Source organism: Perissodus microlepis, chromosome 4 (genome assembly GCF_051167445.1).
Source record: "Perissodus microlepis isolate ML-2025 ecotype Zambia chromosome 4, ASM5116744v1, whole genome shotgun sequence".
Taxonomy (NCBI): domain Eukaryota; kingdom Metazoa; phylum Chordata; class Actinopteri; order Cichliformes; family Cichlidae; genus Perissodus; species Perissodus microlepis.
Genome location: NC_140464.1, coordinates 21,560,364 through 21,632,452, shown reverse-complemented (window position 1 = coordinate 21,632,452; position 72,089 = coordinate 21,560,364). Strand labels below are relative to the sequence as shown.

The 72,089-nt window shown below is 40.0% G+C and overlaps 2 protein-coding genes across 5 annotated transcripts; both read right to left on the bottom strand.

The window, feature by feature from the left end:
* Positions 1-39,429: 39,429 nt before the first annotated feature.
* LOC146388886 (butyrophilin-like protein 10) lies at positions 39,430-44,992 on the bottom strand. The gene is made up of 5 exons (XM_084924792.1): positions 44,880-44,992; positions 42,772-43,110; positions 42,538-42,573; positions 41,001-41,285; positions 39,430-40,879 (listed from the first exon to the last, which is right to left on the bottom strand). Exons 1-5 carry the CDS (start codon positions 44,980-44,982, stop codon positions 40,722-40,724), a joined length of 921 nt encoding a protein of 306 aa, XP_084780918.1. The 5' UTR covers positions 44,983-44,992; the 3' UTR covers positions 39,430-40,721.
* Positions 44,993-46,463: 1,471 nt separating this feature from the next.
* usp7 (ubiquitin specific peptidase 7 (herpes virus-associated)) lies at positions 46,464-70,841 on the bottom strand. 4 transcript variants are annotated; one of them, XM_084926453.1, is made up of 31 exons: positions 70,350-70,841; positions 66,406-66,510; positions 65,558-65,756; positions 63,508-63,646; positions 63,206-63,294; positions 62,972-63,080; positions 62,004-62,134; positions 61,794-61,848; positions 61,613-61,693; positions 61,181-61,271; positions 60,980-61,062; positions 60,535-60,644; positions 59,649-59,826; positions 58,865-59,009; positions 58,545-58,675; positions 57,146-57,280; positions 56,585-56,686; positions 55,972-56,077; positions 55,216-55,308; positions 55,025-55,092; positions 54,681-54,781; positions 54,163-54,316; positions 53,852-53,919; positions 52,742-52,850; positions 51,791-51,868; positions 51,597-51,697; positions 50,899-50,998; positions 50,431-50,550; positions 50,263-50,334; positions 50,057-50,147; positions 46,464-48,461 (listed from the first exon to the last, which is right to left on the bottom strand). In XM_084926453.1, the coding sequence occupies exons 1-31, from the start codon at positions 70,435-70,437 to the stop codon at positions 48,355-48,357; spliced, it is 3,339 nt and encodes a 1,112-aa protein (XP_084782579.1). In that variant the 5' UTR covers positions 70,438-70,841; the 3' UTR covers positions 46,464-48,354. The 4 variants fall into 4 exon arrangements, with proteins under 4 accessions (XP_084782579.1, XP_084782576.1, XP_084782577.1 ...); XM_084926450.1 differs by having other exon boundaries at positions 52,742-52,844; positions 70,350-70,560; XM_084926451.1 differs by having other exon boundaries at positions 59,670-59,826; positions 70,350-70,560.
* Between the last annotated feature and the right edge of the window lie 1,248 nt (positions 70,842-72,089).

The following is a 72,089-nucleotide window of genomic DNA, read 5'->3' as shown; positions in this document are numbered from 1 at the left end:
TCTGTAGATCATAATTTATGCTGCTAGTTTGGTGAGTTAAAGTTTATGACGCACTCATCTGATAATTCATCGAGATAACTTTTGACTTCTTTCCTTCTTTATTATTATTATTATTATTATTATTATTATTATTATTATTATTATCATTTAAAGGAACCTATTAAATCTTTTTTGTAATGAAAATCAATCAATAGTAATTGTCGATAGAATGAAAGTCAAAATGGAATTTCTTTACAGATTTGTCGTCAGCTCTTAAGGATTTACGTATTACATGATTTATGACTCATTACATTTTTGTTATGATTTATAATGTATGCATAATAATTTATTATAAAAACCTGTATTGAATTAAGTAGCAGAATGAAACTTTTGCAAATAAATTAACAGTTTCAAAATTGCAGCACAGACTTCTTATTCAGCTACTCAGCACCCTTACCGTAATCTCGGTAATAAAGTAGCAACCTTATCCTTATGTCGTATGTGTATTTTGACTTTTGTTGCCATGATGCCAGGTCTCTCTTGGAAATTAGATTTTTAATGAGATTTTTTTACCTGGATGAATAAAGGTTTAATAAAAACCAAATTCAAGGTGACTTTGGTAATTGCACTCAACAGACCAGCTTTTATGACTTGACTTGACCTTTCTGGACTACACAGCCGGGGCTGAGCAGCCGCCTCCTTCTCAAAAATGCGTGTGCTTTTTTCCAGCTCGCTCCCGGCTTGTAACCAGCACGCTCTGCCGCATCATGTGCCAGATCCTTTTATTTAGAAAAAAAAAGGGCGCTTGGGGGATCCAAGAGGAAAACAGGAAGGTGCTCAAGCCCCCTCCACCCCCTCTATACGTGCCTGCACAGACTCCACTATGTTGTCACCGGTGGTGTGCACAAAGTGTCCACCAATAGCTCATATTTTAAATATCTCACCTCTGACAAAGACCTAAAACGCTGGCTGTCAGCATGCACACTTCCCAGGTTGGATATCAGCTGGAGGAGAAAGATGAATTGTGGAGTACGTTTGATGAAGTGGTAGAGAGTGACCACAGTGGTAAGAGAAGGTTGATGGAGGTAGCATAGGATGACAGGTTGATGTATCATGGTGGGGATATGTATGAGCATGTGCACGTGGATTCAAGAAAATCAGAAATAAATTCAAACTTGTGCACACAGTCATTAAAGATGTATGCTCTTTCTCCCTAAGAAAAGTTCAGTTCAGAGAAATCATTAAAACTCCAAAAATGACCCTGACATTCATGCGCATGATGGATGTAAACATCTGTCCACAGCTGTAGGTCATGTAATAACCAAACACAGTGAGGAAAAGGGGGAAATAAGTAGCTTAACTTTTAAAGTATAAAAGTTGATAATGACACTGGGGCTGCCATATTTTAATACACATTCTGCAGTTAACCTTCGTTTTCCTTATTCTCAATGACACCTCTGTTCATTGTTTGTTTGTTTGTTTGTTTGTTTCCGCTGGCCAAGGGATGCATTTAATCCTTCCTCTAACAGAAAGGATTTTTCTATAGTGGAAATACACAGGACTGATACAGTAAACTCATTCATTCACAGTTAAATTCTCCAGTTGTATATACTTCTGTTATTACTACTACCAATACTACAACAACTAATAATGATAATACTAATAATAATAAGAAGAATCATGAATAAGAACCACTAATAAGAGCCACTGTCCTCTCTTTTCTCCCTAAAACTAAGAAATTTGGGAAACCATAAAATCAAACATATTTAAAGTTGTGGCTGAGTAGCTGTTACAGTTTGTTCTTACCTATGCTGCTTCTTCTGACTTACAGTTTTCGTTGTTCTTGAAAAGAAATGTTAAACCGTGAGTGAATTTAAGTAGTACAGACTTTACTTCGTTTTGGTCCACAGAAATACCACCACCCGTAGGTGCAAAAAAGAACTACGGTGGAAGATCATAAACTTCCTCTTTCTGGCAATGTAGGTCTCACTTTAACAGTCGTATCTAATAGTCTGTATAATCCAGATCCCCCGTATTATTATTGTCTTTTATATTCTGGATTTATAAAGTTTCAATTTCACATTCGTAACATTTAGATTTACAGCACTGTATACATTTCTCCGATCAGTAAATTTGAATGCAGTTAGGCTACTGAGGATTAGTCTCTTACCATTTTCATGTCCTTTCGTAGAGGCCGTGACAAGGAAAAGGCAGAAATAACTCCGGAGTTTTCATATTTTTGATGCAACTGTACAGTAATGACTGAGGTGAGCTTTATATACCAGTAATTGTTGCCCCTTCGCCCCTTTGTTGTCCCTTTGCTGTCAAAGAGTGCATGTGTAAATGAAGATCAAGATGTTTATATCCAGTCTGAATTTTACTTTCTGCGTCCGTCAATCCGCTCGGGTCAGATAGGCGCTAATTCAGTCATTAAACTGTGACTATCAAACCAGAGAGCATAAAAAGTTTCATCTTGTTGCAAGCATGTTTGTTCACTATCAGTATAGAGAGAGCACGACAATTCTACTACCGAGAAAAAAATGTTTGGAAGAGTGACACATCTCGACACATCTCGCTGTGAGTATGACTATGCGTGTCCACCCACTGTTCTGCACTGCAGTCAATGACTGTAGAAAACAAGGAAAGAGGCTGTCATGTATGTATGTATGGAGAGCTAGGAGTGACAAAATGAAGGTACTTGGTGGGTGCTTTCTTAGCAGCCTCTTCATGGTTTCCATTTGCCTGTAGGATCCCCAGGTACTTGTAACTGTCCTCGATGTCTGCAGTGTTGCCTTCTGGTAGTTCGATCCCCTCAGTTCTGACTATCTTCCCTCTCCAACCACACACGCGTGTGTGTGTGTGTGTGTGTGTGTGTGTGTGCGCGCGCGCGCTCTCACAGTACATCATTGACTTTTCAAGTTTTCCCTTACAGTTTGTAAATAAAGTATTGTTATCACGTTTCTCAGTGCCTCCGTCTCAGTCTGCATTTGAGTCCGTTTTCCTACTTCTGCCTTTCAGCCGTGACAAAAACAAATTTCTACTTGTTGATTTAAATCCTTCCTGCCTCAAACATGAACATTTTATATCTTCACACAGACTTACAATCTTGTCATCACAAATCTGGCAAAGAACAATCAAACACGCACTGTAGATCCAAAAATAAAGGAAGTTACATCCAACTTTCATAGTTTTTAAATATCCATTTTGTTAAATATAAACACATGAAAAAAGGTAACAATAAAAGATTAACCAAGATGACAATTCGACTCACAGTGTTTTAAATACACAGATATGGCAACAATGAAGTATAAAACAACACACCGCTTTGATTGCTGAAATCTGTACAGTTTTCAATTAGCATCAGCACAAAGTACAAGCATACAAAATGCTTTACAACTGTCATTGTATCAGTTAAATAAAACAGGTACACTTGGATTACCACGTCAGGTGGCTTTAGTCCACACCGATCTTACCCTTCCAAAGCGACAAGTCCTCCTCTCCAACTTCTGCAGAAATCCTTATCTTGGCAAACTGGCTGCAACAGTTTTTATCTCTTCAAATGTCCTGAAGATATCCAGTAAAAACAGTGTATCAGCAGTTACAGTAGCTGGCCACTTTTTATAAGACCACTCTGCCAAACATAAACTGTGTGAGTACAGTCTGGCAGTGCAAGTTATACCAACCTATAAACAAAATATGGTACATTGTTATTAAAATTTTTACTTACACTACCAGTTAAAAGTTTGGACACACCTTCTCATTTATTTTCATGACTATTTACATTGTAGATTCTCACTGAAGGCATCTGTCATGATCCTGAGTCCATGACTCAGTGATTTTGTGTTTGGTGTATTTATTGTTATTATTTTCATTATTATTTGTGGGCTGTTTTGGGATGGTTTGTGTTTTGGGATTTTAGATACTGGGTTTCTGGGTTTGTGCTCCCTCTGTTGGTCCCTGGTGTTAGTGTTCCCCTGTCTCGTCAGGTTAATCAGGTCCAGCTGTGTCTCCCACTTGTGTGTGATTTCCCAGTGTCCCTCTGTGTATTTATCGTGTGTGTTTCCCTCAGTTCCTCGTCGCGTCGTCTGTGTTCATCCTCTGTGTTAGCCTGCGTACTCTGCATTACTCTGTGAATCCCCTGCATGCTCTCCCTGCTGTCCTCCCTTCATGTTCAGGTTTGCTACTCTTTGGTTTAGTTTCTCCCAGTTTAGTTCATCCATAGTTCTGTTTTGCCATCCCCACTTTATGTTTGGTATTCTTAATAAATCACCCTCACATCTGAATAAGTGCTGCATTTGAGTCCTCCTTCCACACATCACACGGCTGCTGCCCCAGTCGTGACAGTATCAAAATTATGAATGAACACATATGGAATTATGTAGTAAACAAAAAAGTGTGAAATAACTCTAAACATGTTTTATATTTTAAGTTCATTAAAATAGCTCCCGTTCGCTTTGATTACTCCTTTGCACATTCTCTCAATGAGCTTCATGTTGTCACCTGAAATGGTTTTCCAACAGTCATAAAGGAGATCCAGAGATGCTGAGCACTAGTTGGCCCTTTTGCCTTCACTCTGCAGTCCATCTCTTCTAGACAGGTGGTTCTTCTTCAGTGTCCTCAAGAAAAAGAGGTGCTGATGACTCAACCGGAGGAAGACAAGAAAAACAGGACAGGAGAGAAAGAAGAGAGGTTAGATTTAAAGGTAAGTGGAATTTGATAAACTGTCAATTTAAAGCTTACACGTAAGTCCTCATGTTCTTAAGCCAGACATTGGATCTGTACATGTGACAATGTTTTTTGTAATATATTTTGAAACGGGCTGCAAAACAAACTGATGTAGAATAAATGTGCTATTTAAAGACTGCATGAAAATCCTCTGCACATTAGTGCAGGATAAACGGATTAGTTTGCTCAAGTTAGTTGTTCAATTCAATTCAATTTTATTTATACAGCGCCCACTCACAACAACGGCTGCCTCAAGTCGCTTTATATTATAAGGTGGACCCTACAATAATACATATACAGAAAAACATATAGACAGTGGAAAGGAAAAACTCCCTTTTAACAGGAAGAAACCACCGGAAGAACGAGGCTCAGGGAGGGGCAGCGATCTGCTGCGACCGGTTGGGGTGAGAGAAGGAAGACAGGACAAAAGACATGCTGTGAAAGAGAGCCAGAGATTAATAACAAGTGCGGTCTCGATCAAAAGTTTAAGACCACTTGAAAAATGGTAAAATAATAATAATAAATCATATTTTGCATGGTTGGAACTTAACAAGGTTGCAAGTAGAGCTTCAACATGCAACTAGAAGAATTGGGAGTGAGACAAAACATTGTTTTGAACGTGCAATTTAACAGCGCTTAAACTGAAACAGACTGTTTTAAACCTAAGGTTGTCGAATAACTTTGAACTGTATCTCTTCTTAACTGTATAATGAAGCCTTTTTCTATAACGTTATGTCTCTGACATATATTCTGTTTCCCTTGGACTAGCTGGCGCTTGGAGGCAGGGCAAGACATTGCATGTCTCTGCAGCTTTCAGTGCCAAAACCAAGGTGGGCATGAATCACTTCGAGCCCGGCTCCAGCATTATGAGAAGTTGCATAAGAATATCAGTGTTGTGCACAGAAGGTGGAATTGACATTTAAAAGAAAATGTTCATTATTTCAGTCTCACATCAATTTGTATCTCCTTTACATCCACCGTATGAAGACATACCTGGAGAAAACTGGCCTTGAAGGTCAGTCAGTGACTTCTTTTACAGAGACTGCCTCTCTGGCTGATCAGTTCAAAGATGACTTGGTCCCAGATACAGGCTCAAAATACTGAGATCAACCTGAGCAAGGTGAGCTCAAACACTTCATGAAGTAGCATGACAAGAAGATTAGGAATCAGAAGACTACTCAGTTTTGTTTGTATGTATCGTAAAGAAAGCACTGTTAAAATAACTGTGTATCAAAGATCTCATAGTCAAGCACACTCAGGGTGTGGCTGTTCAACACATTTATAGGTTTGTAGTTGATGATGCACATGTGCAGTTATAATAGACCTATGAGGGCAAATAAAAACACTACCTTTAAAAAGCCCTACTTGTGCCTGACCTTCCTTTATTTTGCCTCTGTGATATAAAAGCTGTCATATAAAAGCTGAAGCCCCACATAAACAGACCGTACATACCCAACCTGGCCCATCCTGTGTCTGAGATCGGAGCCATAGCTACTGTACAAAATTCTTTACACAATAACACATCACCAAGATCATTCATGTGATATTCCCCAAGCACCTGTGGAAAAAAGATTCTCCATATATCCAGATTTTCTATGAATAACAGTATAGCTATTATTCCAGACTGCTGCATTATGTGATGTGAAATTGTGCCTATAAATCAATTTCCAGTAGACAAGAACCTGTTGATGAAAGTCAGAGAAAGTGGTTGGCAATCTATGAGATTCAAAGTCAAAGCGTACTTAAAAGTCTATTCCTCCAGAATTTAAAAATATTACATGAGGCATAATGAACCAGAATGACTGTTTGCTATATGGAAAGGACTTTACCCATTTAAGCTTTAAAACACCATGACACCAAAATAACTTGTTAGTTGTATAAAATGCTTTGAGTGCTCAGATACAGTAAAAAACAAAAAGCGCTATATGAGAACCAGACAATTTACCATAGATAAGCCCAGACAAACAGCACATCCTTGTCTTATCCCCTTTTTGATTTCAAATATCGGACATGCTCCATGACCTAAAGCTACTGAGCTGTTGATACTGTTATATAGCATCCCAATTACCTGGTTTTAAGGAACGTGTGAATAAATCACTGTCGTCAAGCAGATGAGAGGCTTTTTATTAATCTGTACGGATCAGGTAATACCGCTCTTCTTCTCGGCTTCTGTCCCCACACACCTAACTTCCTTTCAGAATTCCTCCACCAATCACAGGGCAGGGAACAGAACGCTACCAGGTGCTACTCCGTACATGAATAGGTGTATTTTTTTTCCATTACTGTCTTTGTTTGCCATATCTGTGCATCCTTCAAGTTTCCAAAAGCAGCTGTTAGATCAGCTTAGTACAATTCAATATGAGTCCTTAACTACTGCACTGCTGGTTCACAGAATGCAGGTGGTCGCCCTCTGGTGGACTATGTGAGAGCTGCATCTTGTAATTAGATTAACAAGAAAGACGCAAAGGAATAAAGCCATGAGGTTTAAAATGTTGATGTTAATCTTCCTTTTCTGACTTGTTTTTGATCCTGAACTTATATCTCATCTTAGCTGAAAAGAACTAAAATGGACCAGTGCCTGTGACATGCAAGAAGTAAAGCTGTTACTGGAGAATCATCCTTAACAAGCAAATCATCAGTGGAACAAAAAGAAAACAGAGAAGCAAATCCTTCATCTTTATCTGCTGTGATGATCAATATCTGAGCTACACAAACATAACAGCCACACAAGTAGGATGTTTTGGGTTTTTATGGGTTTTTCTTTTATTTAAAAGAAAGAAAGAATTACAATTTTTACATCATGAATTAGATCTTTTCTATTAATTCAGTAGTCAAAACATAATATAAAGAAAACACACAGTTAAATATAATTAGCATTTTGATTGTAGCATCGCTTTTAAATACATTTCATTAGCATTATCAGGTTTAAGAGTACAAAGATAATTCTGGAAGTCACCATTTCTATTGCTTACAATCTTTTAAAGTCGCTTTTACAAGTACAGACAAACTCTCCTCAAACAAGCTTAATCAACAGGAACACGAAAAACATAGTAAAGCAGAAATAAAAGAGAATCTGATCAGGATCGTGTTCAAGTTAAAATACAGTCACAGCAGTTTTGAGCAGCTTCTGGCCCACACAAATTGAGAAGCTGAGTGATACTGTAAGAACGAACAGCAGCTGATTTTGTCTCCACCTTTTAAAAATAGGTACAGTCTGGCCATTTTTTTTTATTTTATTTTAACCTATTTCACCTCACCTTGAGGTTGGAAAATCTGTCTATCGCTTTTTGGTGGTCAACTCTCACAAACAGTTTAGCAGTTTCTGTTTTGCTGTCACTATTCCCTGTCTGTTTTCTTACCTGGTTCTTCCTGACCTTGCACTTTCTCCTTATGTTGCCCTCTTTCCTCTCTCCCTCTTTGGACTGACAATCACACACAAATAGTTTGTATTCAATTAGATGAAAAGAAAAATACTATTAAGATCACTTAAAAAAAGTCCTCAGTGTACTTTCAACCAAAAGGCAAAGAACCAAACAACATCTAATAAAAGATATAAATATTAAAACACTGATCCAACATTATCCTTTATTGACGGATCATTTGATCTTACGGTTTTACCTGAATGTTGCTCCTGGGTTTAATATCGGCACATGCACATATGACAAAATAACCAGCTCCATTTCAAACAGGACAACAACAGTAGACTACGGACAACTACGTTTTAGATTTTAAATAGGCTGTATAAATTTCAATCGGAGCAACAGGACGGTCGAATTTCGCTGATTTCACTACAGAGCAGGACGGATTGTAAGGTAGCAAAAATTGTCGGAAAACACGTTTTCAACACTGCAGGTTGCCTTGGTGTAATGTTTTACAGCTAAGAAGAAACATGGTCTGACTCCTACCTAACTATATAAAGAGTAACAGCATTTTAAATGCAGCTAACATGTCCTGTTTTAAGCCAGGCATTTACACCTCCGCTCCGCTGCATTTCAGCCACGATCGCTCTGCTCTGCTAATTCGGATTGAGGATTGAACCATTTAACATATAATATAGTTCTATTTTGGTGCCTATAGACCTTGAGATTTTTAGTTTTGCAAACCTGAAAATTTGATGTGGGAAGTTTAATTCTTCCAGTAAAAATTTGGCTAAATCTTACAATAAAATACAATTTGTTTAGGTGAGATCTTACCTTTTGACTGTCACCGGACTTCCGGTAAGAAAAAGGTTACTGCCAGTTGTTTATGGTGTGGTTGTCGTCAGGTTTCCGTGTGACAGCAGACTTTCAAGGCGTGTGTTACAACCAGCAGCGCGTCTAGCCGAGCCCAGGCGGATAAATGAAGAGCGCGCACCCCAATCTTTTCTGGCAAGAATTTTGTGTTTTTGTTGTTTCCTTTATCTTTTCTGAGTTCTCTCTTTGTTACGAGAAAATATTGTTTGGTTTCTTTAAGTACCCCATGCACAGGGCAAACGAATTTTATTTGATTAATTTATTGATATTATTGGCTAAATTTCATATACATAAGTCGAAATTTTCTAACGCAAAACCATCCTTTCAGTGCTTTTTAAATGAAACCAAACAATATGTTAAAACCATACAACATTCTCAAAATCTAAAAGCTGTCAAAACCATAAACTTATGTTCCCTGTTCAATATCATGTGATTCTTTAATAGACTGTGTCTATTTTGGGGGTTTTTTATACGAACCCCCTGACATTGTGTTTGCTATTTTGTATTTGTATATCTGTATTTTGTGCTTTGTCAATAAAGTGTATTCAAAAAAAAAAAGAGCGCGCACCCCGCCTTAGGTGTCGCGCAGAGGCGGAGGAAAGGCAGAGTTGATGTTCGAATCTGTTGTTTAAAAGTACACAAGAAACCGTGGAGCCGCTGACGACACAGAACGTGCACGGTGACGTTTAATGACAGTCCTTTCATCTTTTGTTTTCTTTGATGTCCCTAAACCCTTAAGTAGGGGTTCATTTGTGTATTGTTTATTGTATATCATTGTTACTGTTGGAGTGATACAGCATTTAAAAAGCAAAAATGAGTTCAAAACCTAAGAAAGAAAGTGAAGTTAATACCTTGAAAAAGATTGTTAACCGTTTAAAAGGCAAATGTCAAAAAGAAAAAGACACGTATGCCAGCCAGTTTGACCAAAGACTGCAACCAATGATTGATGAAGTTGAAAAGCTTAAAACAGAGCTTGAATACTTCAAAAAACAGCAGACAATCAAGAACAAACGGATCGAGGATCTAACTAAAGAAAACAAAGAACTTTGGCAGAATAATAAGATGCTGTCTTCTGTCGTGGACGACAGGACCAGTATCTCTGACAGGTTAAACTCCATAAAAGATGACCACCAAGCTCTCATAAAGTTCCGCGCAGAGACGGAGCAAACTCTGGCTGAACTTAATAGGAAACATGAAGAAGATCTTGAAGTGCTGCAAGCACTGCTGGAAACGGAAAAAGAAAAAGTTGCGCGTCAGCAGTTTCACAACAGCCAAGTCGTTGACTTACTGGTGAAACGCCACAAAGAGGAGAAAAATCAGATGCAGCAATTTTATGACGAGAATACATCAAAACTCACAGACAAAGCTTATGCTGCAGAAACGACGTTAAAAATCGTCATAGGCATTTATGATAAATATATTGCAAAGCTTGAGAAGCAAATGGAAATTGGTAAAAGTCTGACCATCAATGCAGTCAAAGAACGCGAGGAGGAACATAAATCCTCGCAGTTTTGGATCGAGGGCCTTTTGACACGTAATACAAAGCTACAGGACCAAAACGAATTAATGGGTAAAACTGTGAAAGATTTAACAGACGAGAAAGATCAAATGGGGAAGACCATCAACGAAAAAACGGCCCAGCAAATGGAGATGAAACAAAAATGTCAGAGCAATATTAGGGCTGTGGCCTTTGAAAAGAAAATGAAGGCTATGGTCGAAGAAGTAGTTGTTTCTCTGAAAAAGAAAAATGAAGACCTAAAAAAGGCCTTAAGCAAAGAGAAGGAAGAACACAGAAAGACAGCAGTGGACAGGCATAAAGTAAAAACGGCACACAATCAGGCACTGGCTGAAAAGATCTCGCTGGAAGAGCAACTGCGCTCCACAAAAAAGCAAACAGAAATATTCACACAAAAAACGAATTGCCTGGAAAAGAAAAAGCGCCACTTCCAAGAGGAATTGTACCAGTGCGTTTTGTCCTTTGAAAAGGCATTTCCACATGCAGGTCACTTCAGAGAAAAAGAAAAGGTGGAATTTAGGGATATATTCCTCAACTTGAAAAAGAAATACGTAGACGGTGTGGAAGGCATCCCCTTTGTTGGAACAACGAAGGAGTTTCTTGAAAAACAGCTGAACTTTCTACGTACCAGATGCAAGGATCTAGAGGCAGCTTTACTAGATAAAAAACGGGAGCTGGAATCATTTAAAAGGAAGTACAATGATATGGTAAAGTCTTCCGAATACGCTTTATTCAAACAAAAACAGGAGCTCATTGGACCAGTGAACCAGATGATCAGAAAGGCTGGCAATGAAGAAAAAGAGATAGGTCATCTAAAATCTAGAGTGAAAGACGTTCAACTCGAGCTTAAATTAGAAAAACAGAAAGGACAAAAGCTCGCATCGTTGGTCCATAGAAGCGTGATGGGGAGATGTTATGGGGAGACTCCGACTCCGTCTCAGATTAAACCTCGTCCACCTCCAGTGCAAACTAAATTTATTCAAGTGCCTCCAAAACACCCTGGCAGACGTATAGGAAGGCCTTCCCCAGTGTATCTCCCTGTAGAGTCTCCATCAACACCACCTTTCCTCAATGCTGATGATGGTTTACCACCAATTAATTGTTAAAAATTAACTGCTAAAACTTCAAAAGGGTTTTGAAGCATTTAGTAATTTCATCAAAAATAATCTAACAGGCCAGGGGTGGCCAACTCCAGGCCTCGAGAGCCGGTGTCCTGCAGGCTTTAGATAACGCCCTGGGTCAACACACCTGAATCAAAGGATCAGTTCATTACCAGGCCTCTGGAGAACTTCAAGAAATGTTGAGGAGGTCATTTAGTCATTTAAATCAGCTGTGTTGGATCAAGGACGCATCTAAAACCTGCAGGACAGCGGCTCTCGAGGCCTGGAGTTGGCCACCCCTGTAATAGGCCATTAGAAGTATACTTCATCTTGTCTCCCTATATTCTCTTTCCATCACCCCCAACCGGTCGCAGCAGATGGCCGCCCCTTCTTGAGCCTGGTTCTGCTGGAGGTTTCTTCCTAAAGGGAGTTTTTCCTCCCCACTGTCGCCCAGTGCTTGCTCAAAGGGGATCTTTGGATTGTTGGGGTTTGTCTTGCTTATACTGTAATGTTTTCACCTTACAGTATAAAGCAGCTTGAGGAGACTGTTGTTTTGCCATGATGCTATATAATCTTAAATATAACTGAATTTTATAAACATCTATTATAGCATCAAAGTAAAACAATAAAACTAAAGTATACTTCATTGAAATTAATCAAAATCTCCAACCCTACGGTGGCCCTGAGAGGCCAAACGGACTGCAACTTAAGAAAACACCAGCAGTAAGAAAAATGCTGCAAAAGCACACAAAACACAACGGAAATAGGAAAAAACAAAACAGCATTTTTCTCATCGCTGGTGTTTTCTTAAGTTGCAGTCCGTTTGGCCTCTCAGGGCCACCGTACTAACCTGACAAAAAAAGAAAAGAAAAAATTAATAAATAAATAAAAATCCAAATCACAAAAACCTTCTGATTTCTGTTGTGTTTTATTGTGTTGTATGAAAGGACTTATATTGCAAGGTAAAATCCCCAATATATCAAAGCAGAAATCCCAACAATAGCAAGTCATTTCACACTTGCTAGAATTCCAAAAACGTCCAAATCTTTTGCGTCTGTGTGAGTTTTTGATACAATTTTATATCAGCTTCAAAAGAAACCGAGCGATAAAGTTTTTCTCTTGAGTTCTGCATCTCCCTGCCCTTTTACAACATTTTTGTTTTGGTGGCTGAGTGGCAATTTAGAAAGCTAGCATGTGATTGACAGTTTCCCATTGGCTGAAAGAAAAGATTTAAATTAAGTTTGACAACTTTATCTGGTTAACGATGTTTGTCTGTAGATCATAATTTATGCTGCTAGTTTGGTGAGTTAAAGTTTATGACGCACTCATCTGATAATTCATCGAGATAACTTTTGACTTCTTTCCTTCTTTATTATTATTATTATTATTATTTAAAGGAACCTATTAAATCTTTTTTGTAATGAAAATCAATCAATAGTAATTGTCGATAGAATGAAAGTCAAAATGGAATTTCTTTACAGATTTGTCGTCAGCTCTTAAGGATTTACGTATTACATGATTTATGACTCATTACATTTTTGTTATGATTTATAATGTATGCATAATAATTTATTATAAAAACCTGTATTGAATTAAGTAGCAGAATGAAACTTTTGCAAATAAATTAACAGTTTCAAAATTGCAGCACAGACTTCTTATTCAGCTACTCAGCACCCTTACCGTAATCTCGGTAATAAAGTAGCAACCTTATCCTTATGTCGTATGTGTATTTTGACTTTTGTTGCCATGATGCCAGGTCTCTCTTGGAAATTAGATTTTTAATGAGATTTTTTTACCTGGATGAATAAAGGTTTAATAAAAACCAAATTCAAGGTGACTTTGGTAATTGCACTCAACAGACCAGCTTTTATGACTTGACTTGACCTTTCTGGACTACACAGCCGGGGCTGAGCAGCCGCCTCCTTCTCAAAAATGCGTGTGCTTTTTTCCAGCTCGCTCCCGGCTTGTAACCAGCACGCTCTGCCGCATCATGTGCCAGATCCTTTTATTTAGAAAAAAAAAGGGCGCTTGGGGGATCCAAGAGGAAAACAGGAAGGTGCTCAAGCCCCCTCCACCCCCTCTGTACGTGCCTGCACAGACTCCACTATGTTGTCACCGGTGGTGTGCACAAAGTGTCCACCAATAGCTCATATTTTAAATATCTCACCTCTGACAAAGACCTAAAACGCTGGCTGTCAGCATGCACACTTCCCAGGTTGGATATCAGCTGGAGGAGAAAGATGAATTGTGGAGTACGTTTGATGAAGTGGTAGAGAGTGACCACAGTGGTAAGAGAAGGTTGATGGAGGTAGCATAGGATGACAGGTTGATGTATCATGGTGGGGATATGTATGAGCATGTGCACGTGGATTCAAGAAAATCAGAAATAAATTCAAACTTGTGCACACAGTCATTAAAGATGTATGCTCTTCCTCCCTAAGAAAAGTTCAGTTCAGAGAAATCATTAAAACTCCAAAAATGACCCTGACATTCATGCGCATGATGGATGTAAACATCTGTCCACAGCTGTAGGTCATGTAATAACCAAACACAGTGAGGAAAAGGGGGAAATAAGTAGCTTAACTTTTAAAGTATAAAAGTTGATAATGACACTGGGGCTGCCATATTTTAATACACATTCTGCAGTTAACCTTCGTTTTCCTTATTCTCAATGACACCTCTGTTCATTGTTTGTTTGTTTGTTTGTTTGTTTCCGCTGGCCAAGGGATGCATTTAATCCTTCCTCTAACAGAAAGGATTTTTCTATAGTGGAAATACACAGGACTGATACAGTAAACTCATTCATTCACAGTTAAATTCTCCAGTTGTATATACTTCTGTTATTACTACTACCAATACTACAACAACTAATAATGATAATACTAATAATAAGAAGAAGAATCATTAATAAGAACCACTAATAAGAGCCACTGTCCTCTCTTTTCTCCCTAAAACTAAGAAATTTGGGAAACCATAAAATCAAACATATTTAAAGTTGTGGCTGAGTAGCTGTTGTAGTTTGTTCTTACCTATGCTGCTTCTTCTGACTTACAGTTTTCGTTGTTCTTGAAAAGAAATGTTAAACCGTGAGTGAATTTAAGTAGTACAGACTTTACTTCGTTTTGGTCCACAGAAATACCACCACCCGTAGGTGCAAAAAAGAACTACGGTGGAAGATCATAAACTTCCTCTTTCTGGCAATGTAGGTCTCACTTTAACAGTCGTATCTAATAGTCTGTATAATCCAGATCCCCCGTATTATTATTGTCTTTTATATTCTGGATTTATAAAGTTTCAATTTCACATTCGTAACATTTAGATTTACAGCACTGTATACATTTCTCCGATCAGTAAATTTGAATGCAGTTAGGCTACTGAGGATTAGTCTCTTACCATTTTCATGTCCTTTTGTAGAGGCCGTGACAAGGAAAAGGCAGAAATAACTCCGGAGTTTTCATATTTTTGATGCAACTGTACAGTAATGACTGAGGTGAGCTTTATATACCAGTAATTGTTGCCCCTTCGCCCCTTTGTTGTCCCTTTGCTGTCAAAGAGTGCATGTGTAAATGAAGATCAAGATGTTTATATCCAGTCTGAATTTTACTTTCTGCGTCCGTCAATCCGCTCGGGTCAGATAGGCGCTAATTCAGTCATTAAACTGTGACTATCAAACCAGAGAGCATAAAAAGTTTCATCTTGTTGCAAGCATGTTTGTTCACTATCAGTATAGAGAGAGCACGACAATTCTACTACCGAGAAAAAAATGTTTGGAAGAGTGACACATCTCGACACATCTCGCTGTGAGTATGACTATGCGTGTCCACCCACTGTTCTGCACTGCAGTCAATGACTGTAGAAAACAAGGAAAGAGGCTGTCATGTATGTATGTATGGAGAGCTAGGAGTGACAAAATGAAGGTACTTGGTGGGTGCTTTCTTAGCAGCCTCTTCATGGTTTCCATTTGCCTGTAGGATCCCCAGGTACTTGTAACTGTCCTCGATGTCTGCAGTGTTGCCTTCTGGTAGTTCGATCCCCTCAGTTCTGACTATCTTCCCTCTCCAACCACACACGCGTGTGTGTGTGTGTGTGTGTGTGTGTGTGTGCGTGCGCGCGCTCTCACAGTACATCATTGACTTTTCAAGTTTTCCCTTACAGTTTGTAAATAAAGTATTGTTATCACGTTTCTCAGTGCCTCCGTCTCAGTCTGCATTTGAGTCCGTTTTCCTACTTCTGCCTTTCAGCCGTGACAAAAACAAATTTCTACTTGTTGATTTAAATCCTTCCTGCCTCAAACATGAACATTTTATATCTTCACACAGACTTACAATCTTGTCATCACAAATCTGGCAAAGAACAATCAAACACACACTGTAGATCCAAAAATAAAGGAAGTTACATCCAACTTTCATAGTTTTTAAATATCCATTTTGTTAAATATAAACACATGAAAAAAGGTAACAATAAAAGATTAACCAAGATGACAATTCGACTCACAGTGTTTTAAATACACAGATATGGCAACAATGAAGTATAAAACAACACACCGCTTTGATTGCTGAAATCTGTACAGTTTTCAATTAGCATCAGCACAAAGTACAAGCATACAAAATGCTTTACAACTGTCATTGTATCAGTTAAATAAAACAGGTACACTTGGATTACCACGTCAGGTGGCTTTAGTCCACACCGATCTTACCCTTCCAAAGCGACAAGTCCTCCTCTCCAACTTCTGCAGAAATCCTTACCTTGGCAAACTGGCTGCAACAGTTTTTATCTCTTCAAATGTCCTGAAGATATCCAGTAAAAACAGTGTATCAGCAGTTACAGTAGCTGGCCACTTTTTATAAGACCACTCTGCCAAACATAAACTGTGTGAGTACAGTCTGGCAGTGCAAGTTATACCAACCTATAAACAAAATATGGTACATTGTTATTAAAATTTTTACTTACACTACCAGTTAAAAGTTTGGACACACCTTCTCATTTATTTTCATGACTATTTACATTGTAGATTCTCACTGAAGGCATCTGTCATGATCCTGAGTCCATGACTCAGTGATTTTGTGTTTGGTGTATTTATTGTTATTATTTTCATTATTATTTGTGGGCTGTTTTGGGATGGTTTGTGTTTTGGGATTTTAGATACTGGGTTTCTGGGTTTGTGCTCCCTCTGTTGGTCCCTGGTGTTAGTGTTCCCCTGTCTCGTCAGGTTAATCAGGTCCAGCTGTGTCTCCCACTTGTGTGTGATTTCCCAGTGTCCCTCTGTGTATTTATCGTGTGTGTTTCCCTCAGTTCCTCGTAGCGTCGTCTGTGTTCATCCTCTGTGTTAGCCTGCGTACTCTGCATTACTCTGTGAATCCCCTGCATGCTCTCCCTGCTGTCCTCCCTTCATGTTCAGGTTTGCTACTCTTTGGTTTAGTTTCTCCCAGTTTAGTTCATCCATAGTTCTGTTTTGCCATCCCCACTTTATGTTTGGTATTCTTAATAAATCACCCTCACATCTGAATAAGTGCTGCATTTGAGTCCTCCTTCCACACATCACACGGCTGCTGCCCCAGTCGTGACAGTATCAAAATTATGAATGAACACATATGGAATTATGTAGTAAACAAAAAAGTGTGAAATAACTCTAAACATGTTTTATATTTTAAGTTCATTAAAATAGCTCCCGTTCGCTTTGATTACTCCTTTGCACATTCTCTCAATGAGCTTCATGTTGTCACCTGAAATGGTTTTCCAACAGTCATAAAGGAGATCCAGAGATGCTGAGCACTAGTTGGCCCTTTTGCCTTCACTCTGCAGTCCATCTCTTCTAGACAGGTGGTTCTTCTTCAGTGTCCTCAAGAAAAAGAGGTGCTGATGACTCAACCGGAGGAAGACAAGAAAAACAGGACAGGAGAGAAAGAAGAGAGGTTAGATTTAAAGGTAAGTGGAATTTGATAAACTGTCAATTTAAAGCTTACATGTAAGTCCTCATGTTCTTAAGCCAGACATTGGATCTGTACATGTGACAATGTTTTTTGTAATATATTTTGAAACGGGCTGCAAAACAAACTGATGTAGAATAAATGTGCTATTTAAAGACTGCATGAAAATCCTCTGCACATTAGTGCAGGATAAACGGATTAGTTTGCTCAAGTTAGTTGTTCAATTCAATTCAATTTTATTTATACAGCGCCCACTCACAACAACGGCTGCCTCAAGTCGCTTTATATTATAAGGTGGACCCTACAATAATACATATACAGAAAAACATATAGACAGTGGAAAGGAAAAACTCCCTTTTAACAGGAAGAAACCACCGGAAGAACGAGGCTCAGGGAGGGGCAGCGATCTGCTGCGACCGGTTGGGGTGAGAGAAGGAAGACAGGACAAAAGACATGCTGTGAAAGAGAGCCAGAGATTAATAACAAGTGCGGTCTCGATCAAAAGTTTAAGACCACTTGAAAAATGGTAAAATAATAATAATAAATCATATTTTGCATGGTTGGAACTTAACAAGGTTGCAAGTAGAGCTTCAACATGCAACTAGAAGAATTGGGAGTGAGACAAAACATTGTTTTGAACGTGCAATTTAACAGCGCTTAAACTGAAACAGACTGTTTTAAACCTAAGGTTGTCGAATAACTTTGAACTGTATCTCTTCTTAACTGTATAATGAAGCCTTTTTCTATAACGTTATGTCTCTGACATATATTCTGTTTCCCTTGGACTAGCTGGCGCTTGGAGGCAGGGCAAGACATTGCATGTCTCTGCAGCTTTCAGTGCCAAAACCAAGGTGGGCATGAATCACTTCGAGCCCGGCTCCAGCATTATGAGAAGTTGCATAAGAATATCAGTGTTGTGCACAGAAGGTGGAATTGACATTTAAAAGAAAATGTTCATTATTTCAGTCTCACATCAATTTGTATCTCCTTTACATCCACCGTATGAAGACATACCTGGAGAAAACTGGCCTTGAAGGTCAGTCAGTGACTTCTTTTACAGAGACTGCCTCTCTGGCTGATCAGTTCAAAGATGACTTGGTCCCAGATACAGGCTCAAAATACTGAGATCAACCTGAGCAAGGTGAGCTCAAACACTTCATGAAGTAGCATGACAAGAAGATTAGGAATCAGAAGACTACTCAGTTTTGTTTGTATGTATCGTAAAGAAAGCACTGTTAAAATAACTGTGTATCAAAGATCTCATAGTCAAGCACACTCAGGGTGTGGCTGTTCAACACATTTATAGGTTTGTAGTTGATGATGCACATGTGCAGTTATAATAGACCTATGAGGGCAAATAAAAACACTACCTTTAAAAAGCCCTACTTGTGCCTGACCTTCCTTTATTTTGCCTCTGTGATATAAAAGCTGTCATATAAAAGCTGAAGCCCCACATAAACAGACCGTACATACCCAACCTGGCCCATCCTGTGTCTGAGATCGGAGCCATAGCTACTGTACAAAATTCTTTACACAATAACACATCACCAAGATCATTCATGTGATATTCCCCAAGCACCTGTGGAAAAAAGATTCTCCATATATCCAGATTTTCTATGAATAACAGTATAGCTATTATTCCAGACTGCTGCATTATGTGATGTGAAATTGTGCCTATAAATCAATTTCCAGTAGACAAGAACCTGTTGATGAAAGTCAGAGAAAGTGGTTGGCAATCTATGAGATTCAAAGTCAAAGCGTACTTAAAAGTCTATTCCTCCAGAATTTAAAAATATTACATGAGGCATAATGAACCAGAATGACTGTTTGCTATATGGAAAGGACTTTACCCATTTAAGCTTTAAAACACCATGACACCAAAATAACTTGTTAGTTGTATAAAATGCTTTGAGTGCTCAGATACAGTAAAAAACAAAAAGCGCTATATGAGAACCAGACAATTTACCATAGATAAGCCCAGACAAACAGCACATCCTTGTCTTATCCCCTTTTTGATTTCAAATATCGGACATGCTCCATGACCTAAAGCTACTGAGCTGTTGATACTGTTATATAGCATCCCAATTACCTGGTTTTAAGGAACGTGTGAATAAATCACTGTCGTCAAGCAGATGAGAGGCTTTTTATTAATCTGTACGGATCAGGTAATACCGCTCTTCTTCTCGGCTTCTGTCCCCACACACCTAACTTCCTTTCAGAATTCCTCCACCAATCACAGGGCAGGGAACAGAACGCTACCAGGTGCTACTCCGTACATGAATAGGTGTATTTTTTTTCCATTACTGTCTTTGTTTGCCATATCTGTGCATCCTTCAAGTTTCCAAAAGCAGCTGTTAGATCAGCTTAGTACAATTCAATATGAGTCCTTAACTACTGCACTGCTGGTTCACAGAATGCAGGTGGTCGCCCTCTGGTGGACTATGTGAGAGCTGCATCTTGTAATTAGATTAACAAGAAAGACGCAAAGGAATAAAGCCATGAGGTTTAAAATGTTGATGTTAATCTTCCTTTTCTGACTTGTTTTTGATCCTGAACTTATATCTCATCTTAGCTGAAAAGAACTAAAATGGACCAGTGCCTGTGACATGCAAGAAGTAAAGCTGTTACTGGAGAATCATCCTTAACAAGCAAATCATCAGTGGAACAAAAAGAAAACAGAGAAGCAAATCCTTCATCTTTATCTGCTGTGATGATCAATATCTGAGCTACACAAACATAACAGCCACACAAGTAGGATGTTTTGGGTTTTTATGGGTTTTTCTTTTATTTAAAAGAAAGAAAGAATTACAATTTTTACATCATGAATTAGATCTTTTCTATTAATTCAGTAGTCAAAACATAATATAAAGAAAACACACAGTTAAATATAATTAGCATTTTGATTGTAGCATCGCTTTTAAATACATTTCATTAGCATTATCAGGTTTAAGAGTACAAAGATAATTCTGGAAGTCACCATTTCTATTGCTTACAATCTTTTAAAGTCGCTTTTACAAGTACAGACAAACTCTCCTCAAACAAGCTTAATCAACAGGAACACGAAAAACATAGTAAAGCAGAAATAAAAGAGAATCTGATCAGGATCGTGTTCAAGTTAAAATACAGTCACAGCAGTTTTGAGCAGCTTCTGGCCCACACAAATTGAGAAGCTGAGTGATACTGTAAGAACGAACAGCAGCTGATTTTGTCTCCACCTTTTAAAAATAGGTACAGTCTGGCCATTTTTTTTTATTTTATTTTAACCTATTTCACCTCACCTTGAGGTTGGAAAATCTGTCTATCGCTTTTTGGTGGTCAACTCTCACAAACAGTTTAGCAGTTTCTGTTTTGCTGTCACTATTCCCTGTCTGTTTTCTTACCTGGTTCTTCCTGACCTTGCACTTTCTCCTTATGTTGCCCTCTTTCCTCTCTCCCTCTTTGGACTGACAATCACACACAAATAGTTTGTATTCAATTAGATGAAAAGAAAAATACTATTAAGATCACTTAAAAAAAGTCCTCAGTGTACTTTCAACCAAAAGGCAAAGAACCAAACAACATCTAATAAAAGATATAAATATTAAAACACTGATCCAACATTATCCTTTATTGACGGATCATTTGATCTTACGGTTTTACCTGAATGTTGCTCCTGGGTTTAATATCGGCACATGCACATATGACAAAATAACCAGCTCCATTTCAAACAGGACAACAACAGTAGACTACGGACAACTACGTTTTAGATTTTAAATAGGCTGTATAAATTTCAATCGGAGCAACAGGACGGTCGAATTTCGCTGATTTCACTACAGAGCAGGACGGATTGTAAGGTAGCAAAAATTGTCGGAAAACACGTTTTCAACACTGCAGGTTGCCTTGGTGTAATGTTTTACAGCTAAGAAGAAACATGGTCTGACTCCTACCTAACTATATAAAGAGTAACAGCATTTTAAATGCAGCTAACATGTCCTGTTTTAAGCCAGGCATTTACACCTCCGCTCCGCTGCATTTCAGCCACGATCGCTCTGCTCTGCTAATTCGGATTGAGGATTGAACCATTTAACATATAATATAGTTCTATTTTGGTGCCTATAGACCTTGAGATTTTTAGTTTTGCAAACCTGAAAATTTGATGTGGGAAGTTTAATTCTTCCAGTAAAAATTTGGCTAAATCTTACAATAAAATACAATTTGTTTAGGTGAGATCTTACCTTTTGACTGTCACCGGACTTCCGGTAAGAAAAAGGTTACTGCCAGTTGTTTATGGTGTGGTTGTCGTCAGGTTTCCGTGTGACAGCAGACTTTCAAGGCGTGTGTTACAACCAGCAGCGCGTCTAGCCGAGCCCAGGCGGATAAATGAAGAGCGCGCACCCCAATCTTTTCTGGCAAGAATTTTGTGTTTTTGTTGTTTCCTTTATCTTTTCTGAGTTCTCTCTTTGTTACGAGAAAATATTGTTTGGTTTCTTTAAGTACCCCATGCACAGGGCAAACGAATTTTATTTGATTAATTTATTGATATTATTGGCTAAATTTCATATACATAAGTCGAAATTTTCTAACGCAAAACCATCCTTTCAGTGCTTTTTAAATGAAACCAAACAATATGTTAAAACCATACAACATTCTCAAAATCTAAAAGCTGTCAAAACCATAAACTCATGTTCCCTGTTCAATATCATGTGATTCTTTAATAGACTGTGTCTATTTTGGGGGTTTTTTATACGAACCCCCTGACATTGTGTTTGCTATTTTGTATTTGTATATCTGTATTTTGTGCTTTGTCAATAAAGTGTATTCAAAAAAAAAAAGAGCGCGCACCCCGCCTTAGGTGTCGCGCAGAGGCGGAGGACAGAGTTGATGTTCGAATCTGTTGTTTAAAAGTACACAAGAAACCGTGGAGCCGCTGACGACACAGAACGTGCACGGTGACGTTTAATGACAGTCCTTTCATCTTTTGTTTTCTTTGATGTCCCTAAACCCTTAAGTAGGGGTTCATTTGTGTATTGTTTATTGTATATCATTGTTACTGTTGGAGTGATACAGCATTTAAAAAGCAAAAATGAGTTCAAAACCTAAGAAAGAAAGTGAAGTTAATACCTTGAAAAAGATTGTTAACCGTTTAAAAGGCAAATGTCAAAAAGAAAAAGACACGTATGCCAGCCAGTTTGACCAAAGACTGCAACCAATGATTGATGAAGTTGAAAAGCTTAAAACAGAGCTTGAATACTTCAAAAAACAGCAGACAATCAAGAACAAACGGATCGAGGATCTAACTAAAGAAAACAAAGAACTTTGGCAGAATAATAAGATGCTGTCTTCTGTCGTGGACGACAGGACCAGTATCTCTGACAGGTTAAACTCCATAAAAGATGACCACCAAGCTCTCATAAAGTTCCGCGCAGAGACGGAGCAAACTCTGGCTGAACTTAATAGGAAACATGAAGAAGATCTTGAAGTGCTGCAAGCACTGCTGGAAACGGAAAAAGAAAAAGTTGCGCGTCAGCAGTTTCACAACAGCCAAGTCGTTGACTTACTGGTGAAACGCCACAAAGAGGAGAAAAATCAGATGCAGCAATTTTATGACGAGAATACATCAAAACTCACAGACAAAGCTTATGCTGCAGAAACGACGTTAAAAATCGTCATAGGCATTTATGATAAATATATTGCAAAGCTTGAGAAGCAAATGGAAATTGGTAAAAGTCTGACCATCAATGCAGTCAAAGAACGCGAGGAGGAACATAAATCCTCGCAGTTTTGGATCGAGGGCCTTTTGACACGTAATACAAAGCTACAGGACCAAAACGAATTAATGGGTAAAACTGTGAAAGATTTAACAGACGAGAAAGATCAAATGGGGAAGACCATCAACGAAAAAACGGCCCAGCAAATGGAGATGAAACAAAAATGTCAGAGCAATATTAGGGCTGTGGCCTTTGAAAAGAAAATGAAGGCTATGGTCGAAGAAGTAGTTGTTTCTCTGAAAAAGAAAAATGAAGACCTAAAAAAGGCCTTAAGCAAAGAGAAGGAAGAACACAGAAAGACAGCAGTGGACAGGCATAAAGTAAAAACGGCACACAATCAGGCACTGGCTGAAAAGATCTCGCTGGAAGAGCAACTGCGCTCCACAAAAAAGCAAACAGAAATATTCACACAAAAAACGAATTGCCTGGAAAAGAAAAAGCGCCACTTCCAAGAGGAATTGTACCAGTGCGTTTTGTCCTTTGAAAAGGCATTTCCACATGCAGGTCACTTCAGAGAAAAAGAAAAGGTGGAATTTAGGGATATATTCCTCAACTTGAAAAAGAAATACGTAGACGGTGTGGAAGGCATCCCCTTTGTTGGAACAACGAAGGAGTTTCTTGAAAAACAGCTGAACTTTCTACGTACCAGATGCAAGGATCTAGAGGCAGCTTTACTAGATAAAAAACGGGAGCTGGAATCATTTAAAAGGAAGTACAATGATATGGTAAAGTCTTCCGAATACGCTTTATTCAAACAAAAACAGGAGCTCATTGGACCAGTGAACCAGATGATCAGAAAGGCTGGCAATGAAGAAAAAGAGATAGGTCATCTAAAATCTAGAGTGAAAGACGTTCAACTCGAGCTTAAATTAGAAAAACAGAAAGGACAAAAGCTCGCATCGTTGGTCCATAGAAGCGTGATGGGGAGATGTTATGGGGAGACTCCGACTCCGTCTCAGATTAAACCTCGTCCACCTCCAGTGCAAACTAAATTTATTCAAGTGCCTCCAAAACACCCTGGCAGACGTATAGGAAGGCCTTCCCCAGTGTATCTCCCTGTAGAGTCTCCATCAACACCACCTTTCCTCAATGCTGATGATGGTTTACCACCAATTAATTGTTAAAAATTAACTGCTAAAACTTCAAAAGGGTTTTGAAGCATTTAGTAATTTCATCAAAAATAATCTAACAGGCCAGGGGTGGCCAACTCCAGGCCTCGAGAGCCGGTGTCCTGCAGGCTTTAGATAACGCCCTGGGTCAACACACCTGAATCAAAGGATCAGTTCATTACCAGGCCTCTGGAGAACTTCAAGAAATGTTGAGGAGGTCATTTAGTCATTTAAATCAGCTGTGTTGGATCAAGGACGCATCTAAAACCTGCAGGACAGCGGCTCTCGAGGCCTGGAGTTGGCCACCCCTGTAATAGGCCATTAGAAGTATACTTCATCTTGTCTCCCTATATTCTCTTTCCATCACCCCCAACCGGTCGCAGCAGATGGCCGCCCCTTCTTGAGCCTGGTTCTGCTGGAGGTTTCTTCCTAAAGGGAGTTTTTCCTCCCCACTGTCGCCCAGTGCTTGCTCAAAGGGGATCTTTGGATTGTTGGGGTTTGTCTTGCTTATACTGTAATGTTTTCACCTTACAGTATAAAGCAGCTTGAGGAGACTGTTGTTTTGCCATGATGCTATATAATCTTAAATATAACTGAATTTTATAAACATCTATTATAGCATCAAAGTAAAACAATAAAACTAAAGTATACTTCATTGAAATTAATCAAAATCTCCAACCCTACGGTGGCCCTGAGAGGCCAAACGGACTGCAACTTAAGAAAACACCAGCAGTAAGAAAAATGCTGCAAAAGCACACAAAACACAACGGAAATAGGAAAAAACAAAACAGCATTTTTCTCATCGCTGGTGTTTTCTTAAGTTGCAGTCCGTTTGGCCTCTCAGGGCCACCGTACTAACCTGACAAAAAAAGAAAAGAAAAAATGAATAAATAAATAAAAATCCAAATCACAAAAACCTTCTGATTTCTGTTGTGTTTTATTGTGTTGTATGAAAGGACTTATATTGCAAGGTAAAATCCCCAATATATCAAAGCAGAAATCCCAACAATAGCAAGTCATTTCACACTTGCTAGAATTCCAAAAACGTCCAAATCTTTTGCGTCTGTGTGAGTTTTTGATACAATTTTATATCAGCTTCAAAAGAAACCGAGCGATAAAGTTTTTCTCTTGAGTTCTGCATCTCCCTGCCCTTTTACAACATTTTTGTTTTGGTGGCTGAGTGGCAATTTAGAAAGCTAGCATGTGATTGACAGTTTCCCATTGGCTGAAAGAAAAGATTTAAATTAAGTTTGACAACTTTATCTGGTTAACGATGTTTGTCTGTAGATCATAATTTATGCTGCTAGTTTGGTGAGTTAAAGTTTATGACGCACTCATCTGATAATTCATCGAGATAACTTTTGACTTCTTTCCTTCTTTATTATTATTATTATTATTATTTAAAGGAACCTATTAAATCTTTTTTGTAATGAAAATCAATCAATAGTAATTGTCGATAGAATGAAAGTCAAAATGGAATTTCTTTACAGATTTGTCGTCAGCTCTTAAGGATTTACGTATTACATGATTTATGACTCATTACATTTTTGTTATGATTTATAATGTATGCATAATAATTTATTATAAAAACCTGTATTGAATTAAGTAGCAGAATGAAACTTTTGCAAATAAATTAACAGTTTCAAAATTGCAGCACAGACTTCTTATTCAGCTACTCAGCACCCTTACCGTAATCTCGGTAATAAAGTAGCAACCTTATCCTTATGTCGTATGTGTATTTTGACTTTTGTTGCCATGATGCCAGGTCTCTCTTGGAAATTAGATTTTTAATGAGATTTTTTTACCTGGATGAATAAAGGTTTAATAAAAACCAAATTCAAGGTGACTTTGGTAATTGCACTCAACAGACCAGCTTTTATGACTTGACTTGACCTTTCTGGACTACACAGCCGGGGCTGAGCAGCCGCCTCCTTCTCAAAAATGCGTGTGCTTTTTTCCAGCTCGCTCCCGGCTTGTAACCAGCACGCTCTGCCGCATCATGTGCCAGATCCTTTTATTTAGAAAAAAAAAGGGCGCTTGGGGGATCCAAGAGGAAAACAGGAAGGTGCTCAAGCCCCCTCCACCCCCTCTGTACGTGCCTGCACAGACTCCACTATGTTGTCACCGGTGGTGTGCACAAAGTGTCCACCAATAGCTCATATTTTAAATATCTCACCTCTGACAAAGACCTAAAACGCTGGCTGTCAGCATGCACACTTCCCAGGTTGGATATCAGCTGGAGGAGAAAGATGAATTGTGGAGTACGTTTGATGAAGTGGTAGAGAGTGACCACAGTGGTAAGAGAAGGTTGATGGAGGTAGCATAGGATGACAGGTTGATGTATCATGGTGGGGATATGTATGAGCATGTGCACGTGGATTCAAGAAAATCAGAAATAATCAGAAATCATTAAAGATGTATGCTCTTCCTCCCTAAGAAAAGTTCAGTTCAGAGAAATCATTAAAACTCCAAAAATGACCCTGACATTCATGCGCATGATGGATGTAAACATCTGTCCACAGCTGTAGGTCATGTAATAACCAAACACAGTGAGGAAAAGGGGGAAATAAGTAGCTTAACTTTTAAAGTATAAAAGTTGATAATGACACTGGGGCTGCCATATTTTAATACACATTCTGCAGTTAACCTTGGTTTTCCTTATTCTCAATGACACCTCTGTTCATTGTTTGTTTGTTTGTTTGTTTGTTTCCGCTGGCCAAGGGATGCATTTAATCCTTCCTCTAACAGAAAGGATTTTTCTATAGTGGAAATACACAGGACTGATACAGTAAACTCATTCATTCACAGTTAAATTCTCCAGTTGTATATACTTCTGTTATTACTACTACCAATACTACAACAACTAATAATGATAATACTAATAATAATAAGAAGAATCATTAATAAGAACCACTAATAAGAGCCACTGTCCTCTCTTTTCTCCCTAAAACTAAGAAATTTGGGAAACCATAAAATTTGGTTTAGTTTCTCCCAGTTTAGTTCATCCATAGTTCTGTTTTGCCATCCCCACTTTATGTTTGGTATTCTTAATAAATCACCCTCACATCTGAATAAGTGCTGCATTTGAGTCCTCCTTCCACACATCACACGGCTGCTGCCCCAGTCGTGACAGTATCAAAATTATGAATGAACACATATGGAATTATGTAGTAAACAAAAAAGTGTGAAATAACTCTAGACATGTTTTATATTTTAAGTTCATTAAAATAGCTCGCGTTCGCTTTGATTACTCCTTTGCACATTCTCTCAATGAGCTTCATGTTGTCACCTGAAATGGCTTTCCAACAGTCATAAAGGAGATCCAGAGATGCTGAGCACTAGTTGGCCCTTTTGCCTTCACTCTGCAGTCCATCTCTTCTAGACAGGTGGTTCTTCTTCAGTGTCCTCAAGAAAAAGAGGTGCTGATGACTCAACCGGAGGAAGACAAGAAAAACAGGACAGGAGAGAAAGAAGAGAGGTTAGATTTAAAGGTAAGTGGAATTTGATAAACTGTCAATTTAAAGCTTACACGTAAGTCCTCATGTTCTTAAGCCAGACATTGGATCTGTACATGTGACAATGTTTTTTGTAATATATTTTGAAACGGGCTGCAAAACAAACTGATGTAGAATAAATGTGCTATTTAAAGACTGCATGAAAATCCTCTGCACATTAGTGCAGGATAAACGGATTAGTTTGCTCAAGTTAGTTGTTCAATTCAATTCAATTTTATTTATACAGCGCCCACTCACAACAACGGCTGCCTCAAGTCGCTTTATATTATAAGGTGGACCCTACAATAATACATATACAGAAAAACATATAGACAGTGGAAAGGAAAAACTCCCTTTTAACAGGAAGAAACCACCGGAAGAACGAGGCTCAGGGAGGGGCAGCGATCTGCTGCGACCGGTTGGGGTGAGAGAAGGAAGACAGGACAAAAGACATGCTGTGAAAGAGAGCCAGAGATTAATAACAAGTGCGGTCTCGATCAAAAGTTTAAGACCACTTGAAAAATGGTAAAATAATAATAATAAATCATATTTTGCATGGTTGGAACTTAACAAGGTTGCAAGTAGAGCTTCAACATGCAACTAGAAGAATTGGGAGTGAGACAAAACATTGTTTTGAACGTGCAATTTAACAGCGCTTAAACTGAAACAGACTGTTTTAAACCTAAGGTTGTCGAATAACTTTGAACTGTATCTCTTCTTAACTGTATAATGAAGCCTTTTTCTATAACGTTATGTCTCTGACATATATTCTGTTTCCCTTGGACTAGCTGGCGCTTGGAGGCAGGGCAAGACATTGCATGTCTCTGCAGCTTTCAGTGCCAAAACCAAGGTGGGCATGAATCACTTCGAGCCCGGCTCCAGCATTATGAGAAGTTGCATAAGAATATCAGTGTTGTGCACAGAAGGTGGAATTGACATTTAAAAGAAAATGTTCATTATTTCAGTCTCACATCAATTTGTATCTCCTTTACATCCACCGTATGAAGACATACCTGGAGAAAACTGGCCTTGAAGGTCAGTCAGTGACTTCTTTTACAGAGACTGCCTCTCTGGCTGATCAGTTCAAAGATGACTTGGTCCCAGATACAGGCTCAAAATACTGAGATCAACCTGAGCAAGGTGAGCTCAAACACTTCATGAAGTAGCATGACAAGAAGATTAGGAATCAGAAGACTACTCAGTTTTGTTTGTATGTATCGTAAAGAAAGCACTGTTAAAATAACTGTGTATCAAAGATCTCATAGTCAAGCACACTCAGGGTGTGGCTGTTCAACACATTTATAGGTTTGTAGTTGATGATGCACATGTGCAGTTATAATAGACCTATGAGGGCAAATAAAAACACTACCTTTAAAAAGCCCTACTTGTGCCTGACCTTCCTTTATTTTGCCTCTGTGATATAAAAGCTGTCATATAAAAGCTGAAGCCCCACATAAACAGACCGTACATACCCAACCTGGCCCATCCTGTGTCTGAGATCGGAGCCATAGCTACTGTACAAAATTCTTTACACAATAACACATCACCAAGATCATTCATGTGATATTCCCCAAGCACCTGTGGAAAAAAGATTCTCCATATATCCAGATTTTCTATGAATAACAGTATAGCTATTATTCCAGACTGCTGCATTATGTGATGTGAAATTGTGCCTATAAATCAATTTCCAGTAGACAAGAACCTGTTGATGAAAGTCAGAGAAAGTGGTTGGCAATCTATGAGATTCAAAGTCAAAGCGTACTTAAAAGTCTATTCCTCCAGAATTTAAAAATATTACATGAGGCATAATGAACCAGAATGACTGTTTGCTATATGGAAAGGACTTTACCCATTTAAGCTTTAAAACACCATGACACCAAAATAACTTGTTAGTTGTATAAAATGCTTTGAGTGCTCAGATACAGTAAAAAACAAAAAGCGCTATATGAGAACCAGACAATTTACCATAGATAAGCCCAGACAAACAGCACATCCTTGTCTTATCCCCTTTTTGATTTCAAATATCGGACATGCTCCATGACCTAAAGCTACTGAGCTGTTGATACTGTTATATAGCATCCCAATTACCTGGTTTTAAGGAACGTGTGAATAAATCACTGTCGTCAAGCAGATGAGAGGCTTTTTATTAATCTGTACGGATCAGGTAATACCGCTCTTCTTCTCGGCTTCTGTCCCCACACACCTAACTTCCTTTCAGAATTCCTCCACCAATCACAGGGCAGGGAACAGAACGCTACCAGGTGCTACTCCGTACATGAATAGGTGTATTTTTTTTCCATTACTGTCTTTGTTTGCCATATCTGTGCATCCTTCAAGTTTCCAAAAGCAGCTGTTAGATCAGCTTAGTACAATTCAATATGAGTCCTTAACTACTGCACTGCTGGTTCACAGAATGCAGGTGGTCGCCCTCTGGTGGACTATGTGAGAGCTGCATCTTGTAATTAGATTAACAAGAAAGACGCAAAGGAATAAAGCCATGAGGTTTAAAATGTTGATGTTAATCTTCCTTTTCTGACTTGTTTTTGATCCTGAACTTATATCTCATCTTAGCTGAAAAGAACTAAAATGGACCAGTGCCTGTGACATGCAAGAAGTAAAGCTGTTACTGGAGAATCATCCTTAACAAGCAAATCATCAGTGGAACAAAAAGAAAACAGAGAAGCAAATCCTTCATCTTTATCTGCTGTGATGATCAATATCTGAGCTACACAAACATAACAGCCACACAAGTAGGATGTTTTGGGTTTTTATGGGTTTTTCTTTTATTTAAAAGAAAGAAAGAATTACAATTTTTACATCATGAATTAGATCTTTTCTATTAATTCAGTAGTCAAAACATAATATAAAGAAAACACACAGTTAAATATAATTAGCATTTTGATTGTAGCATCGCTTTTAAATACATTTCATTAGCATTATCAGGTTTAAGAGTACAAAGATAATTCTGGAAGTCACCATTTCTATTGCTTACAATCTTTTAAAGTCGCTTTTACAAGTACAGACAAACTCTCCTCAAACAAGCTTAATCAACAGGAACACGAAAAACATAGTAAAGCAGAAATAAAAGAGAATCTGATCAGGATCGTGTTCAAGTTAAAATACAGTCACAGCAGTTTTGAGCAGCTTCTGGCCCATACAAATTGAGAAGCTGAGTGATACTGTAAGAACGAACAGCAGCTGATTTTGTCTCCACCTTTTAAAAATAGGTACAGTCTGGCCATTTTTTTTTATTTTATTTTAACCTATTTCACCTCACCTTGAGGTTGGAAAATCTGTCTATCGCTTTTTGGTGGTCAACTCTCACAAACAGTTTAGCAGTTTCTGTTTTGCTGTCACTATTCCCTGTCTGTTTTCTTACATGGTTCTTCCTGACCTTGCACTTTCTCCTTATGTTGCCCTCTTTCCTCTCTCCCTCTTTGGACTGACAATCACACACAAATAGTTTGTATTCAATTAGATGAAAAGAAAAATACTATTAAGATCACTTAAAAAAAGTCCTCAGTGTACTTTCAACCAAAAGGCAAAGAACCAAACAACATCTAATAAAAGATATAAATATTAAAACACTGATCCAACATTATCCTTTATTGACGGATCATTTGATCTTACGGTTTTACCTGAATGTTGCTCCTGGGTTTAATATCGGCACATGCACATATGACAAAATAACCAGCTCCATTTCAAACAGGACAACAACAGTAGACTACGGACAACTACGTTTTAGATTTTAAATAGGCTGTATAAATTTCAATCGGAGCAACAGGACGGTCGAATTTCGCTGATTTCACTACAGAGCAGGACGGATTGTAAGGTAGCAAAAATTGTCGGAAAACACGTTTTCAACACTGCAGGTTGCCTTGGTGTAATGTTTTACAGCTAAGAAGAAACATGGTCTGACTCCTACCTAACTATATAAAGAGTAACAGCATTTTAAATGCAGCTAACATGTCCTGTTTTAAGCCAGGCATTTACACCTCCGCTCCGCTGCATTTCAGCCACGATCGCTCTGCTCTGCTAATTCGGATTGAGGATTGAACCATTTAACATATAATATAGTTCTATTTTGGTGCCTATAGACCTTGAGATTTTTAGTTTTGCAAACCTGAAAATTTGATGTGGGAAGTTTAATTCTTCCAGTAAAAATTTGGCTAAATCTTACAATAAAATACAATTTGTTTAGGTGAGATCTTACCTTTTGACTGTCACCGGACTTCCGGTAAGAAAAAGGTTACTGCCAGTTGTTTATGGTGTGGTTGTCGTCAGGTTTCCGTGTGACAGCAGACTTTCAAGGCGTGTGTTACAACCAGCAGCGCGTCTAGCTGAGCCCAGGCGGATAAATGAAGAGCGCGCACCCCAATCTTTTCTGGCAAGAATTTTGTGTTTTTGTTGTTTCCTTTATCTTTTCTGAGTTCTCTCTTTGTTACGAGAAAATATTGTTTGGTTTCTTTAAGTACCCCATGCACAGGGCAAACGAATTTTATTTGATTAATTTATTGATATTATTGGCTAAATTTCATATACATAAGTCGAAATTTTCTAACGCAAAACCATCCTTTCAGTGCTTTTTAAATGAAACCAAACAATATGTTAAAACCATACAACATTCTCAAAATCTAAAAGCTGTCAAAACCATAAACTCATGTTCCCTGTTCAATATCATGTGATTCTTTAATAGACTGTGTCTATTTTGGGGGTTTTTTATACGAACCCCCTGACATTGTGTTTGCTATTTTGTATTTGTATATCTGTATTTTGTGCTTTGTCAATAAAGTGTATTCAAAAAAAAAAAGAGCGCGCACCCCGCCTTAGGTGTCGCGCAGAGGCGGAGGACAGAGTTGATGTTCGAATCTGTTGTTTAAAAGTACACAAGAAACCGTGGAGCCGCTGACGACACAGAACGTGCACGGTGACGTTTAATGACAGTCCTTTCATCTTTTGTTTTCTTTGATGTCCCTAAACCCTTAAGTAGGGGTTCATTTGTGTATTGTTTATTGTATATCATTGTTACTGTTGGAGTGATACAGCATTTAAAAAGCAAAAATGAGTTCAAAACCTAAGAAAGAAAGTGAAGTTAATACCTTGAAAAAGATTGTTAACCGTTTAAAAGGCAAATGTCAAAAAGAAAAAGACACGTATGCCAGCCAGTTTGACCAAAGACTGCAACCAATGATTGATGAAGTTGAAAAGCTTAAAACAGAGCTTGAATACTTCAAAAAACAGCAGACAATCAAGAACAAACGGATCGAGGATCTAACTAAAGAAAACAAAGAACTTTGGCAGAATAATAAGATGCTGTCTTCTGTCGTGGACGACAGGACCAGTATCTCTGACAGGTTAAACTCCATAAAAGATGACCACCAAGCTCTCATAAAGTTCCGCGCAGAGACGGAGCAAACTCTGGCTGAACTTAATAGGAAACATGAAGAAGATCTTGAAGTGCTGCAAGCACTGCTGGAAACGGAAAAAGAAAAAGTTGCGCGTCAGCAGTTTCACAACAGCCAAGTCGTTGACTTACTGGTGAAACGCCACAAAGAGGAGAAAAATCAGATGCAGCAATTTTATGACGAGAATACATCAAAACTCACAGACAAAGCTTATGCTGCAGAAACGACGTTAAAAATCGTCATAGGCATTTATGATAAATATATTGCAAAGCTTGAGAAGCAAATGGAAATTGGTAAAAGTCTGACCATCAATGCAGTCAAAGAACGCGAGGAGGAACATAAATCCTCGCAGTTTTGGATCGAGGGCCTTTTGACACGTAATACAAAGCTACAGGACCAAAACGAATTAATGGGTAAAACTGTGAAAGATTTAACAGACGAGAAAGATCAAATGGGGAAGACCATCAACGAAAAAACGGCCCAGCAAATGGAGATGAAACAAAAATGTCAGAGCAATATTAGGGCTGTGGCCTTTGAAAAGAAAATGAAGGCTATGGTCGAAGAAGTAGTTGTTTCTCTGAAAAAGAAAAATGAAGACCTAAAAAAGGCCTTAAGCAAAGAGAAGGAAGAACACAGAAAGACAGCAGTGGACAGGCATAAAGTAAAAACGGCACACAATCAGGCACTGGCTGAAAAGATCTCGCTGGAAGAGCAACTGCGCTCCACAAAAAAGCAAACAGAAATATTCACACAAAAAACGAATTGCCTGGAAAAGAAAAAGCGCCACTTCCAAGAGGAATTGTACCAGTGCGTTTTGTCCTTTGAAAAGGCATTTCCACATGCAGGTCACTTCAGAGAAAAAGAAAAGGTGGAATTTAGGGATATATTCCTCAACTTGAAAAAGAAATACGTAGACGGTGTGGAAGGCATCCCCTTTGTTGGAACAACGAAGGAGTTTCTTGAAAAACAGCTGAACTTTCTACGTACCAGATGCAAGGATCTAGAGGCAGCTTTACTAGATAAAAAACGGGAGCTGGAATCATTTAAAAGGAAGTACAATGATATGGTAAAGTCTTCCGAATACGCTTTATTCAAACAAAAACAGGAGCTCATTGGACCAGTGAACCAGATGATCAGAAAGGCTGGCAATGAAGAAAAAGAGATAGGTCATCTAAAATCTAGAGTGAAAGACGTTCAACTCGAGCTTAAATTAGAAAAACAGAAAGGACAAAAGCTCGCATCGTTGGTCCATAGAAGCGTGATGGGGAGATGTTATGGGGAGACTCCGACTCCGTCTCAGATTAAACCTCGTCCACCTCCAGTGCAAACTAAATTTATTCAAGTGCCTCCAAAACACCCTGGCAGACGTATAGGAAGGCCTTCCCCAGTGTATCTCCCTGTAGAGTCTCCATCAACACCACCTTTCCTCAATGCTGATGATGGTTTACCACCAATTAATTGTTAAAAATTAACTGCTAAAACTTCAAAAGGGTTTTGAAGCATTTAGTAATTTCATCAAAAATAATCTAACAGGCCAGGGGTGGCCAACTCCAGGCCTCGAGAGCCGGTGTCCTGCAGGCTTTAGATAACGCCCTGGTCAACACACCTGAATCAAAGGATCAGTTCATTACCAGGCCTCTGGAGAACTTCAAGAAATGTTGAGGAGGTCATTTAGTCATTTAAATCAGCTGTGTTGGATCAAGGACGCATCTAAAACCTGCAGGACAGCGGCTCTCGAGGCCTGGAGTTGGCCACCCCTGTAATAGGCCATTAGAAGTATACTTCATCTTGTCTCCCTATATTCTCTTTCCATCACCCCCAACCGGTCGCAGCAGATGGCCGCCCCTTCTTGAGCCTGGTTCTGCTGGAGGTTTCTTCCTAAAGGGAGTTTTTCCTCCCCACTGTCGCCCAGTGCTTGCTCAAAGGGGATCTTTGGATTGTTGGGGTTTGTCTTGCTTATACTGTAATGTTTTCACCTTACAGTATAAAGCAGCTTGAGGAGACTGTTGTTTTGCCATGATGCTATATAATCTTAAATATAACTGAATTTTATAAACATCTATTATAGCATCAAAGTAAAACAATAAAACTAAAGTATACTTCATTGAAATTAATCAAAATCTCCAACCCTACGGTGGCACTGAGAGGCCAAACGGACTGCAACTTAAGAAAACACCAGCAGTAAGAAAAATGCTGCAAAAGCACACAAAACACAACGGAAATAGGAAAAAACAAAACAGCATTTTTCTCATCGCTGGTGTTTTCTTAAGTTGCAGTCCGTTTGGCCTCTCAGGGCCACCGTACTAACCTGACAAAAAAAGAAAAGAAAAAATGAATAAATAAATAAAAATCCAAATCACAAAAACCTTCTGATTTCTGTTGTGTTTTATTGTGTTGTATGAAAGGACTTACATTGCAAGGTAAAATCCCCAATATATCAAAGCAGAAATCCCAACAATAGCAAGTCATTTCACACTTGCTAGAATTCCAAAAACGTCCAAATCTTTTGCGTCTGTGTGAGTTTTTGATACAATTTTATATCAGCTTCAAAAGAAACCGAGCGATAAAGTTTTTCTCTTGAGTTCTGCATCTCCCTGCCCTTTTACAACATTTTTGTTTTGGTGGCTGAGTGGCAATTTAGAAAGCTAGCATGTGATTGACAGTTTCCCATTGGCTGAAAGAAAAGATTTAAATTAAGTTTGACAAAACTTTATCTGGTTAACGATGTTTGTCTGTAGATCATAATTTATGCTGCTAGTTTGGTGAGTTAAAGTTTATGACGCACTCATCTGATAATTCATCAAGATAACTTTTGACTTCTTTCCTTCTTTATTATTATTATTATTATTATTTAAAGGAACCTATTAAATCTTTTTTGTAATGAAAATCAATCAATAGTAATTGTCGATAGAATGAAAGTCAAAATGGAATTTCTTTACAGATTTGTCGTCAGCTCTTAAGGATTTACGTATTACATGATTTATGACTCATTACATTTTTGTTATGATTTATAATGTATGCATAATAATTTATTATAAAAACCTGTATTGAATTAAGTAGCAGAATGAAACTTAAGTTTCAAAATTGCAGCACAGACTTCTTATTCAGCTACTCAGCATCCTTTGTTGCCATGATGCCAGGTCTCTCTTGGAAATGAGATTTTTAATGAGATTTTTTTACCTGGATGAATAAAGGTTTAATAAAAACCAAATTCAAGGTGACTTTGGTAATTGCACTCAACAGACCAGCTTTTATGACTTGACTTGACCTTTCTGGACTACACAGCCGGGGCTGAGCAGCCGCCTCCTTCTCAAAAATGCGTGTGCTTTTTTCCAGCTTGCTCCCGGCTTGTAACCAGCACGCTCTGCCGCATCATGTGCCAGAACCTTTTATTTAGAAAAAAAAAGGGCGCTTGGGGGATCCAAGAGGAAAACAGGAAGGTGCTCAAGCCCCCTCCACCCCCTCTATACGTGCCTGCACAGACTCCACTATGTTGTCACCGGTGGTGTGCACAAAGTGTCCACCAATAGCTCATATTTTAAATATCTCACCTCTGACAAAGACCTAAAACGCTGGCTGTCAGCATGCACACTTCCCAGGTTGGATATCAGCTGGAGGAGAAAGATGAATTGTGGAGTACGTTTGATGAAGTGGTAGAGAGTGACCACAGTGGTAAGAGAAGGTTGATGGAGGTAGCATAGGATGACAGGTTGATGTATCATGGTGGGGATATGTATGAGCATGTGCACGTGGATTCAAGAAAATCAGAAATAAATTCAAACTTGTGCACACAGTCATTAAAGATGTATGCTCTTCCTCCCTAAGAAAAGTTCAGTTCAGAGAAATCATTAAAACTCCAAAAATGACCCTGACATTCATGTGCATAATGGATGTAAACATCTGTCCACAGCTGTAGGTCATGTAATAACCAAACACAGTGAGGAAAAGGGGGAAATAAGTAGCTTAACTTTTAAAGTATAAAAGTTGATAATGACACTGGGGCTGCCATATTTTAATACACATTCTGCAGTTAACCTTGGTTTTCCTTATTCTCAATGACACCTCTGTTCATTTCATCATATTGTTCCTGCCCCCTCTGCACCAGTTCTCTAAAATAAACCACTTTGTGATTTATATCAAATAAAACAAAAAGAAATGGACCAATGTTTTTATGTGTTTTTACATCTAATATCTTTACTTATATTAGTAATCAGACTGTAGTGAACAGGATTTATGTAGGAGGTTGTATATAAAAAAAGAGAAATTACCTATTCTTGAAGTATCTTTATGACTTTGCGTGATTGTACTCATATTGTCATCAGTCCAGTCCTTTTTCGTCACTTCAAGTAAGTTCATAGAAGTGTGAGGTTATATTTTTTACAATTTCTGCTGCCCTCTTGGCTAGATTGGTCTTGAAAATCACTTTTAAATGTTAATGACACTTTTAACCCAGAAAAAAATAAAGGATATGTAAAAGTCACTTGTCATTTCTGGCTCTACATTACTTGATATTCTTCATGATATATGATATAGCTATTTTCTTGACAGATTTGAGGTCAAGTCATTTATAACAGCTTAAATTTCTGCAGTAAGTTTTAGGCAAATACTGGGAATCGCAGGTCGCACACTGGCACGGATAAGCAGCAGAGGTGCGTCTATTTGTTTTTATAGAAAATTTTTATTCAACATATATTTTCCAGCAAAAAGGAAATATACAGGAATAGCTGTCGTACACTGCTGCTACACTGAGGATATTAAAGTGGAAAAGATCAAATTAAGGTGCGGGTCATCTCTGTACTGCACTTCTTAAGAAGACAAACCAATGCAGTTAGTTTTTAAAAGAAAAACAATCCAAATGTAACAGAGGGGGGGAAAACCTGTCAATGGTACATCTCTTTGGAGCTTTGTTGAAATGATCCAACCCTAGCCAGGGGCACGGGTGGGACATGTTACCTGCACAGGAAGACACATCAGAGAGGCCATTAGGAGGAGTGACAGCGCCACCTGCAGCACAGAAATCACATGAACAGTAACAGGAGCAGTGGAAGTATTTCTGCAGCCTGCCAGACATCGACATTGCAAACTACAATGCAAAGGTTTTGCAATTTATGACTGAGTTATTTTGCATACTCTTGTGTTTTACGTTATGATCAATCCTGTCCTGTTCAACAATTTTAAAAAGGTATCTAAGGAAGCTAAAGTTGAATCTTATGGAGGAATGTTCACATTCTCTAGGTCGAGATCATGAATATTTATAACACTTATAAATTTATAATGCTTTTAATTCAGCACTTACAACTATCAGAATATTTGTATGAAGGTTTTTAATTTGATTAAAAGAAATACACTTGTATTTCCTCTTCAAGTAGCAATATTTCCAACCTAGATGATGCTAAAAAAAACAAAAAGTTCCATACATGTCAAAGCAATTAAAAAAAAAACTAACTTAAGTATGTTCTGTAAAAATTATAAAAAGAAAAAGAAAAAATATTGGGGGGAAAAGACAAAAAGGCGTATTTCTAATATCACAGTAAATCGAAATAGAACATAATACAATCATTAAAATAATGTAGGCTCTTTTTTTTTACTTTTAGCACCCTCTAGTGGTTAATGTACTTTGCCACAGGTGTTGGTCAATTGGCAAGCAGGCAACACCCAACACCAAATCTGTATGGGAATTATCATTTGCATAAGATGGTACTGATTTAATTACACTTTGAATCTCTGTGTCTGGAAAATTACAGAAAATTTTGATCACAAAGTGCAGGTGGTGGCCCTCTGGTGGACTACGTGGGAACTGAGAAGTGGTCTGCTGTTGTAAACTATCAAACTAGAAGGTTTTGGAATGTATAACAAAGCAATAAATATGTAAACAGCTAAAAAGGTGCATAGTCTGTGTGGAGCGGTCAGGAAGCCGTCTGGACGTGGCCGCGCCATCTTCCAAATCATCAGTGGATCAAAAAGAAAACAGACAGAAGCAAATCCTTCATCTTTATCTGCTGCGATGATCACTGGCGTGGCTAAAGGTCTGCGTGTCTGCAGAAGATTTCTCACATTTCAAAATGAGTGAAGTGTGGAAATATCTGAGCTACACAAACATAACAGCCACACAAATGGGATGTTTGGGGGCTTTTTATTTAAAAACTCCGATACAAATTTTTCATGTCATGAATTAGATCTTTTCTATTAATTCAGTAGTCAAAACATAATAATGATTAAACACATGGTAAAATATAATCAGCATTTTGATTGTAGCATTGCAATTAAGTATGTATAAGTAGTATAGTAGTATAGTATAAGTATGTCATTAGCATTATCAGCTTTAAAAGCACCAACATAATTCTGAAAGTCACCATTTTTATTGCTTGGAATCTTTTTAAAGTCACGTTTACAAATACAGACAAACTCTCCACAAACAAACTTACTCAACAAAAAAACCAACAACAAAGTAAAGCAAAAATAAAAAGAGAATCTAATCAAGAATGTGTTCAAGTTAAAATACAATCACAGCAGTTTTACAGCTTTGAGCGGCTTCTGGCTCATACAATTTGAGCAGCTGAGCTGTAAGAACGAAAAGCAGCTGATTTTGTCTCCACCTTTTAAAGCTTTTTAAATTATGTACAGTCTGGTTCTCTTGGATGAAGACTCATAAGCTGCCTTTGAGTGTTACAGGTTCACGTTCTGCTGATTTTAAGGCACTGTGTGGTGAATCCACAGCCCAAAGTCTCTCATGGTTTACTGTTTTCTGTCTGTGGTTTGAGTCCCTGAGCTTTTGGAGTTTAACACTTGGAGATGATCACTAACCAGGTGAGACCCACAGTAGTTCACTGTGAGAGTGTCTATTGCTGCTTTACTGACTGACCCCAACCGGTCGCAGCAGATGGCCCCGCCCCTCCCTGAGCCTGGTTCTGCTGGAGGTTTGTTCTTGTTAAAAGGGAGTTTTTCCTTCCCACTGTCGCCAAAGTGCTTGCTCATAGGGGGTCATGTGATTCTTGGGGTTTTTCTCTGTATTTATTATTGTAGGATCTACTGTACAATATAAAGCGCCTTGAGGCGACTGTTGTTGTGATTTGGCGCTATATAAATAAAATTGAATTGAATTGTATGTTAAGCCCATCACCCACCCACTGACCTGCCCCTGGTGCTGATGGGACACAGCATTAGTGATCATACAGCAGGATGATAAGATGATCAGACTGTGGAGACAATCGCTCAGCACTAACATCACCTTAAATGTCTTCTTGTACCTCAGTTTACAGTTTATTAAGCTACATCTGCGGCAAATAGATAACTCAGAGTTTTTTGGGTTTTTTTAAAAAAAAGAATCACTCCTTCTCCTTTTAGCTGAAAGATTAGATCAATATGCCTGAAACTACCTGCTGTAAAAAAAGAACTGCAGCCAATCCAGAGCATTATGATGATTAAACCAAAAGATTCATCCATAAAATACTGAGAATTTTACACCTCACACATACTGTATGTCAAAATTAATGCTGAATATGAAATCCATCATTATTCTCACCTCTCTGCCATCTTCTAATGTACTTTATAACTACAAACAGAACTGCAGTACTCAGAGCTCCACCACAAAATGCTGCTACAACCACAGCCACTCCACAGCAGGACTTCAGCTCAGCTGTTTTCTCTGAAACACGTTAAACAAAAAGTTAATACAGCACAGAACAGTAGACAGAACTACTGTTAAACAGCGTCTATTTAAAACCTGAAAATTCCACCAAGAATGAGAACAGAAGAAGAAATCTTACCACAGTGAGGCACGTAGATCTCATCATCAGTCACATGGCTGATCTCCTGCTGTGTGGCTACACAGCGGAAGACGTTGGTGTCTGTCTTGGTCACAGCGATGAGGAGGGTGATGTAGTAGCGGTCTCCTCTGTACGACACCTGCGGCTCCTCAGCGGGAAGGATGTTTCCATCGCTGTCCTTCCACTCCACCAAAGGCTTTGGAAAAGCACCTGGAACCTCACACTTCAGCAGCGCCCCGTCCTCCATGATGTTCAGGATCCCAACAAAAGGCTTTGGAGCTGCACCTGTGAGCACAGCATGAAGCTACAGCTGCAGCACAAGGTCACAGAGACTAATATACTGTTATATTATATACTCTGTAATGTTATTGCAGTTTTCTTCCATGAAGGCGGATGAAAACAAAATCAGTTTATGAAATTTTACTTAAATTAATCACCATAAAAAACTAACTCACAGTCAATTAAACCAAAATAATACAAATGTGATAAATACTGAGATCACTTGGCTGCACAACAGTACTATAGTACAGTACTACAGTATACTGCAGTTACAGTACTGTTACAGATGAGTGTTATCACATGACCGTAACCCACAGCGTCTCAGACTAAAGACAGAGGTGGAGAAATCAACAGGCTGACGATGTCACTGATGTTTACATCTGCACTGTGTGCTACAACTCTGCACCCAGAGGCTGTGCACCATTCACTCATTTACACACAGAACTCTGAATAAAGCTTCAAATTCATGTGTCACAGAGAGACAAGGCCACACAACAACCTGTTCAGATTCTTCATGTTGCTGCTAACTGTGAGCTGTTCTGATTTGCAGATCTCACAAACCCATATTTCATTCCCAGCAGAACCCAGATTTGATCATTTTGAATTTGATGGCAGTTCCAGAAAATCTGAAGAAATCTCTGTGGGCAAGGGACTTCAATATTGTCCAGTCACAGGCCTCTTATACTGTACTTCCCCAAGATCATGCTAAACTGCACACTGGATCTATTAAAAAAACACATGGCTTCGTAGTGGCAGAGTCTGAATACTGAACTTGGCAACATGCGGTGCAGATGTTTCACCAACATGCCTGTCACAAAGTCCAGCACATGCTATTTATGGACCGCTGTTAAAAGAAGAGAGAATGCTGCACAAGGTAAACATGACGCTGTCCTTCCATTTTGGAGACATGTTGCTGCCATCAAATTAAAAAAGACCCCTTTTTCTTTTCCTAAAATATTATTTTTTTTGTCGGTTTAAACATCTGATATATTTTCTATGTTCTATTCTGAATGAAATATCATTTAATGAGACCTGAAAGTCGTGGTATTTTATTTTTATTCACATTTTACACACATTGGGGTTATAGATCAAAAACAGGGTTCAACATCGTTTCTCCTGATCTGTGCTTAAATGCAGAGCATCACAGACTCTGATTTACTGAACTGTTTATGCTGTTCAGTATCAACACTTCTCAAATGATGCTCAGGCCTGCAGAGCTGCAGCACACGTCACGGATATAAACATCATCCTCACTCACCTATGACGTCACCTGATCGGTCCTCAAAGACACGTTCTGAAAGGCAACAACAACACGTTTTCACTCTGCATCATCAGCTTATCTCCTGCTGTTTGCTTCGTAGTTACATTTGTACAATCTAGCAGTGAGAGCCACCACATCATAAGTGCAGAACTCAGTTATTACATTATTGGAGTGAGTAAAGCAGCGATCTTAGTTGTGTTTTCAGGATGTTTTCAAAAATGAAAAACTCACCAACGATGAGTTTAATGTTGAAACTTTGTTGCTTTGGGTGAAGATGTGGAATAATACAGGAGTATTCTCCACTGTCGACCAGCTTGGTGTTTCTGATGACTATGGAGGCGTTACCACGCTTCAACTCTTCTGAGAAATGTGAGACCCGACCTTTGAACTGCTCGTCTTGTCCCGGACGTCCGTTATTGTATTCGTCGCGCGCAGAGTACAGGAACACCTCCTTCTGACCATCTTTCTTCCAGTCAAAGACCTCATGTTGAAGGCTCAGCTTGGTGCTGAGGGAGCAGGGTAAGATGGCATCTCTTCCTTCTGGGACCAAAACTGTGACAACTCCCCGTCCTGAAGGATGAAGCATATTTTAATTCTTATGTTTCAATAAGTCAAAAGTCCTAAAACACATGTACGTAACCTCCAATGTCTAAAAGACGTTTTTCAAAAGTAAAAAAGTAGATCCAAGATAATCCCAGTTTTTTAATATAAAACAATATTTAAAAAAACGATTCAATTTGTCATCACAAATTAAATCTACTCTTGAAGAGCAGCATGCCTCAGTGGTATAAATTTGCAATATGACATTTGTGTCTGTGGTTCTCCCTCATTCAGGACACAGCAGACTTGAGTGCAGAGGGCTTGTTTGTTTGTTTGTTTGTTTGTTTGTTTGTTTGTTTGTTTGTTTCCGCTGGCCAAGGGACGCGTTTAATCCTTCCTCTGACAGAAAGTATTTTTCTATAGTGGAAATACACAGGACTGATACAGTAAACTCATTAATTCACAGTTAAATTGTCCAGTTGTATATACTTCTGTTATTACTACTACCAACACTACAACAACTAATAATAATAATAATAATAATAATAAAAGTAAGAAGAACCACTGTCCTCTCTTTTCTCCCTAAAACACTAAAGAGAGCTGAGAAACGTTGGAAACCATAAAATCAAACATATTTAAAGTTGTGGTTGATTAGCTGTTATAGTTTGTTCTTACCTATGCTGCCTTTTCTGACATACAGTTTTCATTGTGGTTGAAAAGAAATGTTAAACCGTGAATTTAAGTAGTACAGACTTTACTTCGTTTTGGTCCACAGAAGTACCACCACCCGTAGGTTGGAAAGGCAAAAACTTCCTCTTTCTGGCACTCCAGAAAGAGGTCGTATCCAATAATCTGAGTAATCCAGATTCCCTTATCTTTTATATTCTGGATTTATAAAATTAAAATTACACATTTGTAACATAGATTAACAGCACTGTATAAATTTAGCTGAAAATAAAATTTATGATTTTTATTTTGGCCAGCACAGGTGTCACTTTTGGCTTCCAACCAAATCGTCTGAGATTTTCCCTGGTGCGGAACATCTTGTATTTTTTAATAATACTTTGTACTGTAGCCACTGGAACTTGAAAACACTTAGATATGGCCTTGTAGCCCTTTCTTGACTTGTGAGCAGCCACAATGCACAGCTGCAGGTCCTCAGTGAGAGCTGAGAAATGTTTTTTTCCACAATAATACGTCTTGTACATTGTCTTATTTTCTTTCGGCAGACACCTATGTCATTTCCAGTCAAAACAAAACTTGCTGGTTGAATAAAAGTAACTTTAAGTAAAAAATTGCCATGGGTATGAATAATTATGGGCTTGACTGTTGTGTGTTTAATTATCATGTTTGAAGTACAGAGTTTCTTCAGTTCTGGTCAAGAGAAATAGCGCCCCCAATAGGTGTCCATTGCTTGTGGGAAGTTCTTTGCATCCGGTGTGTGTGTGAGATGAACTCACACACGTAGGAAAGAAGACTCAATGCAAAAATCCGACCCAATAGGCTTATGTTATGTACTTATGTGCTCTCTTGGAAATTAGATTTTTATTCTCAATTAGTTTTTTACCTAGATAAATAAAGGACTAATAAAACAAACAAACAAACAAAAACTGTCTTTTGAGTAATCCAGATACCACATTTTCCTCTACGATCTTTTATATTCTGAATTAAAATGACACATTTAAAACATTCAAATTTACACTACTGTATAAATTTTGCCGAAAATCGTATCCGTGTTTTTTATTTTAAATTTCTCCGATCGCTAAATGAATGCAGTTACTAAGCATGAGTCTTCTTACCGTTTTCATGTCCTTTCGCAGACGCAGTTACAAGAACAAGGCAGAAATACAGAAACTCCTGAATTTCCATCTTTTTAACAAGTCCATACAGTAAGATGCACATTTCACGAACTGGTGACTCGCTCCGCAAACAGGAAAAGATCTAACTCTCTGATTGGACAGTTTCAGCAGCTGTCATTAACTCTCTGACTGCAGTCAGATGTCTCTCTCAAGCCCGCTGTTACTTTCTGAGTCTGTGAGTCCGCCAGGGTCCGCTCGGGACCGGAGTGGCGACAATTTCGTCTCAAACTTAAGAGAGCATAAAAGTTTGACACCCCCCCCAACCTTTGTTCTCTCTCAGTACAGATTGAGTACGACAGTTCTGGAGCCGGGCAAAGATGTTTGGAAGAGTGAGACCTCTTTGTTTTAATATCACTGTCTTAACGTCAACTCCGGGCGCTGCGAGAGCAAATTCTCTGCACTCCAAACCCGTGTTGATGGATGGCAGAGTGTGTGGGTGACACACATGCGAGCGCGCGCACACAAAACATATTAGGGATTGTACATTAACATAATTTACTGTGAAAACTGTTGTTGGAACCATACTGAATTTAACCAGATAAATGTTTTATATAGTGAGAGAGAGAGTATGCAAATTGCTAACAAACAGTCATTATAATTCATCATACATTGAGAATAGCAGACAAAATCAACAATACAGCTCTCCCAATTAATGGCTAATTAATATTGTGCTGAACACAGAACAAAACATTAAATAAGCCACACCAGTGTCTACTGTCTGTCTACTGTTTACTATCAAAGCCAAGTGGCTAACAAAGGTAAACAGAAGTTTTCTTGTTAGTTTATCTTATTTCAGGATACATGTCATACATAATACTTGCCATTATCCAAAGACACATCTGCTTACCTGTATAAAAGGCCCCTAAATTCATAGGATAATTCTATTTGAGTTCTGATACAGGTGTTTGTAAGTTTATATAAGTTAATATACTGTTCATTTAATATTCAACCTTCTATTATTTTGAGCCAGCCCACCATCTTGTGACATCATCCAGTTAGTAAGGTGGGCAGTTTAATGTCAGATGAGTGGTGTGAGTCTGGTGGGGATGATTCTTGTGGGATGTGATGTGTGCGTGAATGATAAGTGAGTATTAATCTGTGTTGCAGTCTCCTTCCCTAAATAAAGAAATTACCTATTTTTGAAGTATCTTTATGACTTTGGGTGATTGTACTCATATTGTCATCAGTCCAGTTTTTTTGGTCACTTCAAGTAAGTTCATAGAAGTGTGAGGTTATTTTTCTTTTACAATTTCTGCTGCCCTCTTGGCTAGATCGATCTTGAAAATCACTTTTAAATGTTAATGATACTTTTTAACCAGATAAATAAAGGTTTTGTAAAAGTCACTTGTCATTTCTGGCTCTACATTACTTGATATTCTTCATGATATATGATATAGCTATTTTTTGACAGATTTGAGGTCAACAAGTCATTTATAACAGCTTAAATTTCTGCAGTAATTTTTTGGCAAATACTGGGAATCGCAGGTCGCACACTGGCACGGATAAGCAGCAGAGGTGCGTCTATTTGTTTTTATAGAAAATTTTTATTCAACATACATTTTCCAGCAAAAAGGCAATATACAGGAATAGTTGTCGTACACTGCTGCTACACTGAGGATTTTAAAGTGGAAAAGATCAAATTAAGGTGTGATTCTGCAGGTCATCTCTGTACTGCACTTCTTAAGAAGACAAACCAATGCAGTTAGTTTTTAAAAGAAAAACAATCCAAATGTAACAGAGGGGGGAAAAACCTGTCAATGGTACATCAGGAACGCAAAACAAACAAACAAAAAAAGAAACCTACACACAAGAAATATGAACACCTGGCTCCTTCTGTACCCAACAACAAAGGCGTGTGTTTCTCTTAAATTTTACACGTTCATATTTTTAAATATACAATTCTTAAATGTTGTCTGTACAGAGCCAGCTATGCGCTATTAGGGGTGCATTCCATCTGTGCTTTAAAAGAAAGAGAAGAAAACAAAACCTGAAATTAACAAAAGAAAAAAGAAATTCATAGGGCTTAAAGTGTTTCTTACAATGCTGGTTTTTTGTCTCCAAACAATCCTCAAACCAGTGGGGCTCTAAGTGTCTGCAGCTCCCTACCAAGCACAGCGCAGTTACTGCTCCCAACCACCAGGGGGCGACAGATTCAATCAAGAAAGAAGAGATTTGCAGCTTGTGTATGTGTGTGTGTTCTACAAGAGGAATGACTGAGAGGAGGGGGGACAAACCTTTAGCAACCCCCCAGAAAACTAAAAAGGAAGTCATCAGGGAGGTAACACATATCTGTGCGTGTCTGTGTGTGTGAATGTTACCTAACAACTCACAATCAGAAAAAAAAAAGTACTTTTGCCAGACCTGAGAAACTTCTAAGATTAATTTCCAACGTTCAAGAGGAAATACAGACAAATCGTATTTTTCCCCATTTATTTTAAACAGATTCTGTTTTGCAGGATTTTTTGTTTTTAATAATACAAGGTTTGCAGAAAGAGACAAAAAAAAATTAATTTTTTCCTCCAACCAAACTAAGTGGAAAAGAGAACTTGAGTGTAAACCTGGAAATACTGATTTTTGTTGCTCTATAGGGATGGGAGCAGAAAATATAAGGAAACCTCATCATAAGAGCAAACCAGAGAACTTCAGGGTGGACGCCAGCCCGCAGCTGCTTTTGCAAAAATTATTAATAATTTTAAAACGACTGCATGTCTCCATCATTTTCTGCGAGTCAGTCCTCAAAACACACTCATTGACCTCTGCGCACAGCAGTGTGACGCCCCTTTGAACAACTTTATTTAAAAACAACCCCCCAAAAATTGTGAAGGGAAAAAAAAAAAGCTGTAAATGAGGTGGAAGTGAAAACTAAGCCTAGAAGTTCATATTTATATATGAAAATATTTATATATAGCATACATATTATATATGCTATACTGTATCGTGATTCCTCTTAAATTTTTTTTTAAACCATAAAATCCAATTACACGTCTCCCATTTCTGAACAGGCAACAAAAAGCAGTCAACAGGCAGACAAGCCAGAAAAAATAACCGAACAGCCTCAAACGTGGAGGGAGACGATTTTTAAAAAAAGGGGGGGGGGGAAGGGAAAAGAAATAAAATGTACAACAAAATAAACAGTCAGTGGTTGGTGCGGTTTATTTTGTGGTTGAATAATCCATCAGCTGCAGCAAGATCCCAATCACTGAAGACATAGTGCCGGTGTAGAGCTGTAGAGGTGTCCAGGCGGGGTGAAGTGATGAACACACACACTCTCTCTCAGTCTTTCTCACGCACAATCACACACACACACGGTTGTTGGTTACAGTCTGTGGTTATGGTTTGTTAAAGTAGGTAGGGATGAAGGCGGAGCAGGAGAGGATGAGGAGGACCAGGGGAGAAGGTGGGGGTCGGGGCTGCTTTAGTTGTGGATCTTGATTGCTTTCTCCAGGTAGGTGTAGCGACCTCTCTTTGGAGCTTTGTTGAAATGATCCAACCCTAGCCAGGGGCGCGGGTGGGACATGTTACCTGCACAGGAAGACACATCAGAGAGGCCATTAGGAGAAGGGACAGCGCCACATGCAGTACAGAAATCACATGAACAGTAACAGGAGCAGTGGGAGTATTTCTGTAGCCCGCGTGACATTAATCTCAGGTGTCGCTGACACACCGGCCAATATTAGGAACGTGAAGAAAATAAAGTCCAGTTTTAATGATTCTGGTGACTGGGTTGGGCTACACACATCAAAACTATCGACTGCAGGGGAGATTTTGACCATTTTGATGCAGTTACATTACAAATAAGAACCAATCACTGCTGCAGTGAACAAAACACCAGTCTTCAAACTACAGGAACCCTCCAGAGGTGCCGTGTCACACTTGTAGAGGAATCACTGGAAAGGCAGTGTGGTAAATACTAGAAATACACTTGCCAGCCGCTTTGTTAGGTACACCTGTGCAACTGTTTGTTCACACACACACACAAACAGATCTAATCAGTCAATCACATGACAGCAACTCAGTGCATTTTGCCATGCAGACATGATGAAGGTGACCTTGGTTTCAGACTGAGTGCTTCAGAAACTGTTGATTTGGTGGGATTTTCCCACACAACCATCGCTGGGGTTTACAGAGGACAGTCCGAAAAAGAGAAAACATCCAGTAAACAGGGAAGCAGTTCTCTCTCAAATAAGCACTTGTTACATCCAAGGTTACAGAAGAGCATCTCTGACTGTCATAGAAACAGATCCTGTCACACTCCTGTCAGCTAAGAACAGGAAACTGAGACTACAATTTGTAAAGGCTTGCAATATTTGGACCACAAAAGATCAAACCGTCTTGTCTGAAGTTGATTTCTCCTGTGACATTCAGATGGTATAATGTGGCAAAAACAGAATGAAAGCATGGATCCATTCTGCCTTTTATCTACACTTCAGGCTGTTGGTGGGGGTTTAGTGGTGTGGGGGATATTAGTACCAAATTAGCATCATTTAAACACCACAGCCTCGCCAAGTATTGCTGCCGACCATGTTTATAACCATGTACTCGTCTTCTAATGGCTACTTCCAGCAGGACAGCAAATTATGTCACAAAATTCAAATCACCTCGAACTACTTTATTGAATGTGACGATGAGTTCACTTTACCCAAATAACTTCCACAGTCACCAGATCTCAGTCCAGTAGAGCACCTTTGGGATGTGGTGGAACGGGAGATTCACATCACGGATGTGCAGCCCACAAATCTGCAGCAGCTGTGTGAAGCTGTCATGTCAATGTATCTGAGGAATATCTCCAGCACCTTGTTGAATCTGTGCCATAAAGAATGACGGCAACTCTGATGGCAAAAGCAGATCCAACCCAGTACTAACACAAGGTGTACCTAACAAGGTGGCCAGTGAGTGTACATAAAAGGTCTTTAAAGTTCATTATTAGGTGGATAAACTTGTATAAATATGAGCAGCCGTGACATTGAAGTGGTGCATGACGAGGCACTGTCACAGTTTCATGCTTTTGTTTTATTTTGGTGTTTGGCTCTAGCCTGGTGTCGTTCAATCGGTGCAGTATCAGTAACAGCAGCAGTTACACTGGTATCGCTCCCAGTAGCACCGCAGGCAGTAAATACCTGGCTGTGGTTCAAAGTCCTTCAGGTTGACCTCGTACTCATCCTCATTGATGTACTGATGCCGACCCATCATCACAATTGCAAACTTGAACTGAAAACACACAGAGACAGACATCTGGTGGTTAACTACCCCCCTTGTTAACACTTTAATTATTTCAGCATCAGGAGAACGCTGTTTAAGAAGAAGCAAACCAACGACGACCTACCTTCTCAAACTCTTTCTCCTGTATGTCCAGCATGGTCTGGATCCTCCTCATCACCTCCCGAAACGACTCACCCTGCACAGAGGAGGATGGGATGGCAGTGAGTCAAGAGGAAATAAAATAAATAATAATCCCCACATTATGTGGTACAAGTAAACAAAAAACACACACCTGTCTGATCTTGAGCAAGAAGGGAATCCCAAAGGTGCCAAAGACCTCCTTATGGAAGTGAGCAACAGGGATTAGCATTTCAGTGTCCTTATCCAAGTCCACCTGGTCCAAAGGAATCTCCTGAAAAAGCCAAGCAGCACAAGAGAGATGAAGGAAGAAAATCAGCTCAGATCAAACCACTGACTATAAAATGTAAAAATAAACCAACTGTTTTTACCGACACCTGGTGGTCAAAGTTTTTATCATGCTGTAATGACGCAAGAGCTACAGAGAAAACCGAGCCAGAAGCTTGGTATTTAACCTTTAACAAGCATGAAGAAGTAATACTTCTACTGCTAACTGACTGGCTGTGAGGGCAAAAATACAGTGTCGGCCTGACGGCGTGTTAAGTGGAAGTTAAGCGGCTAACATAAAATAAACGACACGGTGAAACGCGCTGCACAGGCAACGCCTCGCATAAACACTCACCTCTATTCTGAAGGTGCGGCTGGCAGCAGGAGATAAACATTCTAGCAGCTCGTCCTCCTGGTGAACTCCGATGATTTTATAGCTTACTATCTCTAACAGCCTGCAGAGGGAGAACGAGGGAGGAGGCATTAACGCTCTGCAGGAGCTTCTCAAATGCAGCAAAATCTGATTCGGACATCACACCAGGGAAAACAAGAAATTCAACAAAACTAAAGGGAAAGGTGCCAGTGCAGTCACAGAGAGCAGGTTTACAGAATGAAATGGGGCTGTGCAGGCTGCGGTTGCTGTGAGGGTTGTAATCGTCAGACTATAATTTTGTGAAAAGTGTTTAAAAAAAAAAAGGAGAAGCAGCACACATTTCGCACGTGGTTAGGATTAGATTAAAAAAACAAATCAAAGGGGTTAAACAAAAGACAAAATGTTACCTGGATCAAGATGAGTGGAAAACTAAAGTGATAAACTTCACTACAGACAGTCTAGGCCACAACAACAAGCACTCAATCTCTAGTGATTTGCCCAGTGTCAAAGATAATGTTCGAAAAGCTAAAACGGACAATAGTGTGCTCGATTTTTTCATTTTAACTCAGTTTACCATCAGATGCAAACTCCCCGTACGGCAGAACAGCTGGAGCAGCGGTCAAAAAGTTCTGATTGCAACCACTGAGAGGAAGACAAGCAAGCCAAACACAGATGGATACCTGAGCTTCTCAGAGCCATTTTCAGACAGCTCCACAGCCTTTTTACATTCTTCCAAAAGGTCCCGCACACAGCCGTGCTTGTCAGGGTAAAGAGTAATCTCCTGCAACACAAGAAACAGTTTCATGTCTATGGTTGAATCACAGAAACATTTTTCCTTATGTAAAGGTTTTTGGGGTTTTTTTGAGTGTCGTACCTCCTCTCTGAACTGGCTGTTGAGCCATATGGATTTAAAACTCCTCCTGTTCTCAAAGTCTGTTATCTTCATCTTTAACTGGGAATACATAACGGAGAAAAAGAGAGAGATAAAAACAAAGTTATTCCTTTTGTGGACTCGTAGGATGTGGCCTTCGATTTTCTTCTGCTTATCTGGGGCCGGGTCACTGGGCCAGCAGCCTAAGCAGAGAAACCAAGACCTCCCTCTCCCCCAGCCACCTCCTCCAGCTCATCCAGGGGAACTCAAAAGCGTTCCCAGGCCAGTTGAGAAATGTGGTCTCCCCCGTGTGTCGTGGGTCTACCCTGGGGCCAGGGTAACATGAACACCTCAACCAGTAGACATCACAGTCAGATGCCCGAACCACCTCAACTAGCTCCTTTCAACATGGAGGAGCAGGGGCTCTATACCCGGTCCCTTTCAAATAGCTGAAGCCCTCACCCTTTCTCTCAGGGAGAAATTAGCCAACCTTCAGAGAAAGCAAATTCTGCCTTTTGTATCTATGATCTAATTCTTTTGGTCACTACCCAAAGCTCGTGACGTAGGTGAGAGTAGGGACGTAGATCAAGATACAAATCCCCGTCGCTCATGAACAAGACACTGAGATAAGTCATCCACCTGAGGATGTAACTCGTTCCTGGTTTGCAGGAAAGATTTGAAAGAAATAAAAAAAATTCTCACAACCGTTTGTGTGTTAAAAGTTCAGGTAGTCAGAAAACATTTTTACCCCAATGACTTTGTTTTCTGTCAGACAGCATTTTATATTTTATAACGGAGGAAAGACAAAAAGACATTTAAGATTACCAGAATTATTACCGGCACTATGAAACACTGAGCTCCTTTTCAGGGGAAACGCCAGTTATCTTACTCGAAAGAGAGAACAAAGACAAACTTGAAATCCTGACACAGAAAAAGTAGACAAACCAGTCCTACCTGCTGGTAGTAGAGTTTCTTGGGCTGCCGAGGCTTGAAGAATTGCAGCAGGTCCCGCAGCGTTCCCTCATAGTTGTGTCTGAGAGGATTCCCTGGACCGTCCCTGTACCTGGCCACCACACCACCAGGCAGGGGGGGAGGACAACAAAGGGGAGGGAAGAAGGGTGGAAGGAGAAGAGAAAGAAAAATGGGAGGAAAAGAAGCAAAGAAGCAGAGGTGGAGGTGAACAGCAGAGCAAGACGAAAAAAAAAGAAGCACAGAGGGAGAGGGAAGAGTAGGAGGAAAAACAACAGAAGACAGGTGGAGGGGGGACAGGTTATGCAACATTTCTACTGACAACTGCAAGTAATCAAATCAAAGGCAAACCTGACAAAAGCTACGAGTCACAACACTATTCAAACGCGGTCTACACGTTCCTTTCTACATGTCAAACAGAATGACAGGATTTTGAGTTATTTAGGAAAAAACAGCCTTGAAACAACACTGCATTATTCATTAAACTACAGGCTGTCTTTAGCAGATTTTCCTGGCTCCAAATGAGCCTTCTGGGAGATGGCTACGCACGTCGGCGAGATCGATCTACGTACAGTGAAGGTGATGAGTCAGTTATTTGGCCCAAATCCATGTGGTTTCCTATTCTTTCTGACCATCAGATTAAGAAGCAGCATAACACGCTTCAGTAAATAAAACACCAAAAATAACGAAACCGGTCAGAAACACTTTGTCACAGTCCCTCTATGCAGGAAAAGCCTTTGTTTAGTATAACCTTTTTTTTTGTCAAAACCACAAAAAAGGGATAATTATGCTACAGCAAAAGCATAATTACTCAGTTATGTGCAAAGCAAGAACTAAAGTTCTCTCCCTTGTAGTTGACTTCATGTTCAGTGTTGTTTCAAAGCCCTTAACTGCATTTTTCCTGACTATAAATGCCATATTTTGGCTTACAGTGAGAACAACGGCTTAAGAAGAAAAAAGAAAGAACGACAATCACTATTATGCACTGTTATTGTTACTACATTTACGAAGAATGCAGTGTGTGTGTGTGTGTGTGTGTGTGTGTGTGTGTGTGTGTGTGTGTGTGTGTGTGTGTGGATGAGACAAGCCTCCTACCCCTGTGACTTGAAGAACTGCAGTAGCATGGGATCTGTGTTCAACCTCTGCGCTACAGTCTTAGCCACCTGACAAACACAAAAACAGACAGTTCATGACGGGCCTGTCAGATTTCACCTGTCAATCAAATTTAATGCTAGCAGGTGGAGGGGGTGGGGGGCAGCAGAAATCCACTCCTGGATTAACAGTAGCAGCAAAAAAAAATAAATCAGTCTTCGTATAATGACTCGGCAGCTTCACATGAGTATTTTTAAAAAATGAAATAATAAGAGTAAATCAATATTCATCCAAAGAACCTCAACCGATCGTACCTGAAAATAGTTCATGCGGTTCGACAGTGTGACCACAAAGCCGGGGTCGTTGTGGATGGTCTTGTCGCAGAAAATGACGTCCACCCGGTGGTAGAGATCCCGGAAGTAGTCCTTGGCCGTAGGCAGCTCGCTGCTGTCGTTCTCTGGGTCGTCCCTGTGGTGTTGGAGAAAGGTTGGAAAGACAGTTTGAGGTACAGGTTGTGTTGTAATGACGGGAAAACAGAGATCAATGTGACAGAGGGAAGTGTGAGTGAAGTGAAGGTAGAGGTCAAGGTCAGAAAGAGCAGGTCAAGAAGTAAATGAGGGCACAGACATAACAAGTAAAGCTAACAAGTTCTACAACAATTTCTCAACCAGAGCGTCATCAAAGAGAGACATTTAAAATGAAGGCAACTTGAAGCGTGTCGACTTCGGGAAGTTCTTATAATCTGGCAAAGCTCCCAATGTGAAACGCACCAAGATATCAATTTGGCAGATTTCTCAAAGCACAAGTGCCAAAAACCCCCAAAACAACTTACTTCTGGAAGACAATGATGTCCCCGTCCATGAGCTCGTCCAGGGCCTTGTCCAGAGAGACATCATAGTCCTGTATCCGCTCTGTTAGATTGGGCTTTACTTCCTGTAACACACCAAGCATCGGGGGTTATGCAGTCAATTTATCTGCTAAGTGCAAGAGAGTATTTATTTTTGTGGCAGATGTATTAACACCAAGGCCTACATATGACAGTGTGCAAGTGTGCACATGAGAGCCTAACACAGCTTCTGTGCCAGATAGAGGAGCCTGAGAATGTGAGAGTGTGAGGGAGCAAGTGAGAAAAAGACAGGAGTGTGTCAGCGACTGGGCGTCACAGAAATAGATCACCTCATAGAGGATAAGGCTAGTTTCCTGCTGAAATCCTGCTCTCTCACACATGACTGGCAGCAGGTCTCCTGGTTAGAGGGAAAAAAGAGAAGCAGAGAAAAATCTCAAAATCTTTACGTTCACTGCAGACGAAGAATTCATACACTGCACCTTATGACAGGGTACTGAGGTTATAACAGAGTCACGCTTACTTATTTTGCAGGATATAGGTGTGTAGATATGTCCACAATAATTTAAGCTTCTGGTTTTGGGGTCATACATCTTCAAGAACAACATGACATCATCTAGAAGAGAAAAACAAAACAGGGCAAGGTGAAATCAGCAGCTATACAACACGCCTGCCAAAGAAGTGGTTGAGGAGCAGTATAGCTTCAATTTGCATAAATATTGTTCAACTGAAACACTAAACAAAGCACAAAACGCCACTTATGGTTCTGCATTTGTGTCTGTTGGTGCAGTTCTCCAGCTATGCAAAGGGAAAGATTGAGCGAACTGAGAAACAAAGAGACTATGAAAGTTGTTTTTTTTCACAGCAGGGCCAACTAAACTACATTTGCGTTTTCCCCGCATGTCTCTGACGTTGACCCCAAGTGGCAGCAGGCAGCTACAACATCGCACTACAAACAGTAGCATGCCAGAGCCTTTAATCAGCAGCTAAACACAGTGTTAATAATCATAAACACTCAGAACAAACCCATCAACATTCAAACCGATCAGTAACTATGTTACTGAGTAACTAGTACTCTATGTTTATGACTGTGACCTCTAAGGCATTGTGTCGATTATTCTTATCTACACGGTACCAACGCAGGCAGCTATTTAAGTGGAATCAGAGACTGACACCTGAAGAACATGTTTTCTACACAAATGATATTTTAAAAGTTTAGAGAAAAGAAAGTGCTAAGACTCAAAGTCTGATGATGAGCGCCGATGGATGGAGAACTTACGGTCTTTATCAAACTTGGGTAACGTGGCCCCACTGGCTGCCATCTCTGGATCTACAGTCTCCAAAAATATTGTCCAGGGGTTCTCATTGTCACTCAAGTCGATCATCTGAAACACAAAAATGTTCAAATCTTTAAAAAAAGTTTCTTATGTTACATTTAACTGAGTCATAAACTCAGGGGTGGTTCCAGGAATTAAAGTGACATAAAACTGTTGCATTATACGGAAAACTTGTAAAGAAAAAAAAGACTTGTAAACAAACAGGATTTTTTTATTTTATTTTATTTTTTTTAAAAGGGAGATTTGACAGGTGATTCTATACATGGAGTAGTTATCCAGGGATTCAAATTAAACTCAATTTAGATAATGATTCATAAAAAAAATAATTCAGGGAGTGATAGTTCCTTCTAGAAGGACCTCGTTTTCCCTGGCAGTTATGCAGTGCACCATTAAGGGATAAAAGCACACCCGTGCTCTAAATCCTGCATATTTTTGAACTGATCTTAGCACAGTTGTTCTGGTCCACTGGCAGCTTTCTTTCATTATTTTAATGCAAAAACTGGCTAAAGTATACAGGAATTTTTGAAGATGTGTGTCACAGGTGCAAACACCTACCGACTTGTTGCAATCGGCCTCGTAGTCGAGCATGGCAGGTCGCTTGGTTCCGTTGCTACGGGCTTGCATGGGCCAGAGCCTCATCTGGTCCTGTGGAAAACCCTGCGGCACATCAATACACAAGTTTCAATTTGCGTATAAGATGTGGGAAAAGCAGAAACGTGTTGAGAAAAAGACATCAAGACTAAAATTTCCAACTGGTATTTACTGATCAACCGCAGGGAGCCAGAATTTAAGCAAGTGTGTGTACATGTGTGCTCCGCACTGTTGACAAGCTAACAAGCCCTCTCTTTCAGCCTGGGGTCTGAGCGTGAACCTGAGACGCAGCATGTGCGTGAATGCGGTTTCTTTCACAAATATTAAACTTCCACCTAGCACAAGTTACTTTGATGAAAGATAAGTTTACTGACTAAACATTTCATGCATCTTGAAATCTACAAACTAAAACTCTTCACAGTTAATCTTAAATGGTTTATTTTATTCTTTAATTTTAAAAAAGTTAGAAATTTCATCCAAATATCCATCACCATCAAAGAGCATACAGTCCCACAGATGCCTCACCATGGTCTGGGAGAGGTTCTGGACAAACTCTTGCAGCGTGGAGCTCTTCAGGACCTTGAAGACCGTGTACTTCACTTTCTCCTCGTCATACATGTCGTTGCCCTGATGACCGCAAAACTGGTCCTCGGTCACCATCTGCCCAGAGAAGGAAGATGAACAGCATTAGTATAACTGGACCAAGAACCAAAGTGTGAAAAATAAGAGACTAAAGACTTCATGCAATGAAAACTCACTCCCCCACACTCAAGTTATCTCTAGATCTCGACAAAGCAAGAGCTTCATTCTTTGTATCCACACTGGTGGTGACATTTCACTGCAGCAGTCAGTAGCTAACAGCATCAAAAGTCTTTTAAGCTTTTGTCTAAGCAATCTGCTTGTCTCTCTCACACACACACACACACACACACAAAAGAAATCATAATTATGTAGAGCTTTCTGTTTAGAGGGGTGCTCCACTGCTAAGACTTTCAATGAGGTGTCAGTTCTGATGGCTTACAGGCAAAGTGCAAAGCAAAGTTTCACACAGCCTCATTACAGCATTTAAATGTTACGCTTATCACCTCTTCAGAGGAAAATAATGAGCGTAATTAGCCTTTGTGCTGCCTTAATACTCGAACAAGTAAGTAAGTCAGTGCTGAAAAGGGTAAACCTTTATCATTTAACAAGCCATTTCCTCATTATCACTGACTGCTCTTCTCCCCATCTCAACCACACAGAGACCGCCAAACCAGAGCGAGAACACCTGCAGTTGTGCGTGCCGCTTGTAGGTTACACCGAGTCCAACAAAACACTCGAACACTTTGCTTGACAGAAAGAAGAAGCTTCCGTTTTCTGGCCCGTCGTTAGTCCGACGATCTGATCCAACATAAATGTCTAAACGTCATCTACTCGTTTTCAAAAAGGCAAAACAGTTCATTCTTATCGCACTGAAATTCAGCATTCATCCACCTATGAAACATATCTGCCCCGTCTAAAGGTGCACGATGTTATACTTTGCATAGCTTCTCACGAACTAAGCTGTTTCTGTCAGGCCTCTTATGGAGGTCGACTTTATTGGGTTCAAGTTCGAGCTTCAACAGAACAAATACACTGATTAATATGAATAAATAATCCGAGAAGTACCGTACAAAGTTCTGCACCTTTACACACCTTAAGCAATAAACACCACACCATCCAGATTACAGTATGACGGCGTAAAACGGCACAAGCTGCTAGGTGTGGTGTTTCGAGACAAATGCGGCTCTACCTGAAATCCACAAACACAGCTTCAATTTTCTCCTGTACTTCCTACACTGTAGGTTTCTCATGTGCTGTATACTAAATTATTCAGCCACCCAAGTATTTTGATCGCAAAGTATCAAAGCACCACAGAGCGCTTAAATAACCTCCGATTCCCTACCTGGACCTGCATGTAAAGGTGAGCCTCTTGGCGTTCCTTCCTCTTCTGTGCCTCCACCCTCTTCTCCTCCTGCAGACGCTCCACCAGTTGCTGGGGGATGTCCACGTCGGTCATCGGCTGGAGCACCTCGCCTGAGTGTGGGTAAAACGGCAGAAGTGATAATTTAGTACAACAGTATTACTCAGTACAGTCACCTCCATGTGAAACAGGAATTTTATTTGCACTCATCAGCTCAGAGGAACCCTTCATGTGTTGCTGGGAAAGTTTCTCATACCGATGTTTTTTAAATGACGAGTGAAGAAGGACGGATGTTTACTTACTGAGCTTGGACTCACGGATGTAGACCAACATGTACGCGTTGGTGCAGTGGCGGACGGAGAGGTCATCGTCGTGTCCGCCGTAGTTGTGTTCTATGGCCTCCTCCTTGGTGCATCGTGACACTACGTCATCATCAAACTTGCACCACTGCAGAAAGAGACAGAATGATAGACAGAGACAGATGGTGATTGCAGGATGGGGTCCCAGCCAGAGATGAGGAAGCCAGAGGAGGATGAGGAGCAGAGGCGAGATAGGGGTGGGGCAACCACCAAGGATTGGAGTGGAGGGGAAAAAAGAGAAAAACCAGAGAGCACTTAAGACAATCATTGTCACACAAACCCAAATGCAGAATTAAAGTAACATCACACTGATGTGTGCATATGAGAGGGGTTTACTCGATGAGTATGAGATTAAGAGTCTGAGCTGAGAGCTCGTGTTTACATCCGACTCTTTACACCAACACATCTTTTCTGACAGCGTTTATTCCACTAAACATCTAAATTGTGAAACATCCCTTTTCTGACATTAAGTGATATCGTCTCACCTGTCAGGAAGCTTGTGTGTTCTGTCATTTTCAGTATAATAATCACTGCAGACCTGGGAGGCACTTATTCTGACTCTCAACCCTTGAATCTTAATGCATGCAGCTGTATGTAATTAATAAACACTTAAGGTCAAGAGCCAAGATAACATAGCTCTGAATTCCTCCATAACATAAACTCATTTTTGTTTTTTTGTAAATTTGAGCATTTTTGGTGAAAAGTGCAGAAAAAAAATTGTTCTCACTATTGGATCCTTGACACTCACTTTGCCGTCTCCTTTGGGGTTAAGATAGACGACGTAGTGACCGCCATGGTTGTCCCCGCTGTGGACTAGCACAGCGTGGAGGATGTAGTTGGCTGGGTCCTTTGAGTCTGGCTTCTGGAGGAACTCGTCCAGAGGTAACTGGTCTGGAAACTCAAATCTAATGAGCACAGAAAGATGGAGAGGCGTTAGAGACAAAGAAATTGAGAAGGAAAAAAAAGGATGAGGTAAGCAGCAGTATTTAAAAAAATGGAAAGGTAGAAATAAAAAACAAAAAATGTGAAAAAACAATGTGTAGATTAATACAAAAAGGGTCAAATATCAGCCAAAAAGTAGCATAAAAATGGAAGAAATCAAGAGTAAACTTGAGCATATTCAAAACTACTGTCATTCCACACCCACACCTGTGTCTCCATGTACGTATACAAAGCCCTCCGGATGCCAGTTGGCCGTAGCATCATCACAAGGATGAGTCAGAGCTCATCGAAATGGCACAGCAGAAAGTTAGCACTTCTAAATGGTAGCGTTTGCTACAAGTGTCACATTATTTCTGCTGGATTTTATTTTTAACACCATTAACTGTACACAGATTGATGGCACAGAAAACAATCTTGGTTCCTTTCTCACCGTCTGAATAAGCGAAGTCAGGGCAAGCTTTTCACGAGTGTAAAGCTCAAGTGACATTCCTCTTTTAACCTATGCTACAATGGAGCAGACCTTCTCTAAAAGTACATTCGAGCAGCACAGTTACTGTCTCATTGTGTGACGGGGAGTGATCTACTTTAAGCAGGGTGCGTTCTGCACAGTAATTCACAAGTAACCTTACTTCAAAAACTATTTTTAAAGCATCAGCTTGTTTTTTCCTTACCTGTCATTGATCTTGATGTTTTGGTCGGTCTGCGGGTCGTACATGAACCTCATCAGCTGCAGATGGAGGATCGGAGGGAAGGTGAGGAACTTCACTCCCTTTTCTGCTTCCTGCGACGCAAAACAAAAATGAGTCAGACATCTGGTGAGGACATCCCATTGACATTAATCCTGCCATTATAAACCCTTTCAGCTTTAGGCTGCTCATTTAAACCATATCAAAACAAGGCAGGTAAACAAGCTCCAGATCTTATTTTTAGAGCTACATATTTCTGTAGCTTGGCAAGAAAAACCGGAAACCTACTGATCCATTTGAACACGTCTAATTTTTGGAACACCAAATATTTTTTCACAATGACATATAAAAACTAAAATTTTAGTCCAATTTGCTTCAATACCAACAGCATGAAAGCAACAAGAGCCAACAAATTGCATAAATACTTCACCTGCAGCCCGTGTTCTCCTGCGTCATATTTGTTGTCTCCATCTAACTGCTCGGTTGCCACATAATCTTTGAATGACTCAAAGACTGGAAAGAAGCAAAGATTATATTTAGAAAATCGCCGCTTTGATATGTTTGTGAAAATCATGATCATGCAGGACAAATGTGCCACTGATCAATAAAACACCACATTTATGCTACTCACTGTTCTTCTTTCCTTTTATGCTAAGCTGGATGTCATAGTAGTCCTCTATCCGCTCGGACCTGTAGTCCACATGCTTACACTGGATATATGACTGCAGAGTGACACACACACACGCAGAGTCAGACTATATGATATGAGAGGCGAGTCAGAAACATTATTTCTCATCGGGTCACGTCTTGATTTACCCTCAGTCTATTCTTAAACTGGCCTTGTTCCAGGCTACATCCTGTGCTGTGTTAGCCTACATCATGTTGCTGTGTTTACAGAATCTACTGTGCGAGACGTGCTGCAGAGACATTACTGAGCAAAATAAACACTATAAATTTCCCCTCATAAGAACAATATTGTACAAAAGATATGCAAAATATGACCATAACTAAAAGGGCGAGTCAGCTAAGAGGAGGAAGAGACGGAGAAAGAGAGATGACATACCACCATCTTTCCTCTGAAGAGCTTTGGGATTGTTCCCTCAACACAAGTGCCTTTCATTTTGTTCTCTACGTTGTCCAGGAGCTGCAGTGCACGCGCGCACACACACACAGAAAAAGTAAATACTGTCAGCTGTTGTTCACCGTGCATACAGGACCTTTTTAAACGTGTATAGGAAACTCACCACTCTGCACAGCTCCTGCACATCATGTTGCATGAAGCTATCTAGTGTTTCCCACCTGCACGTAAAAACACAAACACCAAGTAAGAGAATATGACCAACCGTCACAACACTTATTGTGAAATTCTGATGGTTGACCCACATGTCAAGCATGCAAGGATCTAATAGTTTTGCCTACAACACATATAATATTCTAAGCAAGTCCTAACTTACCCAAAGGACTTCGTGAGCTTCTTGGTGCCAACCGGTTTGTCGCTGTGTTGCAGCTCGTAGAAAACCCTCTGCAGTGCCAGGGGGACGCTCTTAGAGGAGTCATCTCCTTCTGTGGGCATCATGTAGACCGCCTGGGAAGGATAAGGATGCTCCAGGATTACAACTTTTATAAAAAACTAATCATCTTAGGCTGACTGGACTATTTTTGTAAAAACATTTACTATATTTAAACTCCAGATATGCTACTGGAAAATTTCAAGAACAGCACTTTGATCATAGAATTAAAGGGCCAACATGGGAGCAATGAAACAAAAGCAGCAACTATAGTAGAACGTTACAAATAAATAAATATGCATGTCATAAAAATATATATATTTTTCAATATGTAGACGATGATATTTGAAACTGTTTCAATGCTCATTTCCTCCAGTTTTAATACTGATTACATTGACGCCTTCTAACCCTCCGACTGTTGACACACTGCGGTGCCCACATAGCCTGGCCTATTCTCGCTCACAGCGTCGTCTTCTTCCCTTTACTTATCTCATTCGTCCTAGGTCAGTAGCATTTTCTTGGCAGTAGGAAGTTGGCAAGTGCAGAGCTTAACAACTGAGCTTGTTGGCTAAAGAAAACAGCAGGCATGTCTATTGGAAATATTTCGCATTTGGGGGAAATAAACACAAGAAAGCCGATATACAAGATCCACTCATTTAACCAAGCACCTGAAAGGTGGAACTACTATATCAAGAATTAAGAGCTTTGTGTGCCTCATGTCACATTACAACCTGGTTATTCTTACTTGGATGAAAAATTAAAAGCTTTATGACCTTACTGAAAGTGGTGCTGAGAATCAGGGGGTTTAAAGGTATTTTAAAAAATCAAATCTATTATGTTAAGAACCCTATAACAGATAAGAAAAACAGCCACAGCCGCACACAGTCATTAGAAGCCACAAAACAAAACCTTACCCGTCGTAGCTGGTTGGTGAAGAAGAGTGTCTGTAGCAGGCTGTTCATGTAGCAGGTCGCTCCTTGGTTCTTAAGTCCAACATAGCCTGTGTGTTTCTTTGAATCCCAGCTGGTTACAGAGACGAAAAACTTCAGTTAGTTATAAATCATAAACCCTAAACAGAACAGAGAAAATGCACATGGGAAATAGTTTATAAAGACAAAAATAAACAGCTCAAATAGAACACAACATACGCCACTCCGTGTGGGGCATCCGCCTGGACGTAGACTTCAAATGTAACTTTGTCGTCGTCGATGAAGCCCCTCTCTGGATCGGTCACATCCTGAAATGCATCATTGCAAAACAGTTAATCTTTTTAAGAATAGCAATTTGTAGTAATGAAAGAATACAACCAGGCCCAAACAAAAGGTTAACAAAGTGGTAACTGCTGAGCGAGAAGAAAAAAGAACCCCACCAACACTCACAGCAAAAATATTCCACTGTTTCTTTGACAAAAGTAACAATACATTAATTTCTGACAGGTTTGTGTACTTACACTCCAGGACATAAAGTTGGAGAAACCCCAATCGTTCTCTTTGTGGAAGAACAGGTGACTGATCCTGCGGCTGAATGACTTCTCGTCGTCTTTGTGGTTAATGATCTTTAGCATGGCCTGTGCGTGGCAAGACCATGACCTGAAACACCAAAGACACGACACCTGAATACTAAAGAACTGTTTAAAAGTTGTATTATTTCCTCAGGAACATTTTGGCGGCACTGAAATCGGCACATTTAGAAGACTGCGTAGGCTACGACGTTAAACATAGGAGAGCAGGACCAGCAACCTGTGCAAACTTATGAGCCAAGTAAGCCATCCAACACTGTTCCACTTCAGCTACTGAAAAACATAAAACAGTGTTGTGCACGGTAACAGGATAAAGCATCAGATGCTAATTTTACATCCTTCCACACCATTAACCAAGATATACCCAAATCACCAACAGCATCTATGCATCTCTCAGAGTGGCGTTACAAACTGAATCAATGTATAAGCCTCACATTTACATCTGTGCCCTCCCACAGCCTTCAGTTTATACACCAAAGATATATAATGAAGAGAAAATATAAACCCAAACACACAAGTGTATTTAAAAACAACAACCCCCACCAGGGAAATAGGGCTGACAACACATTTTCTAAATGAAGTTATGCAGCTGAGTTGCACAAAAAAAAAAAAAAGGGCAAAAAGAGTGACATTCGATTGTGAAAAATGATATTTCATTGTGGGAACTGGCAGCTGTTTGTCTCAAGAGCGGCACAGAAAACAAAAGCTGGGTTGCCACCAGAGCAGTGGTTAAAACCACCAGCTGTGACCCCGTTAATGCAGCAATACCCAACCGCAACACAGGACGGCTGGGCTGTAATGTCGGAGCACGAAAGCTGTGCAGGTTTCAACTCCTGCTACTTCACACAGGGAGTGACGGGAAAGTGGTGAAGGCTTTAGCCTGCCACGATCAGCGAATATGAATCGTCTCGACGACTCAATAACAATAATTCAACAACCACTGTGTGGCAATGATGAAAGAAGGTTCCCAATCCAACTCTGCTCCAGTAATCAAAGCAAGCCCCTCTTTACATGAATGCACCTACAAGAGCAGTTATGATTGCGTCATGTTGTTTGGATTTTTGCAGCTATAACACAGACAGTGAAATGGAGCAAAACCTGCGTCTTTTTCTTGAGGAATAATTTGCTCTGATGTTTTAAAGTATTTTGACAACACCAGTAAAAAAACAAAGATGTCATAGGTGTAAACCTTCAAACAGCGGGCTGCCTGCTGCTCTGGCAGGTATCCTTCTGTATAGGACACGAGTGAAGAAACAGAGCAGAGTATTTAAAAGTGGTCTAATTGTGTAGTTAAGTTAACATTAAATACCAGAGCTAGTCCCAGCTATTAAGCAGACTGGGAAAGAGGAAGATGCTGCTGAAAAACTAGACATATGGAAGAAGCTTTGACTGTCTAATAGGAAGTCGAAAAGCACAGAAACGATGCAGCAGGATTGCCTCTTTACCTTTCACTAAATTAAAAACATAAATCCAGTTCTAATCTAATTTCACCGGCTCCAAACTTGACTGTGTGCAGTCTTAACACAAATATGTTTTCCCATTAGCAGCTGCATTTTACAAAACAGCAATAAAAAGCATTTCCACTGCAGTCTCACAGTATGGGATAACTGCGCCGAGCTGCTGTGGTCCTGCCAGGTACCAGAGACGACCACAACCACGGTGCGTCAGGCCTCCTGGCTACACACTAAAACCTCACTTTCACTTCATTCACTCAGAACATCATATATCACATGAGATACTTGAGAGTTTTTACTGCAGCTTTGGCACATCTCAATTCGGGGCTCTAGGTAAACTACATCCCTCGAAGCAGTGTAGTGGATAAAACATCTGCTGGAAGTTCTTCACAGCACCACTGATCCCAACTTACAGTAGAAAAACCTACTGCAACTTTCAAAGCAGCAGAATTTCCAAGAGAGCATAAAGTGAGTTGATAATCACAGCTTATATCAAAAGTCCCACATCCCAAATCCCTCTTACGTACGTGGAATCTGACTCTGCATTACACTGCAGGAAGAAGCCCACGCTCTTCTGGTGTGGTCGGTCAGGATAGAAGCGCGGCATCACCATTATCTTCCAGGGAAGGTTCCGGACAAAGCAGGACGGGCTGAGCACTGACTCGCTCAGGCGGCTGAAGCGCTCCACCACGAACCGGAAGGTCGCCTCCGACCGCCAGCTAGTGTCTGTGAGAAGACGGGAGGGTGACGCGTTAAGAGGGGGATGAGAAGATTTGGTGTGTAACAGATTCCCTCTGATTCACTGAGCACTTTTAATTCGATACAGCACTTCTGCTTTATTTGCCCAGTGATCCAAATAATTGGGGTCAGAACTGTCATTATTCCTGGACACCTGCAATCCGACAACAGAAATTCGAGACAGAGTTCCACCCCACATGTTTTGGCAGTAGACGGTTGCTGCAGTCGAGCAGGGGTTAGCCTAAACTGCCCACTATGATGCAACAGTGGTGCAGCACAGTGCTGCGGCACCATTTGATTTTTATTAACCTCATAAGTTATGTTTAACTCACGCTAAAGAATGTAAAAGACATAATTACAAGTTACTTCAAACAACTTCTGAAAACTGGCAGAAGTAAGAGAGCTTACAATTACATTAAGTTAGAGAAAATACCGTTTAAATTTAATTCATACACTGCCAATAAATAACATGGACAAGAGTCTTTATGTTTTCCCACTGACAAGCTGTCAGCATTTGAGTTACTACATATAAAGACATTAACTTCAGGTGTAATTTCAACCAGACGACCTACAGTTTCTTCTACTCGAAAAGCTTCAAAGAAACTAAAGCGTTTGCAGAGGTGCACATAATCCTCACCATCCTCCATGTCCTCCTCTGTATTGTTGTGTCCGTCTGCCATGGCCACGTTACCATTGATCACTGGGTTGGCGGGGATTCTTGGAGGATCATCTGTATCCCCAGCTACACAGGGAGAGATAAACAACATAATAAGACTGCATGGATATGGCGTTCCTGGATAGATTAACATGTTAGAGACCCTTTTTTCTTTTTCTTTACTTGGGGTAAATGTGGCTGAAAACTCTGCATTCCCAACTCGCAGGTGTCAAAAGGTCAGGAACGTGCGATCGAAAATCCCTCTAGGATTAATAAAGCGTGGCAAGTACTTTTATATGTTCATTTTGTAATTTTAAACCAAAATAACAAATCTGTTCAATGTGAGTAGACAGAGAAGTACAACTTAAGCGTCCTCTTATTCTCCCATTAATGCCATTTTTAGTTTCAGGTTTGGGTCACACAACTGATATAAAAAATATATATATATTTATTTTGTGGGGGATCCTTCTTTTACCTTTTTCTTCACTTTAATGGGAAAACCCTGCTGACACGGGATAGTAAACCTCCTTTCTCAGTCTGTGTATGACAGAGTGAGAGCAACAGAAAGCGAATGTGTGAGTGTGTATGTGTGTGTGTGAGCATAACAAAGGCCCAGCGACACCAACAGTAGGCTGGGTAATTACGGATACAATGCAGGATTAAGCAGCAAGTCATCATTCAGACAAAACACACGCGTGCAGGGGACAATAATTATCCCAGCTCGGCAGCTCGACGCACAGTCTAATTTACCAAAACACGCCGATGAGGGAATCAGATGCACGCTGAATCGACTTCAAGGAGTGAGTGAAATCTGCCCGGATCCTGTGATGTCCCAAAATGGGTTGCTTTGTCACCTCGTCTCTCGTGCAAAGTTTTGCGTGTGGCACTCCTCTGTGTCGGTCTATAGGTAACGCTGCTGACCGAATCCTCCAGGAGACTGACCTCATTTACCCAAGCAGATTACACCATGCTATTGGGCTCCGTCAATCAGCTCCATGACAACCTTTTGTCCCACCCACTGTGTCAACCTATGCTGAAATGTATTTATTAACGGATCTGTCACCAAAAACTGCAACAGTAAGAGCTGGGTGTTTTACTTATGGGACAAAAATCCACAAAGAGCAAGACTGCAGAGCTTACCCCGACTGGCTTAAACTATAAAGAGAATAAAAATGAACCCCTGTGATTTAGCTGAAGTCTCACTATAGCTGCAGTAACCCTCAAGTGAAAAGTTTTTAGAGAAAAAAAATATGCTAATCTTTTCTAATCTTATGAAGCTGAAATCCTTTGGACTAAAAGTAGCAAATGAAAGTTTGTCAATAATCACACTCAATCTTCTCCTCTAAAATACAAACTTTATGCTGAGCAAACGGAAAAAACACTCCAGATGTGTGGTTAACCCACACCAAAAAGGTTATAACTGCATGGTTGATCTTGTTACAGTGACTTGGCACTAGGAGGCTACAATGCAGTTTGCTGCATCAGGCCACACTAAGCTGTGTTCCTGTGCTTTGAGCAAACTGGCCCTAAATGCCCATAAACAATATTAAGTCCTCACCAAGGTGCCAATTGTACCCCTTAGTCTTGTATTACTGAGAACCTTTTGAATATAAAGGCATCAAGATTGTTCAATATTAATTTTTAGAGGGACCCATATAAAAGCTTGGCCAGCCATGTGACAGCAACAGCCCTGCTTTTAAATTAGAGTGCGGAGACACAAAAACAAAACAAAAACTCAAAAAAAGGCAAAATGATTTAGCTATGCCAAATGAGTGATGGTGGGGCTGCAACTGCATGGCGCCTCATACCATAACGGAAATGGAGTGTGGGAGTGTGTGTATGTGTGTGGTGCTTCTGAGAGAAGTCAGAAGCACCAGAAAAAGTGAGCAGTTTGTTATGTCAACTTGTCTTCACTGTCCTTGTAAGGCTTCAGTGCACCTAAGGATAAGGTATGATAGGTGAACTACCAAATAAAGGAGAGGGGGTGGGGAAGTCCGCTAAATGCACCTGCTACTAGTGATTAGTGTTACAATGAATCATCAAACAATGCAAATGTTATGCCTGGTCATTTCTTTATTTACATGTTTGTAACTGCTTAAGGTCATTTGTATAATACGTGCTCCCAAATAACAAGCAAAAGCAAAACATAGTAAAACTAAAAGGTCTGAATGACGCAGTGAAAGTGCCCACTGGTCCATATTCAGCCCCAAGTTGACATCAGTGTAAACTTAATAAAAATGCTGGTAGTGCTGGTGTTGTGTGTGCAGACTGCTTAAATGACCGCCTCGGACTCCAAACTGAACCCCAAAAACGAAAAAAAAAGAACAAGAAAAAAAACCCCAGATCATTAAAAATGGCGAGCTCCATGCCTTTTGGTCTTCCATACAATGAAGCAGCAAATCCCCGCGCTGCCTCTGTGCGGGCCTGGTTACCGCAGCGGCGACTACCGTTACTTGCCAGCGTTGCTCCACGTTTCACGTAACGACACTAAATACCAGGATATAAATTAACATAAAACGGGATAATGTACGCTTGGTGTTCCACATTGTTATTATTTCAGCAGGGATAGCTAAAAATGTAGTGTGTTAGCTAACACAGGATTGACGCATCTGCGTTCCCGTTAGCCACCTTAGCAAACACTAGCCACAGATTCACCTCAAGGCCTTTATTACCAACATTAGCTGGAGTCAAGAAGTACCAGCTATTGATGTAGATTTACTGTTAGAGGAATCATTTTACCCTCAGCTGCTAAATTATAACCGTGAGATAAAATTTAGACACAAGCTAAAAGCTCGGAGAAAAAAAATTCAAGGCCCGGCTCTCGGGCAAAAGGCAAAATCTTAACGATGCAAAATACAAGCCACCATTTTGGAACGCCACACACCCCCTCCGTGCACTAGTTGGCTAGCTAGCTAGCATGCTAGCTAGAGAAAGAACGTAACGAGGTGCGCCTTGGAGCTAATTGACTAGCTCAATATTAGCAGCCGCGCTAGCACCGTTCTTTGCGTTTTACAAGGCGTAACGCGCAAAGTGGATGTTAGTGAAGCAGATACTCTGTTACAATATGGTAACATGTCAAACTTTGGAGACACACCTAACAGATTTTTATCCAAATGGTCAACCGATCTCTTTAGCCATTTAGAAACCAGCATTTAATGTACGAGCAATCACACGATGCTAACGCACACGCTCTCTCTTTTAGAGGCTGAACCAACGTCACTTGTCGAACAACAACTAACAGACTAAAGTTTAACGTTATCAGTAAAAAATAAAAACATATATATCACTACTTTATTCGCGGGAGAAGTGATGAATGCAGCTAGCTATAGCTGTCAAAATCACCCCAAAAGCCCACACAGCCAAGTCAGAGCAGAGAGATTAATTTACCTTAGCGTTGGATCCGTGTTAATTGCAACACTAAGCAGACTGTTTACAAACACTTGGGCCACCAACAAGCATCGGGCCCGAAATTCTGTGAGTGCAAGCGGATTCTAGACGGCGGTGATTTGGCAATCTCGAAGCAACAAGCCGATGAACTGTTTATTTGGAGATACGGTTGCCGATCAGAATGAATGATTTATGCGGCTAATCTGCGACAATGTGCGGGGAAAATGCCACAGGTTCTGGATAAACCTGCAAACAGCTGAATATCGCAAGCAAACGAAGATCGTTAAGGACTCGGTTTGCTTGTAACGCAAAATGAGGTCAGCTGAATACAAGTATGCTGCATCGGACGCACAATCAGCAAAAAAACCCAACCGGCTATCTCTGCTAGCTGCAGGCCTCCGTGTTTACCGAGATGTTGGGCTCAGTTAATGCGGATAAAATTTCGTGCATTTCTCGTGCAAATGTTAACTTATGGCACAAACCTGGTAAAAAAAAAAGTAATAAAAAGTCCGTTCACTTTACTCGGGGCCATTACTTACCTTCCATCTCCATGTCCTCCGGTTCACTGAGCTGCTGCTCGCCGGCTTTCTGTTGCTGCTGCTGCTGCGTGTGGTGATGGTGGTTCATGTTGGCAGGTGGCGGTGTTGTTGTTGTAGGTGTGATGCGGTGTTCCCTGTTTTCTCTGTTGCCCTCGACCTTGTCCAGGGTCGACTCGGTGGGGAACCGGGTTCTGGACTGCTGGTGAGGTGTAGTGGGATGCGGAGGTGGGGACAGGTCGAGCCTTGGCGGCCGGGCCTGCTCTGTTGCGAACTCGGCCTTGTCCGCTGTCAGCGCCGGGGAGTGAGGAGGGGAGGTCGGCGGGGGAGCGGGTAGAGAAACGCGGACGTATTTGCTCGCTATTCGCCCAATCTCGGCGCCTTTGGTGGGTGCGAGTCGCTGGTTGACGGCAGGGGTTGCGATGGATGTAATTAGGGGAGGGCGGGGGGACTCCGAAATCGGAGGCCCGCTGAAATTAGCTAAATCAATCCGGGTCTACCCCGGGAAATGTGGGGCAATAAGAGAACTCTGAGCACGACCTGCACCGTCAGGTACAAATACCCTGTTTCAAGCTAGCGCTAAGCTACCTGACACTAGGCAGCCAAATGGTATTAAAGGTACGACAATGAAAACAAAGGCTCATTTGCTATACACACACATTCAACAACTTTGCCTGCGATATCCCCAGTCTGTGTGCTCCTCCGATTGTCCCTCGTCTGGGGGAGAGCGGAGGAAAAAGCTATCCATTCAAACCAGCTTCCCAATACGGAATAGCACTGACGTTAACGTTAATTTAGAAGTTCACGGAGACGAGAGTTTGCGCGGCCCGACATAAACCAAAATCCTCCAAACCGCCCTAACACGACAGACGACGAAACGCTGCAGCACTTCGTTGCATTTCTAGCTATTCCCCTCGCTTCTCGTGAAGAATGTGCCCGGTCATACAACGCTAACCTGAGCTGTGCGGCTCCCTCAACCCGCTCCTCCCGTTTGGTTTGTGATGTCTGAGGTAAATCTCAAAATGGCGGTCGCGCTTTTCTCTGAAATGTCACATCCGCATGGAGATCCAAACACGGGCCCATCCCCGAGCCAGCTTCTCCATCCACGCGAAATCACACAGGCCGGGTCGTGTGTGTATTAAAGGGAGAGGAAATATAAGAGCTAACGACAATTATTACACGAGTGGGATTGGTTTAATGGCTGTACGTGGCGTGACATTGATTTGAATGGGAGAAATCGCTGAGCTGTGGGGCTAAACTGTGTAAATACGTGGTAATAGCGTGTGTGTGACGTTTTACCCAGCAAGGTGACAAAACCAAAAGTTTTCATTGAGCAATTCTGAACAGATTTACTTTAAAAAATAATAATAATTAAATCCGTGCTTTCAGAAACATTGTATGGACACACAACATGATTCAGCCAATAAAACTGTAAAACCACGTGGTTTCCACTGGCCTTAAAGACGGGAACCCATTTACACAAGCGGGACTTTTATTTTATAGTGAACACGAATATTTATTTTCCAACTATTGTGCCTGCACAGCTGTGTTAAATTAACTTTTAATATCACACCATGGACAGCTTGAGTCATTACCAGTTATTTTATTTATTCAATTTTGTATTTTAATTTGTGTTTACCTGGTTATCAGTTTCATTCAACATGTGTGTTAACTTTATGGACTTGGGTTTTCAAGAACTTGCGTGCACTTTCATGCTTGGATGCACTATATTACTCGAGATTT

Coding starts and splice junctions, on each gene's coding strand:
- LOC146388886 (XM_084924792.1), bottom strand. CDS start 44,982: ATGTGCATCTTACTGTATGGACTTGTTAAAAAGATGGAAATTCAGGAG. Junction 42,574..42,771: donor CAACATTAAACTCATCGTTG/GTGAGTTTTTCA, acceptor GTTGCCTTTCAG/AACGTGTCTTTGAGGACCGA. Junction 41,286..42,537: donor CCGATCAGGTGACGTCATAG/GTGAGTGAGGAT, acceptor CTGTGCTCACAG/GTGCAGCTCCAAAGCCTTTT.
- usp7 (XM_084926453.1), bottom strand. CDS start 70,437: ATGAACCACCATCACCACACGCAGCAGCAGCAGCAACAGAAAGCCGGC. Junction 61,063..61,180: donor CATAAAAGGAAAGAAGAACA/GTGAGTAGCATA, acceptor GCTTCTTTCCAG/TCTTTGAGTCATTCAAAGAT. Junction 51,869..52,741: donor AGAAACTCTACTACCAGCAG/GTAGGACTGGTT, acceptor ATGTATTCCCAG/TTAAAGATGAAGATAACAGA.